The 72,089-nt window shown below is 38.8% G+C and overlaps 2 protein-coding genes across 2 annotated transcripts; one reads left to right on the top strand and one right to left on the bottom strand.

Moving 5' to 3' along the window:
• The first annotated feature begins 27,779 nt into the window (after positions 1–27,779).
• On the top strand, positions 27,780–30,056 carry LOC113337423 (BURP domain protein RD22-like). Its single transcript, XM_026583095.1, has 3 exons — positions 27,780–27,940; positions 28,035–28,158; positions 28,527–30,056. Exons 1-3 carry the CDS (start codon positions 27,902–27,904, stop codon positions 29,786–29,788), a joined length of 1,425 nt encoding a protein of 474 aa, XP_026438880.1. The 5' UTR covers positions 27,780–27,901; the 3' UTR covers positions 29,789–30,056.
• Positions 30,057–30,601: 545 nt separating this feature from the next.
• On the bottom strand, positions 30,602–42,354 carry LOC113337453 (helicase and polymerase-containing protein TEBICHI-like). Its single transcript, XM_026583137.1, has 25 exons — positions 42,206–42,354; positions 41,580–41,968; positions 40,327–41,488; positions 39,804–39,868; positions 39,177–39,282; positions 38,897–39,097; positions 38,603–38,803; positions 38,150–38,311; positions 37,807–38,046; positions 37,430–37,642; positions 36,915–37,265; positions 36,651–36,803; positions 36,349–36,561; positions 35,988–36,206; positions 35,758–35,875; positions 34,311–35,545; positions 33,953–34,150; positions 33,557–33,816; positions 33,210–33,399; positions 33,009–33,119; positions 32,578–32,930; positions 32,346–32,454; positions 32,136–32,276; positions 31,847–31,943; positions 30,602–31,759 (listed from the first exon to the last, which is right to left on the bottom strand). Exons 1-25 carry the CDS (start codon positions 42,239–42,241, stop codon positions 31,692–31,694), a joined length of 6,591 nt encoding a protein of 2,196 aa, XP_026438922.1. The 5' UTR covers positions 42,242–42,354; the 3' UTR covers positions 30,602–31,691.
• Positions 42,355–72,089: the final 29,735 nt, after the last annotated feature.

The following is a 72,089-nucleotide window of genomic DNA, read 5'->3' as shown; positions in this document are numbered from 1 at the left end:
GGAATCTTCACTCTGTTCAAACTCTAGAAACTCCGTCCGCATGAAAAGAGATATCGACCCTCTTCTGTTGCTCGTCTGGATCCGTGCTTTCATCTGCAGTATCTCTCCAGTGGATTCCAAAATTTACCAAAACTCACTGCATTCTTGGGATGGATGGATGAAATATATGCTCGGCAATGATCATGTCAGGGCTAGTCTTGAAGATTGAGGTTGCGTTGTCGGTCCATCCTTGATTTTAGGTTGTTCAGTGCCTGGGCCTCCTGATCGCGATGATGATATGCCGTGGATGATTGCATGGTAGAAATCTTCCGAAGCCACTAGATGAAATAGATGAGTTGGGAGACATTCTGTTGCCAATGTGTTGCTATCAAGTCTTCAAGGACTTTGCCCCAGGAGACACCCTTCGAACCAGCTTTTGAATCTTGGACTATCGTATGGAATATGATGCAGTGAGCAGTCCCCAGTTATATTTCTGTTAGATCCGATGGCATGGCCGAATATGTGAATGTATCTTTGCGGCGTGCTTTTGGAGTCTTCGGTGCACATGTACGGCTTCATGTTGAGAAACTCCTGCGGCTCGTAAAACTTCGGCAGTGATGATGTTGAAATCAGAAATAACCAGGTTGAGGGGAGTGAAAGCGTCCCGTGCTGGTATTCCCCTTGTGTAGCCTACTTTCATTGCATCGCCTTGAATCCATGTCCACGGGATTTGATACAAGCTTATTGTACTCTTCTGGACGTGCTGCTGGGATGCACATGGACGAAATATTCTGGATAGCAAAGAGGTGGGAATGAGAGAGTTATGTTGTTTATCGTGGCTCCCTATGTTTCTTCAAGAAAACATTTCAGCCGCATCTATGGAGTCATCTCATGAGTCTTTGATGGTCGTCGGGATGGACTGCGATGAGCAGTCCCCGGTCGCATTTTTCTTTAGTTTCTGAAGTTGTTTTCCTATGAGCAGGCTTGGGATCCGTCGCGGCCTCATAAAGTGTTGAAGGCGTCTTCTATATAGATAGGTGATGATATTCTTGCGATACACCCTTGAAGAGTAGATGAACTTGTTGTGGCTATGGCCTTTTGGTTGGCTGTGTCTTCTGAGCTTTGACAGTGAAAGGATTCCGTGTAGATATTTGTAGTGATTGCTGCTGCGGTGAAGCTCTGGCTGGTATCAACAAATGAGCGGCAATAGTTCTTGGTAGTATATGTAATCAGGAGAGGCTACATTGTCGTGGGAACAATGTAGGTTGGCTAGAATAGTATGGGCATCCATGGAAGTAAAAGGATTGGCTGGATGCGTAAGCGAGCAAATTGTCCATGTTCACGAGTTTTGGCGGGATGGATCAAAAGGTGTCCATGACTATGAAGATTGGCTGGCTGCGATCATGATCCTTGACATGGGGAGTGTGGTGGCACGACCCTTTGCAAGAAGGAGTGGTGTTGAAGCGGCTTCGGCTCTTGGAGAGGACGTTGAAACTCAAGGAGCCAAGCGTTGAAGCTTCGGCTTCGGATCCTGGAGCATCTTATAGAGAGAACGCTGAAGCGGAGCGGCTGTTGGAGCGAACGTTGAAGCGGAGTGGATGTTGAAGCGGAGTCGCTGCTGGAGAACATTGAAGCGGAGCCAATTTTGGAGAGAACGTTGAACGGCTCCTTGCAACTCTCAGAGCCTTGACGGTTACCATGTTGAAGTCGGAGACCGTGTTCTGTCAAAATCGACATCCCTTAAGTGAACAGAGGCTAGGAGTCCCCAGTTCCATCTATCGATCGTGCTTTCCAGGAGAGGTTGGGGTTTTGGAACGACTTCCCTGGATGGAAACACCTGCTTTTCTGATGCAGTGCGGTTGAGGGATGCAAATATGTCTTGACGCTACGCCTTGGAGAAATATAGAATCTCACATAACTGTTTCATCATAGACTGCACGACTTTGTGGGCGAAGTCCCCGGAAATCGTGCAGCTCCTGACGGGAAGAGGGTCTCTGTGAACTCAGGAGGGTTGTTGATTTCCTTTGCCTCGATTTTGGAGAAGTCGTTCCTGATCTTTACGTGTGATGAAATTGGATTGTTGATTCCCTTCTACTGGGCGTTCAAGAGCAACGCGAGCCTCTTCATCTATAAACGCACGTCCTTCTGAAGTGCCTGCGCCGGATGTTAAAAGTATTCTTTGTCAGCTCCCTCTTGGGTTGACGTGACTCTTATGGTGGACGCTTCGTCAGTGTCTTGAGGAAATAGGTATCTCTTCTTGAGTTGTAAACACGTCTGTCTGAGCCTTACGAGAACCTTTTGTCTTTTCATCAAATCAACAGTCGTAAAAGGAGGTTGGCTTCTTCCGGCTCTTCCAGTATCTTGTCCTAATGATGGAGTAACAGCGTCTCTGGTGACGGTTGGAGCTGTCATACTTGAAGAAACGTTGGGGTGGCGGAAGCGGCTATGGTTCTGGTGATCGTAGGTGTATCGTGCAGAGATGGCTCGGTTTTGGTCACGGAGTGCTGGAGCCATGGAGTTGTTTTGAAGGGTGAGGATGGCGCTGCTTTGGCTGGTTGTGGAGCGGAGAAGATGGCGCTGGAAGGGTGCAAGCTGCTAGCGCTGGAAAGATGCAAGTTGTTGGCGTTGGAAGGATGCAAGCTGCTAGCGCTGGAAAGGATGCAAGCTGCTGGCGCTAGAAAGATGCAAGTTGTTAGCGCTGGATCGGCTTGGAATGGGCGCTGGCTTGGCATGGGCGGTGACTGTTGGCCTAGCACGACGCTAGCTTGGCGTGGCGCGGACCGTTAGGCACCGTGAGGCTTGTTCTTGCGGGCCCAGTTGCCTCTTTCCATACGTAGCTCAAATAGGAAATCCTTTCCTTATTAAAATTCCAAAAGTGTTATGCCTATAAAAGGGGTTGGCTTTCCTCTTCTTTTTTTCCGAAAGGCAAACAAAGCGCCTGTTTTATGGCTTGATTTGAATTGATAGATAACTGTTATCTATGAGGGTTTTGGATTATTCTTTTGGAATGATTTGTTTTAGAATAATGTTGTTTTGGTTATGACTATAAGTAGCATAAGTACCCCAGGAAAAGCCATGGAATTGTGAATTTTGTGCGACAGTAAAAAGAACGAAATGAAACATGGGAACAATATGGCTATCGTTTTTTATCATCTCTGTGAAGATTTGAAGTAGTAGACCATGTATTTTGTCTAGGCAAGACTTACTCGGTTTTTCAGATCTCCTAACGAAAAATGAATCTTCTGAGTGCAAGTCCGAGTTTTGTGGGAAACGCCGTTGTGATCGTGGAAAGTCCCCAGTCGTCCCTGAGCCACCTGATAACCGAGTCGTCGATCCCTGTTCGGATCGTTTGCTTCTAACCGCTGGGAAGTCCCCAATCATCCCTTGTCGTGTCATGACTGACAATCGGGTCGTCCAGTAACTGATTCATCGATCCCAGAGTGGATCGTTTGCTTCTACCGCCTTGATGTCCGGGTCGAAGTATGAGATCGGGAATTGGAAATTGATATTGTAACCGATAGATTAATCTCCCACTGTGGTCGCCAATTGTTTGGGGGTGAAAACAGTTTCTGCTGGTTTCGGTAATTTCGTGTGTTGTGGGTGAGAAACGAGCTTAAACCCTAAACAATATATTGCAAGGGAGTACTTTAGATTCGAGATATCAACCTGTACAAATACGGCCTAAACCAAGAAATGGCCGTTCGAGACTTGCTTCGGTCACAAAGTGAAGGAGAAGGGTTGGTTTTTGGGAGGGAAGCGAAGAGAGTGTTGAGACCAGAATAGTTGATTCTGGAAGAGTAGTTGTTTGACTTGTATCAGAAAGTGAAAGCTAACATATGGGAAAGCTAACAAGTGATTTCTGAGTGTTATATGCTCCTGACCAAAACTTGTTGTTCGGTGGAAATAGGTAAGACCTATTTATACAAGTCGAAGTGAAATGTACTCTGGTCTCATAAGAAATAGAAACGGATGAGTAAATGGTAGGAGGTGGTAACCGGTAACGCCTGGAATTGATGTTCCATAATGAAGGAAAGCGTTTCACCATTATTTCCAGTATTTACTAACCGCCTTATTCTTATGACACTATCTTGTAACGGGCGTAGTGTACGCCACACGCTGTAAACCGCCAAACCAATACCCTAATGAGCGTCCCCCAGTTTGTGACATGTGTTGATGTCTCGAGTGTTTTCGTGGAAAACATGTAGCATGTTGCTACATGTGGCGTGGACAAAGGATTCGGCGTTTGTAGCCAAGTTGGTGCCGTGACCAAAGAATAGGCGTCGTAGCCAGGTTGGTGCCGTAACCAGAGTGTTAGCATTGCGGCCAAGACATTGCCATGAGTCGTTTGGTGGCAGGTTTGTACAGATGAGATCCGCATCTCAGGAGGAAGGGTGTCCGTAGATCGTTGCAACCCTTCGTTTGGAAACCAGCAGCATGGTTTAGGGCCGGCATGGTTTTGGCATAATGTAGGCGCGGCCAAAATTAGGGTTTTGGTCAAACCGTGATGTTTGGCTTTGGGTCGCAAGTTGCCATGCGTTTGGTGGCGAACTTGGACGGCTGAGATCTGCATCTCAGATGGAAAGGTAGTCGTTCATTGTTGCAACCCTTCGTTTGGAAGCCAGCGGCATGGTTTAGGGCCGGCATGGCTTTGGCATAGTGTAGGCGCGACCAAAATTAGGGTTTTGGTAAAACCGTGATGTTTGGTTTTGGGCCGCAAGTTGCCATGTGTTTGGTGGCGAACTTGGATGGATGAGATCTGCATCTCAGATGGAAGGGTAGTCATTGATTGTTGCAACCCTTCGTTCGGCAGCCAGCGATATGGTTTAGGGCCGGCATGGCTTTGGCATAGTGTAGGTGCGGCCAAAATTAGGGTTTTGGTAAAACCGTGATGTTTGGCTTTTGGCTGCAAGTTTCCATGCGTTCGGTGGCTAACTTGGACGACTGAGATCTGCATCTCAGATGAAAGGGTAGCCGTTGATTGTTGCAACCCTTCGTTTGGCAGCCAGCGGCATGGTTTAGGGTCGACATGGCTTTGGCATAGTGTAGGCGCGGCCAAAATTAGGGTTTTGGTAAAACCGTGATGTTTGGCTTTGGGCCGCAAGTTTCCATGCGTTTGTTGGCGAACTTGGACGACTGAGATCTGCATCTCATATGGAAGGGTAGTCGTTGATTGTTGCAACCCTTCGTTTGGCGGCCAGCGGCATGGTTTAGGGACGGCATGGCTTTGGCATAGTGCAGGCGCGGCCAAAATTAGGGTTTTGGTAAAACCGTGATGTTTGGATTTGGGCCGCAAGTTGCCATGCGTTTGGTGGAGAACTTGGACGGCTGAGATCTGCATCTCAGATGGAAAGGTAGTCGTTCATTGTTGCAACCCTTCGTTTGGAAGCCAACGGCATGGTTTAGGGCCGGCATGGTTTAGGGACGGCATGGCTTTGGCATAGTGTAGGCGCGGCCAAAATTAGGGTTTTGGTAAAACCGTGATATTTGGCTTTGGGCCGCAAGTTGCCATGCGTTTGGTGGCGAACTTGGACGGCTGAGATCTGCATCTCAGATGGAAGGGTAGCCGTTGATTGTTGCAACCCTTCGTTTGGCAGCCAGCGACATGGTTTAGGGCCGGCATGGCTTTGGCATAGTGTAGGCGCGGCCAAAATTAGGGTTTTGGTAAAACCGTGATGTTTGGATTTGGGACTCGAGTTTCCATGCGTTTGGTGGCGAACTTGGACGGCTGAGATCTGCATCTCAGATGGAAGGGTAGTCGTTGATTGTTGCAACCCTTCGTTTGGCAGCCAGTGATATGGTTTAGGGCCGGCATGGCTTTGGCATAGTGTAGGCGCGGCCAAAATTAGGGTTTTGGTAAAACCGAGATGTTTGGCTTTGGGATGCAAGTTGCCATGTGTTCGGTGGCTAACTTGGACGACTGAGATCTGCATCTCAGATGGAAGGGTAGCCGTTGATTGTTGCAACCCTTCGTTTGGCAGCCAACGGCATGGTTTAGGGTCGGCATTGCCTTGGCATAGTGTAGGCGCGGCCAAAATTAGGGTTTTGGTAAAACCGTGATGTTTGGCTTTGGGCCGAAAGTTGACATGTGTTTGTTGGCGAACTTGGACGACTGAGATCTGCATCTCATATGGAAGGGTAGTCGTTGATTGTTGCAACCCTTCGTTTGGCGGCCAGCGGCATGGTTTAGGCTCGGCATGGCTTTGGCATAGTGTAGGCGCGACCAAAATTAGGGTTTTGGTAAAACCGTGATGTTTGGATTTGGGACGCAAGTTTCCATGCGTTCGGTGGCGAACTTGGACGGCTGAGATCTGCATCTCAAATGGAAGGGTAGCCGTTGATTGTTGCAACCCTTCGTTTGGCAGCCAGCGGCATGGTTTAGGGCCGGCAGTGCTTTGGCATGTTGGGACGGCTGGCATGGTCGGCATGCCTCGACGCGGAGATGCGGCTGGCACGGCATGACATTGGAACATGTGGGATGGTTGGCATTCCTTGGCGTGGAAAGATTGCACGGCATGCTATTGGCACACGTGGTGCGGCTGGCATGCCTTGGCGCGGAGATGTGGCTGGCACGACATGCCATTGGCACATGTGGCGCGGCTGGCATGCCTTGGCGCGGAGACGTGGATGGCATGGTTTTCCATTGGCACGGTGGTGCGGCTGACATTATTGGCATGCCTTGGCGTGGAGATGTGGCTAGCACGGCATGCCATTGGCACATGTGGTGCGGCTGGCATGGTTGACATACCTTGGCGCGGAGACGTGGATGGCATGGTTTGCCATTGGCACGGTGGTGCGCCTGGCATGGTTGGCATGCCTTGGCGCGGAGACGTGGCTGGCATGGTTTGTCATTGGCACGGTGGCGTGAGAATTAAGGTTTGGTATGAAGGTGATGTCGGTCAATACTAAGGGTTCTGCCGTGAAACATGACACAGGCATAAAAAAAAGGTACCCTGATAATTCTTACGTAGGCATGTTGGATGATTCAATAAATGCGCTGGTGATATCATGTCAGATGTAAGGTTTTACGATTTTAACCCTAAACTAAAAACCACCATCAACAACGGCATGTCTTCTGCCAAATATATAAACAACTGAGTTGCCACGTTTAAACCTATCATGTCGATCTTTTTTTTGTTATAAGAAGATAAGTTCATGCCGATCATCATTGCTGAAAAATCTCCTTCCACTTCCGGTTATCATCCCCGTTTCCCTCACTTCTATGCCCGGTGGTAGACTACAAATACTTTCAGGGTCCAATAAGAGTACATACTTAGACAGAAATAAATTGGGCATTCAACTCCCACTTAACCCACAAAATGTTGATACGCTCCCTGTGAATTTATCAGTAATTTTATCGGACAGCATTTCCACATATATATATCGACATCGTCATCCAAATGGATGCATTAAAAAAACACAGCACCTCGAACACGACAATGAATAACTTCCATTAAAAATAAACGTATATTTCTTGGTTGGTTTACCTAGGATCAATAGGAATGATGAATAAGAAGCTCTGAATTGTTATATGTAATTCGAAACCAAAACCTGTCAAAGAAAATTAAAAATCCAGAGACTTGAATTACACAAAAACCAATATAGATTGATAATTGAAACAAAAACAGATGTATTCTTAATTCAAATTTTCATTAAAACCAAAATAAAAATAAAAATAAAAATCAAACCTTGCGATTTATTTGTTGTTCCTTTATGGACATCATGGCCATACCTTGTAAACGGTTTTCCATGTTATGGGTACCATGGCCAAACCTTGTAAAGGTTTTTCTCCTTTCTAACACAGTAACAGTATATCCTTCTTCTTCCCCAAAACAAATAAAAAATCACAAAAGTCCAACAAACTTAAGCCCACAATTAATTTCAGAGCAAACAACAACAAATAATCAATATATAGCATTAAGTTAAGCAAAGTAATCTTAACTTCTCTAACGTTGAACTTAAATTGCCATGTGCAAATCTGAAATAGAGACCGTATAAAGTCTTACCTTTATTGATTGAAAAGAGATAGATAAAGAAGTGGTGATTTTGGTTAAAGTTTTTTGTATTCGCCAGAAATAGTTATGCCACGTTGTGTCGATTGAGCCCGAAGGGTTGAGACTTTTCATCTATTCTGCAAATAGTTATTCCCTTGAATCTTTTGATACATTATGTTAGGTAACAATACTATTGACCAAAAGACGCGTCTATTCTGTCCAGTAAAAACAAATATGTCGACATGGATTCCTTATTTGCGAGAAAACTTCTTAAAACAATGCTAGGGTTTTGCAACTTTGTATTGCATTTTCATATGGTTCCCTAAATGTGTTCTCGTAATCGGTTATGTGATGAGGTTTGTATTATATGGAATATCTTAAAGAGAAATAATTTGTAAGGAGTTTTTGTTTTGAAAAGGCATGTAAAACTTTGGAGTTTTTTGTTTTGAAAGGGCATGTAAAACTTTTAAAGAGCTCCTTTTGAAAGGACATGTGAAGCCGCATTTAATTTGGTCAACAGTCGTGTCTATTAAGATGTTAATGACATGGTAATGACTTGTCAAAAGGTGATTACATGACTGATTATGTGGCTTCACCACAAATCAAAATGTTTATAGGAACGCCATGTGGTTTTTTGGGGGTCTCTTATTATAGAAAAAGATTTTTCCGGTTGGAAAGACTGTTTTTTTAAGGAAAAAACGATTAATTACTTTATCTTGTGAGTGAAAGCCTTGTTTTTCTGTCCTTTGAGGAAAAGTGGAATGGAGAAATTTTAAGAGTGAGGGTTCCCGTTGAAGAAGGAGGGAGGTATTCCCACCATTCAACGTGGGGGCTTATATGAGTTAGGATTTTAAAGGAGTTAGATGATTAAACATTAATTAATCATCCTTTCACCAACTGCTCTGCAAAGGAGTTTGGTAAATGCTCAGTCTAGCATCTGGGTACAACATGGTAGATCCATCACCCATGTAGCCGTCCCTCTCCCGTCAATTGGTTGATTCCCAGTTAATCATCCATTGATCATAATTAGGATTTTGAACTGAATGCTCTATCTAGCATAATTCTGAACAGGTTCAAACACCAATATTTTAATATTGATCTAACAATCAATATTTTGATTAATTAATTAATTAATATTTAGTTCGACTACCAATATTTTTAATTAATATTTTATTTGGTATCACTGCCAATATTCATGGATCTAGCAGTATTTGCTCTAACTAGCAATACTTACTCTGATCATCAATGCTCAATCTGGCAATATCCTAATTGCTTCAGCTAGCAGTGGGTCACGGCCAACAAGGTTCGGAACCACCGTTTCTGGCAATATTGATTCAATTATCAATATTTAATTGCTCATAACAATATTTCTCTTATTGATCCATCTATCAATATTTAATTGGTTCATCAAACAACATTTGGTTAGGCAGTCGACCATTATTATAATCTCTCATCGTCATTCGACTGACTCATGACACATGGATCGAGAAAGATTCATAAATGACTATTCTCATAAGTGCTCATTGCATGGTTTATGATTGATCCATAAATCTCATAAAACCATCACCAAGTCTTTCGACTATCATTACTGCTTCAATTAGAATAATGACATGTCATGACATAATTCAGTGTTTGTAGAGCATGTTGTTATTCCAACATTCCATGCTTCATCCATCATAACCATTGAGCTTCAATTCATCAGACTCGTAGTCTTAGGTCAAAGGTTAACTATTCACGCCTGCAAAGCAGACTCACACATGAGACATCAATTCATGTCACATGGGGGGATATCACTAGTGTTTTGGTCTGGCGGCCTATAGCACGTGTAATGTGAGGGACATCCACGATGAGAGTTGTGGTAAGTCGTGCTGGCAGTTAAAGGAGAAATTGGAAAGTGGATGACGGATCAACCAAGTCTTCCATGCAACGTGGAAGTGGTTTCTGCATGATCTCCCACTTCCCCGTTCTTCCACTACCTTCAACTGTCACCACTTATAGGAGATCGATGTGCTGCAATAAATAGGTTTTTAAATCTATGCTTTAATAAGAGAAGATGAACGAGACTCAACGTAAGCAATAACCTACATCAGCCAAAAATTATCAAACATTTTCAGAAGATTTCTCTTGTCTACAAATAAAATCACCTTTACAACAGTTCAATACATCACATCACCAAAAGATCAATCTCCATTGATCTCTACACAATCTCAGCTTCCCTCCCTACAAACTGATCCTTCTGCTCCTCTTGGGACCGAATTTTAGGCCGGGGTCATACAGATAGTTTTTCAAACTCAAAGTATCCCCATGCAGTACATTTGTTTAAAGGTTTAGAAGATTTTCTTCATCGAGCACCTGCTTCAGCAAGCACTTGCCTCCTCCACCACTTTTTACTAGAAACCCTTTCATGTCGTTTTTACCCGCAAACAACATGTTATACTAGTAATATTAGAAATAGAATGAATTGTTAATAGAAATAAGAATTAGGACTTGATAAAAGGTATTGTTACAAATATTAGAGATATGTCAACTTTCCAAGGTGAAGAACTATGTTTTTATTTACAATGGCTTTATGTGTAGGCGTGTTTCTGCTATTTTATGATAGAAACATAAAGGTATATAAACACACTACTCAAACTCCAAACCAGACCACACAAGTAACAATCCTAATGTGCAAACAATACCAATGGGCACAGACACATTTGATCCCACTAATACCCGACACCCTATTGATACCTCAACACCATACACCCACATACTGCAACACCATTTTGGTATACTGGCAACCACCACCATAAGATTGGATCAAAAATCAACGCAGATGCGACAATAAAAGGACACCCAGGCCCGGCAGGAGCAGGAATAATTTGTCGCAATCACAATGGACAAATCGATGCAAGTTATTGTTCTTTGAATAATGTTCTTATTAGTAGGAAAAAAAATTGATGCAGAGATGATGTTGGTTTGCGTAACATGATTTCCGCAGTATAACTTTAGTGATCTTATTAATTCAGTGATTGTACTTGACCGGATTGAGAAAGGTGTAACTATGGTAGATCAAACTAATAATAACTTGCAAGATTTTATTTGGTAAGATGTATTTACTTTTTGGTTTTGCTCTGCTGGGACAACTTGAAGAAGCTATAGCATTGTGTATATATGTTGTAATAAAATTTTTGTTTTATTTATTTATTAAGTGTTATAAGGTCTCTTAAATTTTGGGTAGTATGGATTTTGCTAGTAGGGTTTACAAGTTAGGTGAGTCTGGGAAGATATGCCTTTTTGGGGGATGCTTTGAATGCAAAGATTTAACTCCTGGATGTGAAAAAAGATGTGTCTGGTTTACTACTGTTTGACATCATGTTGTAATGAGTGTAATTATTACGTCGACGTGCAACGCACGTGTTATCAACTTGTATTAGTAAATACTTCAATTATTATTAGTCTTCAATAAATACTTCAATTCTTATTCACTTTTGTTATAAGGAGGGGACTTTTGGATCAAGGGAGTGGAAAACTCATGCTCGACTCACCTAATTTTACATATTCAATACTTTCCTACGAGTCGGACAAAAGAACCCTCACACAAAGTCCCCGTTCAAACAGAATACTAATCTACCTTTTGTACTTCTTATTCCTATTAACTGTGATGAACAATCATAAAACCTAAAACCCAACTGATCCATTTAAAAAACCATCAAGATTTTGAATACTTCATCACCCAAATATATATATCTTCAGAAAAGGTACAACAACGACGTTCACATCTATCCAGAGATTCTAGAATATGAAGGTTGGGAACAATTTTCAAAGGAAAAAAAATCATATGAAACAATTTGTGAATATGTGTTTTCAGATATACCAGAAGAGTCTATTGGAAACGAAATATTCTAGGTACTCAAGTGATTAAGCCATGATTCACTCTTTTTTCAATTTATCTTTATAAAAAAAACCAGTTTGTAAAACCTTTGTTTATCCATATCATTAGAAGAGAAATGAAACTATCATGTTTCCAATAATGAGCGTGAATACCAAATCTCTCTATCATGTAGATGATGGTGATTCCAATAATGAGCGTGAATACCAAATCTCTTAATCATGTAGATGATGGTGAAATGCAACAGTTCACTACCACTTGAGTGCTGGTAAAATAGAACATTTCACTGCCATTTTAGTGATGGTGAAAATATTAATTCCAAACAACAAAAGACATAATTGAAAGTTTCAATAACCGTAGGGGTTAAATCTTGGAGCACAACGATAAAACACCCATAATTGATATCACTCTTCATCAGCACGTCACTTGAAAAAATTGGGATGAATTGTCAATCTGTTTTCGCCTTCTTTTTTTCTTCCGTTGTTAGCATTTTACGGTCCCCCCCCCCCAATTTATCCATAGTTGCCACAATTTTGTTAACATAGCCATAGAAAGAAGGCTCTGATGGTAGATCGACTTAACATCCTATGCAGTTCTGGTACTTTCTGTTCTTGGATGTTGGTGGTGCTAGCTCGAAATGCAATTGGTTTCAGGGGCATAAACGAGTTTATTCTTTGCAAGGGAGAGTTGCAAACAATACAAACCTAAACATTCAATTTAAGTGTAAAATTAGGAAGACTAATCAATCAAAGCTAAAGGAAAACAATGGACGATGAAATATTTTATTTTACCATAACTTGAGTGGAAGGGAAATGTCGTATTTCAACGTAACTTGGATAAAAGTGAATTGTTGGTTTTCGCTGCCACTACCCTAGTAGAGAAACTAAGTATTCACGTTCCAAAATGTGGACGCGAATGCTCCATTTCACTGTCTCTGGTTCGAACGAACCAAGATCGTACATACAGATTTTATTCATATATAGTTCATACTATATAAAAACTGTTGGGGTTTTGGTCCGTGAAGCTTCCGCAACTGACGGGAGCGTAACTTGGGTGTTCCCCAAGTTATGTGGTTTCCTAATTTAGGATTTCCTAATTAAGGTGTGAGTCTATTTTTAGGAGTTTTAAAACTTGGGGAGCAAGGATTTGTCTACTATATAAGAGGGCTTATATTGTTAGTAGAATTCATTCTCTTTTAGAATCCTCTCAAGAACGAGAGTGGTCGAGGGGTCACAACCGTTGTTTCCTACAATGGTTGGTGATGGGGTAAAATCTACGTGAGAAGAGTGACTCGAAGTAAGAACGGGTATGAGAAAAATCTAAGGTTTCTATGGTTCATATGGGAGAAGCTAGAATTCATGATGTTCTTCACGTTCTTGTCTAAAGTTGAAGCAACCATGGCGGTGGAAGTTTATGGAAGAAGAAGAACAAAGGAAGAGGTAAACTCTTCATAATATGTCTTGTTGTTTCTAACGTTTAACACTAGTGGGTTACATAACTAGTTGATTATATGAAGTGTGTCGATGTAATAACTTGTTATGATAATGAAAGATTTTCGGGGTGGTTTTGGACGTGGATGTAGCCTACAAAGGGTAGGTGAACCACGTAATCTTTGTGTCGTGTGTGATTGTTTATTATCGTATTGATCATATATTTATGCTAGTATTATTCGATCATGCTAATCTAAAGATGTAAGAGACGGAATCGAGCTAAGTTATCTAAAATAAGATGTTTCATGGAACTGACTTTTATGGAAACATGGCGGTTCGAGATGAACGTAACCTCGGTTTTCCGACAAAAACAAGAACGAATCATGCTCATGAAAATGAGAGATTCTCAATTTCTATAATACTCACGTAGTTTGGTGATAAAGGTTAACAAATTATTACAATTTTAGGTTTGAGTAACAAATTGTTACAACTTTCTAAGGTTTGAATTGGAAATGGTTCTTAGCTGATTTTTCCACTTCCCATATAGGAACTATATTCCCTATGACAAAAGTTGTGTGAGTTATTATAAATTTTTAATGAGTCAGTTTAGTTTAAAGGGTATTTTGGTACAAAAAATACGCGAACCTAATTCATTTATAAATCAGTGAGTTCAGTATGAGTTTCCCTCTCCCTAGATCTAAATACTCCCTCCCTATGACAAAAGTGTTCTTATTAGTCTTAAACCACACGGTAAAATCTCTAAACTTCAATACATATCGCCGACAATATTAAATAGAAAACTAAACTTTTAAGTTCACAAAAAAGCCAAGGGACTGAAAGTCAAAACATAAATAGCAGACCACTGCCATTTATTGGAAGTATATAATGCAGGGATGCAGGTGTACTCACCGACCCACACTATGGACCCTGCCCATGCACGTGATAAGTACGGTGGTATCATCTTTCCGAAGTGATGGCCTGGATGGGTCTATATCTATCAATGGTATGCAAATTATCCTCACCAGCCATGACATGTGGCTAAATACGATCCCTTTATAATCCTAGCTTAATTGGGGCCATAACTTCTAATTATGGGCCATCAAATTTTGTTTGCCCCCCAAATTTTTCAGGGGTGTAAAAATCGGGAGATGAATATACTATTTTATCCTTGATTAATATTTTTTTTTCCAAGTAACGACCCTTCACCGACATTAACAACAGTTTAGGGTCGTCATATACATCATGATCAAGACAATAATGACTCTAAACTGTCATACACTAACGACTCTTTTTAGAGATTAACGACAGTTTATAACGACATTTCTAAAACATTAACGACTGTTTAAGTCGTCAAATGCATAACCAAAACAGTAACGACCCTTCCAAAGGGTCGTCAGGGAATTGATCATTTTTATGACGATCCAAAACTGTCGTACATTTCCGCCATTAATGAACCTTCGACAGTTTAGAGTCGTCACTTAAACAGTCTAAACATTAACGACTGTTGAAGGTCGTCAATGAAATTTTTTAATACCTTGACGATTTTTCATACTATCTGGGCAAAAACAAAAAACAAAAAAAAGTTAGGCTAAAAATTGCAGACAAAAAATCTAGAAAAAAAATTAAACTCTAATTAAGTAAGATTATCACTAATTAATTAAATTTTAACTCTAATCATTTAGGGGCATTTTAGCCATTTAAAAAATATTTTTATAAGGGGTGACCCAAATTAGGTTCTGATGACCTTTTTTTGTCCTCTAATGCATGGCCCCAATTAATTCTGATGGCCCCCAAAGCTAGGTTTATAATTTATTGACCAGCAGATCTAAGATTTTTCGCGATTTTCGTAATTTGCCTGCCTTAGTGCGGGTCGTGCAAGGCTCTGACAGGACGGTATAAACTTATATTATACATTTATGAGATAATTTCTAGCCTACCCAGTACTTGCTACTGGAAAAAGGTTTTGGTCATGGTTATGGCTATGGTGTTAAGAGTTACTGAATCACTAAATGCTATATTGATCTAGGATCTATGTCGAGCAATGTACACCGCATGAGACAGGGACGGGCCTAGCAAGGGGACACAGGCTATAGCCCGTCCCTAATTTTAGTTTGATAAAAAATTTGTATAGGTAATTTTTTTCAATATTAATAATTAGCCCATCTCTTTTTATGATTAGTCCTTGCAGTTGTAGCACAATTAATTTTTAGCCCAATATTTTGTTGCAAACATAGAACTTCCTTGGTCACATCCATTTACTTTCCAATTTTTCTCCTATATAAACCATAAATTTCTTTATCTAATGATTCCAATCAATTTTTGTACTTAAAATTTGCGGATCTTAATCAAAAAAAATTCTATCTATCTAGTATTCTATAGACAATTACTCATATTCTAGTCATACTCTAGTGAAATTTCTGGATCCGTCACTGGCATGAGAGAAAGCAACATTGCTAATACAAAATTCGAGTATATAATCTTGTGGCGGAAGGACACGCAGTTAAAATGGACTTATAAAATGTCATTATCCTTTCAATCCCTACTGCTAATTAAGTCCTAATAAATAGAGGTAGTTGTTTGGTTGAGAACAAAGACAGAAGTTGATATGAGTTGCTAACAAACATTTTTGCTTAATCACGTACGCAATAGCTGAAATGGTAACCGGCACAACCAAACAGAGAACAGACAAATTTGAGGTCCCAATATTTAATAGCTATTCAACTGCCACCTGTCTCACCAATCTTGGCCACTTTGCTTTAAGGTGATGGACACCCACTTATTAAAAAAGGTGTGAAAAGTAAAAACACAGTGGTGGTACTTTCACCTTTTGCCTTTAATGTTTACGGCTGTTGAAGTAGATAGACGTGTTAAACATACTACCTATGATTCTTGAAAATGGATATTATTTTTTTTCTATTTAGCCTAGTTTTTAAACTTTTTTTTTATAATAAAAAGAGTAAGGGCAGCTCAAAGAAGAGCAACCTCCTCCAAAAGTACATCATTGGGATCAACTGGGCTAAGGTTCCCTTAACATAAAATAAAAGTTATTACAGTTATCCTGAAGAAGCAAGTTTGGACTGAACTGTAAAGCTTGCCAAAATAAATGCAGATTGAGATCTTTCCGGTTTAAGTTTTGTAGTCAAATAGAAGAATTGGCTATCCTAGCTAATTTAGCGGCATTGTTAAGTTGCTGGGAGTCTAGCTTTATGAGTCTTCCCAAGACAAAGTCTATGACTTCAAAATTCCTAGATTCATTCCTATGAGTTCCTTGAAATCTTTGTTGTACTTCTAGTTTGTAACCTTTCTGAATGGCATGTAGTATATCCTCCTCTTCTGCTTCAAAGTTAATGTTGGTCCTTTTCATCTCATTTCCCCAAGTCAGTGCTAATTGAACTCCTCTGCTGGCTCTGTTGAGTCCAGTTGTTGGGTATTTAAAGTTCCTTGTTGCCATGCACCGCCCTGTTAAAGAGAGGGCCACAAAAGCAAAGTTAGTATAGTGTGATAGATCACTATTAGCCATATTATTATTAACTTCTATAATGTGTATGCTAATAGTGATGCCAAACTTTTCTCTAGTATTTCTATTAAGACTGCTTTGTCTTAGGATTGGATCAGTGGTGTTGTCCTGATAGTAGATGTTCTTTAAGATATGCCCTGGATTGTGAATCACTCTGTTAACTATAGGTGCATAGGTGTTGAGTGATTTTCAGAGCAGTAGCAGCATCCTTATGATCTATGTTTCTGAAGATCAGATCACATCTAGCTTTCCAGATGAACCAACAAGTGGTAGCAAAAGTAGTATTCCAGCTAGCAGTGGGATTGTCAGGGAGGAACCAACTTTTGAACCAATCATGAAATGATCTTTGTGCAGTAAAGAGTTGATGATTTTCCTCAAATAGTTTCCTCCATACATCAGAGGCAGCTGGGCAAGCTAAGAGAACATGAGTAATGTCTTCAGAAGCACTCTTGCAGAAGTTGTAGATAGGATCAATGTAATTCAGAATAACAGCTGACTTGACATTAGTTGGAAGAATACCATGAGCACACTTTCATATGAATAGTTGAATAGCTGGGGTGGTGTCTAGTTTCCATATTTCCTTCCATGGATCTGTATGGTTATCACTAGCATATTTATGATTAATATGTATGTCATAAAGGGATTTGACAGTGAAATTTCTTGTATGGGTTAAACTCCATTGTATAGTATCCTCAGTATTTGGGTGATGACTTGTCTGAAGGATAAGATTTTGGATGTCTTGAGTGAACCAGAGAGTTAGAACATTATGGTCCCACTCTCCTTCGGTATTGAAAAGTTTATTGACAGTTTTCAGGCTTGATGGGCAGTGAGATGGTTTTTGGAGTATGTCAGGTAGATTTTCAATCCATCGATCTTACCAAATATGTATATTAGGCTAAGGCTTAGTCCTATGGGATAGATATCTAGCTGCTAGATTGGCCATCCACGTCAGCATGGGCAACCTCCTAAGTCCTATGGGCTAGATATCTAGCAGCTAGATTGGTCATCCACGTCAGCATGGGACCATTATAGAACGTTGTTTGGTTCAGCGTCAGCGCTGTTTGGTTCAGCGTTTTAAATCTCAGCTGTTAGATCATAAATTTTATCTCCCAGCGCTGAACCGTTCAGCGTTAAAAACACTTTTTGAGCGCTGAACCATTCAGCGTTTCAATCTCGCTGATAGTTGAACTGCGAGCACTTGCTAGGAGAGAGAACTATCAACTGCTAGTGTTAACTTTTTTCCCACACTTTTTTCATGATTTGCAACACTTTTTGGCCAATCTAGCCCATAGGGGTTAGCCTAACCACTATGGGCTAGATTGAACTGCTAGATTGGCCAAAAAATGTTGCAAATCAAGAAAAAAGTGTGGGAAAAAAGTTAACACTACTTCTGGATACTTCTCTCTCCTAGCAGTTGCTCGCAGTTCAATTATCAGCGAAATTGAAACGCTGAACTATTCAGCGCTCAAAAAGTGGTTTGAATGCTGAACTATTCAGCGCTCAAAAAGTGGTTCGAACGCTGAACAATTCAGCTTTATGCGAATATTCCAGAGTATCAACGCTGAACAATTCAGCGCTCCTCTGGACGTTGTTTCATTCAGCGTTGGACGATGTTTTCCGTATAAAGCGATTTTGGCTCTCGGACTATTACTGCCAATGGTACTGAAAATTGTAAACCTTGTGCAACCGAATACAAAAATCCAAAAGATTATACAAAAGTCCCATTATAAACTTGACACGTGTGTAGAACCCATCTAAAAAATGTTTCTCTTTGTTCCGTGTCTCAGTCATGAAAGTAGTGCCCGTATGTACAACACTCACTAGTCATTTCACTACACTTCAAATTCAATAAAATTGTTGCTCTGATTTGTCCTATGTTCTTATTATTAAATTTATCAAGTGAGATTTTCAAGAAGAGGACGTATAGTTATTTTGGACAATGGAGTTTTGTGGCGCTGTTTGGTTCAGCGCCGGGTTTTCGCGCGGTACCATTCAGCGCCCAACGCTGTTTTATTCAACGACTCGCTGCTAGATTAGCATTCCCATAGGACTTAGGAGGTTTCCCATGCTGACGTGGATGGCCAATTTAGCATCTAGATATCTAGTCCATAGGACTTAGCCTTAGTACCATCTCCTATTTTCCAGATATAATATTTCTGAATGCAAGGAATGCCTTCCAAATCCAAAAATCAGTGGTCCTTGGCTTGATATCCATTCTAATGGCTTCTTGGTTTGGAAAATGAGAGGCCTTCATTGTACTAGTCCATATGGAGTTTGGTTCTTCTATTAATCTCCAAGCAATTTTTGAGATTATAGCCAGATTGAAGTATTCCATATTTTTGAAGCCCAATCCCCCTAACTCCTTTGGTTTATTGACAGCATCCCAAGCAATGTAGAGGTCAAGTTTGGATCATAACAACTTTTCCAGTTGTAGATAGAGTTGATTTCCAACCATAAAGTCTGAATTTTAGTTTTTCAACACAAGGTTTGAAAGCCTGAATCTTGCTTTTGTTAGTGAAGAGGGGAGATCCCAGATATTTGTCAGAAGTGTTAATCCTTTGAACCTTCGTTGCATCACTTATATTGTCTGCAATGCTTGGAGCAGTATTCTTGCTGAAGAAGATTCCTGATTTGGAGAAATTTATCATCTGCCCAGAGGAATGACCAAATTCTTGAAAGATCTTGATTAAGTTAGTACATTCTTCCATATTAGCTTTGCATAAGATCATGCAATCATCAGCAAAAAGTAAATGATTGATTGCAGGTGCTTCACTTCAGACTTTTGTTCCATGTATGAGACCTTGTGATTCAGCATTAGTCAGATATCTAGAGAGAGCGTCCATGCGGAATAGAAATAAGTAGGGTGAGAAGGTATCTCCTTGTCCGAGGCCTCTAGTAGGTTTGAAAAACTTTCCAGGAGAACCATTTACAAGAACAGCAAGATTGGTGGTGGATATGCACTGATGGACTAGATTACACCATTGGGAGCTGAATCCCATTTGTTTTATAACTTGAATAAGAAATTCCCAATTAACCCTATCAAAAGCTTTGGCCATATCAATTTTAATTCTCATAGTACCATTTGCTCCTTTTTTCCTGTTCCTTGTATTCATATGGTGTATGAGTTCATGAGCTATGACTATATTGTCAGAGATTTGCCTGCCATGAATGAAAGTTGACTGAAAAAGATATAAGGTTTGGTAGAAGAGGTTTTAATCTTTGAGCCATGAGTTTTGAAATGATTTTGTAAGTGGTATTGCATAAGGATATTGGTCTGAAATGGGCAGGGGTAGTAGGACTTTTTGTTTTGGAGATAAGGGAGATAAAAGTATAGTTCATTTCTTTAAGAAGATATCCAGAAGTAAAGAATTTTTGGACCATTGTGATGATGTCTTCACCCACAACATCCCAGTAAGCTTGGAAGAAGTTTGGTGGGAATCCATTAGGACCTGGAGCCTTGTCCCCTGCCATACTGAATAGAATATTTTTGATTTCCACAGCATCAGGGACCTTTAAGAGGGTGTTATTCTCTGTGGGGGTAATAGTGGTGGGTATGAGATTTATGAGGGATTGGTTGATGGTTATTGGTTCAGCAGTGGCCATAGTAGCAAAGTGATTGGTGAAGCAGAGAGAAACTTCTTCCTTGTGGTGGAGCCAAGAGCCATCAGCTTGTTGTATAGAAACAATTTTATTTCTTATGTATCTTTTCTTGGCAGATAAGTGGAAAAAACTTGTGTTTTTGTCTCATAGTTTGATAAGCTGATCTCTGCTTTAAGTCTTCCAGAAGCATTCCTGAATGTATTGCCAATGTTTAAATTGCTTTTTAGCATCCCTTATATCCTTACCTCTATTGATATTGAATTGATTCTTGGTGATCCAGTCCAAGTGTTGTATGATGTCTTCTAGATTGGTCTTGATATTACCATAAATCTCCTTGTTCTATTTCTTTAATTTAACTTTAATATCTCTTAACTTTATGGCAATTTTAATGGCAAGAGATCCTTTGTGATGAGTTTTACAATATTCAGCAATGATGTCTTTGCAGTCCTTGTGATCAAGCCAAGGACCAAAGAATTTGAAGGGAATGTGGCCTTGCTTCCAATTGGGATTGGTATTGAGGAGAATTGGGTTATGATCAGAACCAATGGCAGGAAGATTGGAGATGGTGGTATTTGGGTGTATTTCAAGCCAAGTTTCATTGGCAAATCCTCTATCTAATCTTTATTCTGTGAGATGAATGCATGTTCTTCTGTTGGTCCAAGTGAAGGGACATTCTGTGTAACCCAAATCAGTAAGGTTGGCTTCTTCAATTTTCTCCAGAAAGATGTTAGCTTCAGAGGAATCAATAGGGTGTTGACTGAATTTTTCATGATCATGCAGTACAAAATTTGAATCACCCATTATCAGCCAAGGTAACTTGTTAGTTCTATCAGTATTTTCTATCATTTTCCAAGAGTGTATTTTATAAGGAGTGGTGTAAGGGCTACCATAATATCATGTGAAGAGCCAAGGTTCCCCTAAAGTAGGATAGATTGTGGCACTAATATGATAATTAGAGAAATCTTGTATTGTGACCTTTAGGTTAGTTTTCCAAGATAAAACAAGACCTCCAGCAGTATTGGATTTTCCTCTAGGTTCAACAAACCAAAAATTAGTGACACCTATATTACTAAGAATAGATTTCAAGTTCCAAGTTTGTTGTTTGGTTTCAGATAAAAAGAAGATATCAGGATTATGTTTATTTAGCATGTTATTTAGGTGTCTACTGGTATTAGGTTGTCCTAGACCTTGGCAGTTCCAAGACATGACAGAGTAAAATTGCCAGAAGTAAGATACATTAGGATAGTTTAAAATGATGATGAAGTAACCTATAAATATAGCATTTTGAAGGATAATGGTGTTGTGGTAAATACTTAAGCTAAGTTTGAGAACTATCCTTATATCTAGATTATTGTTGCTATGACTAAATAAATAACTTTGGAATAGATAGTAGAGAGTAAAACAAGTTACCTGATGACTTAGGAAAGGATTTTCTCCCTCAAGGCTACCAGTAGTCAAATCAGTCAGATGATCTTCTTCCATTTGCATCACATGGTTACTGCTCTTCTTGGATGGTTGATGATCCCAGAATTGGGGAAGGTGATCAGTAGCAGCAGATGAGATAAAGAGTTTTCTTTTTGGATCAATTAACTGAGGATGAAGATCAGTGTCTACAGCTTTGAGTTTAAACTCCTTCTTTCTTCTTTCCTAGAGCAGCTTCTTCTGATTGTTAAAGTCTTCATTGATTTTTTTTTTAATATCAGCTAAAGAGGGTGTTGTTGCAAATACATTAGGTGTTAAATTTTTGGTGATTGTAGTCTGGATATTTGGGAAAATATTTTCAGGGTTGATATTATTTTCCACACCATTCTCAGGAGTAGGATGGTGTTTCCTAGCAGCAGCTTTGATGTTGAAACTCTTCTTTTTCAGCAGTTTGTCCTTATTTCTATAACTATCAATGAGTTTTTTGTGTTTCTTTTGACAAGCTATGACCTCAGAGTTGGTAGTTGGTATTTCTCCATTGATGGGTTGATGCAAACCAGTTTTGAACATGATGTAGTCCTCAGGACCATCCAGCTCCTCAGAGCTATTCTTTAGAGTGATCTGTCTTTGTGCTAGCCTCATTTTGATGGAAAATTCCTCAACAACATCTCTGTCAGTGTAATGTCTTATTTTGATGTTTTTTTGAAGGTTACTAGTGTTTGAATTTGTTGGGGTGTTGGAAGTTGAGGGGTAAGAGTTATTGAGATTTGATGGATGTGCTTTTTTGGTAGCAATATGGGTCTGATCTTCCTTCTCTTCACAAAGAGGACCAGGGTGATCTAAAATTCTACAAACCTTGCAGAAAGCAATACCATGCAAGGCATATGCTAGTTCAAGACAGTGAGAAAGTGTTGGGGTTTCATAAGCATCAATGTCATATTTAAGAGCTCTAGTGACATCAATGGTTAAGAAAACTTCCAGATTTTTTTCATCTTCATCTCTCCCATAAGCTTTCTTGGCTTCTAGAAAGATTCCTGCTGGATTTATGATGTTACTCATATCAGGAATGATGTGCCTTGGAACTCTTTTAAGTGAAACCCATATCTTGACTTTATAGAAGTTTGCTTCATCAATAAAATCTGGACCAGCAGGTGGGACTTCAGTTAAGACTATAAGTTTGTCAAAAATGCCTCTAGTACCTCCTTTTCTAAACACCTTGTAATATTCTATGATGCCTAGTATGATAGAGCAGTAGTTTCTTCTCTTCTTCCAAAGATTGACTTCAGCATTTCGTCTGAGTTCCCAGTTAGAGTTAATGAATCTTGAGATAGTCCTGATTTCATGTGAAACTTTGCTGCAATATCTGCCAATAAAGACCATTTTCAATCCTCTTTCTTTTTGGGTAAAGTATTTTCAGCATTGATAAAAACTTTTGGAAATAAATCTTCAGGAATGTTCAGTGATGAATTCATTTGTTCAACCAGATTTTCAATTTGGTTTGTGGGTTTGGTTCCTGATGAAGAGGCCATGAAAGAGGTTTTAGAACTTGTAATGGTGATGACGATGATGTAGAGAGTGGTGTTGTGTTTAGTACTGAGACTAGCAACTTTAATTTGAATTTATATGTGTAGGTAAGCTGTGTAGATGAGGTTCATTTTGTTGTTTAGTTGCAGGTGATGTTGATGTAGCGTAATAGTCCAAGGTTCAACTGAGGGGAAGTACAAGTGCCATGTGCTAGCAATACATTTCCAGAACCCGTGTTATTGAAATTTTCTGACCAAGTTGAAGCTTTTGACTACTGGTGCACCTTGAGAGGCCGACCTGTCAAGAAAAAAAATCCAGCATAGTACAAGCTATAATGATAATGGGGGTTAGCTGGCCAATGCAAAGTATTTAAGGTAATACATTCTAAGGTAAGGTCTACAACATAGCCAAATGTATCTTTATTTTTATTATTTCTATACTGCATGGTTACGACAATAAAACAACTAGATTTGGGTGTATAATATCCTTTAGTCTTGCTGGCCGATTTGGAGCTAATGCCTTCTGGAAAACCTTGGGGGAACGACCTGTTAAAAAACCAATTTCCAGTGCAAAGGATAAAATGATGGTCCACAGTCAAAGTTGGTCCATGCCATCTATTTATGGATATGTACTCTATTTTATTAATCAGATAAGTCCTATATGAGTTCAAATTGAATATAAGTCTAGCATGCAACAAATTTAATAATGTGCAGTTTCTTTCTACTTTAGAATGCCTGAGTATTAATAGAGCAAAGTTAAGGACAATTAAGCAATTAATTAGGGGTTTAGTAATATTAATCCTTAAGTAGTGGTATTGTCCAATAGCTTTGCAAGTTGGCTCGTGACGGACCCTCAGTGTATGTTTCCATTCAGCTATGGAGCGCAATCGAGTCAGATGGCTATTGAGCTGAGTCGTACTCGAGTGGGTGGTACGTGAGGAGGAGAGAGTAGTTATTGGCACCGAACTCTTCAGACCGACAAGTGTAAAGAATGCTTCCCTCCTTATTTCATCTGTCAAAATTATCAACAAAGGGTTAGTTAGCCTTAAGTTAGAGCAGTTAATCCTCATAGGATGTAGGTACTGAAGCCCTTGATGAGGGAAATTCGAAACAACAGGGGTAAGATTCGAAGTGTTGGATACGGAATAGTTTTCTCTTTGAAAACCGTCGCCACTTAATGGTGTGAAGACCCAACACCAATCGTTAATCTGCTTTATAAATGCCTCTGTTGAAGATAAGAGTGTTTTCAGTTTCTTATTTAATCCTCCCCCAAAATATTTGGAAAAAATTTGAGCATCCTTCCAATCCAGTCGCAATGTCTGATGCTGAGAAGAGTATTGATCGAAAAGGAAAAATGAAATTCGTCGAAGTTGAAGATGAGCCTAGGATTCACTGGTATCCATGAAAACATTGTGTAACCCGATTGCCTTATGGGATTGATTTTCCACAAGGGTGTGAATCCCATGGATATGAGGAAGATTTCTCTTGGTATTTGAATGATCTGTAGCAAAATGTTGAGGTGAAGATCGAGGAATGTTTGCAAGAAGATGGACCACTAGGTATTGTGCATGAATTGCTGATGGATTCTCCAGTAGAGCGTCTTCGCCAGCATTTCAATCATCCAAAGCATGCACCCATTAACCAGGATAGTAGTAACCCTTTTGCTGATTTGCACTCCAGATTTGGAATTGGTAGCAGTACTCAACATGCACCAGAAGATGATGAACAAATTTCTCCTGGAAAGGAGAATGATACTGGAGGTTTTTATGTTACTAGAATTCCCAAGTCGATTGCACATCCACAGATGGGTGCAAGAGCTCATTGGGTGTTGTATGCTTACCATCTCAGATACGGTCCTTTTGAAGTTCATGAGGGAGTTGCTGTTGTGGCGGATCGATTCCTGGTATCTGGGGTGAGTCGAGTTGGGTATCAATCCATTACACTTGATGCTAGAGAGATGTATGGTACGTCAATTGGCTGGTCAGCCTTTGCACAAAGATGAGCCCATGCGTTTTCCTGTTATGGATTCTTTGTGTCCTGCTACTGGTAGAATAGGTCGTGTTATCTTTGCAGGTTTTAAATCTCTAGGTGCCAATCCAGCCACCAATCCAACTGTTGATCCATTTTATCCTGAATTTGTACCTGAAATGAGTGCATCTACTACTGCCCATGTTGCTTCGATGGATGATCCAATGAGTACTCCAGGATAGGATGTTGATGGTGATGTTGCTTCCAATGTTGAGTATCAATCTCCAGAGCCTATGAAGAAGTCTGTTGCGCCTAGTGTTTATTTGACTCATAGTCGAACTCGGAGCGTGAGCCAAGGGACTCGGAGCAAGACTCGATGTTCTCCTCAGTAAGAAATTATTTAATCATACTTCTTCTTTGTCTACCATCTGAGGTTCAGTTTGGATATTGGGTATGATTTCATATGGGGGTTTGTTTTTGTTTGGGTTGTTGCACCTTTTTTTGTTTGAATTACTATGATTATGGTTCGGTAATGTTTTAGACAATTATGTTTATGTTCTTGGTTTTTTCTTTTGTAAGGATGCTTTTGTTTTACAAATATAATTTGTTTAGAATTGAGTTGTTTTGGTTGAATGTGGTTGGTGCTTAATTGAAATTGTTGAGTAGTATATTGATAAATTTGGGTATGTAAAACAGAATTACATGACCTAGAGAACTGAGTAGATTGAATGATAGAAATAGGTTCTGAAATTATTGCATAAATTGGTGAAGAATTATCAGTAGAGTTGGGTAGGAGTTGGTATGGTGGAGCTATGTTTTGCATCCAGAGAAAGTTGATGATGAATGTATTAGGCTTTTCTACTATGATACTGTTGATTTGTCTATCAGATGTTTGGTATATCTTGATATTCCATAATGAATTGTAGCTGGTGAAGATCCTAGTAACCATAGGGATTGTAGATACCTTGATATTAGCAGTAGTAATCGTGAGTCTTGAGATTCCTGCAATTCCTGTGATTCTAGTGATTCTAGTGTTAATAGTGATGTTTGTGATTCTTGAAATGCTTGGTTCACTTGAGAACTTTGGGTAATTCATGAGAAACAAACAAAGCCGAGAGAGGAGGAGGTGAAGAGAAAGATTAGCAGAGTTGAGTTTCCGGCATGGAGACCTGAGAGCCGAGAGAGGAGGAGTCGTTAAAGAACCGTTGCAGAGAAACAGGACAGAAAAAACGGCTAGAAATGACCGGGAGAAGAGAAGGAACCGGAGCAGATTAGGTGGGGAGGAGAGAGATAAAGTCGTACATCATGAGAGAGTTTTTTTTACTTGTATATATAGCCTGGTTTTTAAACGAAAATGAAAAAGTGATAGTATTTTTTTCCTAGAAGCGAAAAAATTACAATTTAACGGTGTTTTCATTCTCTACTTTTTATTTCTTTGTTTTTAGTTTTGGAAGTCGGGTCATATGTCCCTTCTTTTCTTTTCTCTTCTTTGATTGATAAATTGTCCCCATTTGGATTTGCTTTTGGCAAAAAAACAATCGATTTTTAAGGTGTCTAGAAATGGCACTCAAGTTCAGACAGAAACTTGGCACCAACATAAGGGCATACGTGCACCCAATTAGTACACCCGGTACCTGTTTTATTGTGTTTGTTTTTCCTTGAACATGCACGGCTATTGGTATAAGTGTTTTCATTTTTCATTCTCATTAATTTAAAATTGTGGTGTGTTGTTTGGTTATGGTGGTAGCAAAGATATTGAATCTGATTTTGGTGGAGTATGAAAATGAGGATGCTGCTGACTTTTACAAAAACAAAAATCTTGAACCCTTTCTTTTTAACATATATATTCTCACAACAACCCCATTTTATTTTTTATTGTAGAAAAAAGATAGATTTTTGAAATCTCAAGGTTAAGGTGGAGGGATCGGGTTTGCCATTTCCTATACCTGAGCCAGAGGCCATAAGGCATAAGGGAGGTGTTAATCCCTAGCCTCATGCTACAGGATGAGATATCAACCAACTTGTCAACTCAATGGTTGGTTGTTGGAGATAATTTAAAACTCTAGAAACCGACCATTTAATTGGTGGCATCTTTATACCACCACCACCCCCATTAGTCATGCATGGTCTAGAAAGTCAAGATTAAGTTAGTTGTAACTGTTGGATTTCATATTGGTTTTATGACTACAAACCACATTCATTACTGATGAATACACACTGAAATCAAACCACAAGAACATTCACATACAGGCTTCTAACCTAAACAACTGCTGAGGATCACTGTTTAAAACTTTAAATTTCAGTACATTTTTTGGTGTTACTCTTCAAACAAAGTAAATGTTGTCACCAGAAGACATCAGAAGACCTCCATCTGTCCATTAGGATCTACCAATATTTTCAAACACTGCATTCAATGTAGTAAGGCAGGGGGAAGTTGTGATATTAAATAATCAAACCCTCTCTTCCTAACAAGAATCTTGTAACTTGATGGACCTAAGAATTCACTATAAATAACTCTTTATATCTCTAACACTCTTCAGTATACAAGTTTACAGTTTGAAGTTGTCAGAGATATTTCAATACAAGATTTAGTAAAAATGAAGTTACATTTCATACCCATCTTTGCTTCTCTTCTTGTAAGCTTTTGGTTTAGTAATTGATCTTTGTTATGTTTGTTTTCTATCAATTTTCTGCTCAAGTGGTAATGAGTTGTGATATATTTTGCTGCAGGTTGTAGTAGTAGTGACTCTATGTGCTCAAGGAAGTTATGCAATTCATCCTTCTGAACTCTACTGGCAAAACATGTTGCCAAAGACCCCAATGCCAAAAACTGTTCAAGATCTTTTACGACCTGGTTTGTTCTCTAACCTGAGCTATGTATTTCTACTACAGTATGTATTTTACAAGGTTTCACTTGAACTGTATCTTTTTAAATCTAGACTCTAGATCCGATTTAAAATGACTTCCTAGAAGTAAGACTAGTGTATCACAGCAAACGAATCGACTCAGGGAGCTTCAGTAACAAAGCGGAAAATTCCAGGAAGAAAATGTGATAACAGAACTTGAGGGTTTTGCTTCTGAAAGTTATTTTTTTACTGTTTTCGTTCATGCTTTTCGAAGTTTTTCCGTGTCTTAGTTGAAGAGCTAACTCAGAGTAGTATCCACTCCACCAATTTTCGGACATAACCCGATACTGATATCTCATTTACCCAAAATCTGCAGATCTTGTAGAAGAGAAGAGCACTTATGTTGGTGTAGGAAAAGGTGGTGTCAATGTGGATACAAAGAAACCAGGAGGATCAGGAACTTCAGTTGGTGTAGGTAAAGGAGGCGTGAGTGTGATCACAAACAAACCTGGAGGATCAGGAACTTCAGTTGGTGTAGGTAAAGGAGGCGTGGGTGTTATCACAAACAAACCTGGAGGATCAGGAACTTCAGTTGGCGTAGGTAAAAGAGGCGTGGGTGTGATCACAAACAAACCTGGAGGATCAGGAACTTCAGTTGGTGTAGGCAAAGGTGGGGTAGTTGTTGTTAACCGCAAACCCGGAGGAAAGGGTACCGCAGTTAACGTTGGAAAGGGTGGTGTGCACGTCGGTACTCAGAACCCAAAATCGGGTGGTGGCACAACCGTAAATGTCGGACATAAAGGAGGAGTTGGAGTTGACACTGGAAAGCCAGGAGGAAGAACTAAAGTGAATGTAGGAAAAGGAGGAGTTTCTGTGAACACTCGCAAGAAAGGAAAAAGACCAGTGACTGTTTATGTTCATCCTGGTCCGAACCCGTTTCAGTACAACTATGCAGCATCTGCGAACCAACTCCAAGATGATCCTAACTCTGCTCTGTTCTTCTTAGAGAAAGATTTGCATTCTGGAAAAAAAATGAATTTGCAATTCATTAAAACTACTAATGGAGCTACATTATTACCTCGCCAGCTCGCTAAGTCGATACCATTCTCCTCAAACAAGTTGACTGATATCTTGGACCAATTTTCAGTCGACCCCTCGTCAGAAGAAGCAGAAGTTATCAAAGACACAATCAAAAAATGTGAAGAACCTACAGTAGCTAAAGAGGAGAAGCATTGTGCAACATCACTAGAATCGATGATTGATTTCAGCACTTCAAAGTTGGGAAAGAATGTTAATGCCTTGGCAACTGAGATCAATAAAGAAGAAACAAAGAAACAACAGTATGTCATTCAATCAGGAGTCAAAAAGATGAATGGTGATCACGCAGTAGTCTGCCATGGGCAGTCATATCTATATGCAGTTTACTTCTGTCATGCAACACACTCTACTAGAGCCTATACTGTACCATTGGTTGGAACTGATGGCACAAAAGTCAAGGCAGTTGCTGTATGTCACACTGACACTTCGTCGTGGAACCCTAAGCACTTGGCCTTTCAAGTACTTAAGGTTAAGCCAGGAACTGTTCCAGTCTGCCACTTCCTGCCAGAGGATCACATTGTGTGGACAATCAAGAACTAGAAGGTCAGATACAACTTTCCTTCATAGTAACTTCAGTTAGATTCTGGGTTTCATTGCAAAAGTATACACATAAGCACTAAACTGAAACTTAATCTACTGTTCTTAGCACCTGTTGTATGTAGGATAGTGTTGTAAGTACTTCAGTTCAGTCTTTATCCTATGTTTGGTTATATATAGATATACATATAGAAATAAAGAATACAAGAGTTGATGATGTTTACTTAAAATTATTAATAATAATGTTGTACCTATCTTATTGGTTTTTTTAGAGGTGTTCTTTGATTCCCATTGATGATTACTAGATATTCTGAACAATTAAAAGAAAACTGAACAAAATGATTACTGAATTGCTGAGTTCTAGTTAATCTACCTTCAGATGAACCAAAAGAAAGTAAGGTACCCTCAACTAACTGAAACGAAACCATGTGGTTTCGCTTATTCTGATCCTTGCCTGAACTACAGTAGAACTGAGCAACCTTAACCAATTTACTCTTTAGGTTGTGCCTAACACCATAAGACCAGAGTACATGGCTATTATCTGACCAGGCCTCTTTTTTTTAAGTTTTTGTTTCCTAAACATAAAATAAAAGAACATGTGCTGACTAGATCTGTGTCGGCATAGGGAGTTACAGGGCTTTCAATTCTTGCACAGTCGATACAACCATGACATAAGCCTATCAGGCAAGCACACCTTCAGAGGTCAGCGCAAAAGCCATCAGCTGCCGTCTCTCTACTAGATGGTAACTCATTTCTATGTCAGACGGCTAAAAGATTAGAGCAAATTTCAAAGAATAAAAATACAGCATAATTGGAATCTAATTCAGCTCGATTTCAAGTTCTTATCATTAACTGCCCCTTTTGTTATGCATCACTGAGCTTGGGGGAAAGAAAAAAATCAGCTCAGAATGTTGTGTATACTAATGTGCACATCATTTACAATGTATGATGAAAAAACAATCAAGGATTTCTGGACATGGCAAAAAATATACAGCAGATCTCGTGTTCAATGTAAATTACTTTAAGAAAAGAAATACCTCGTGCCGCCGTCTGCTTAGCTTCTTTAAGCTATTTTGGTTTGGCCACTGTGGACCATGTCAGACATGATGAGCAGTTACAAATCATCTACGATGAAACCAGAATACAGGCAGAACATGCTAGCTAATTGCAACTTCAGTACCTTTGTCAATACAAGCAGCAGTTAACCTCTAGAATGAACCCATAACATAAAATGTGTATATGTATCCTTTCCTCAGCTGCCTTTCCTTGCAGCTATGTGAACATCTAATTTTCCAAATTCAAGACCCATATAATTGCTCTGAAAATTCTACCCCTACGTAAACTTGATTACTTATTCGATTCTTCAAATATGCTGGTTTTAACCTCCACATTCCAAGATCAGCAGATGAATTATATACTCTCCAATAGCAGGACTAGATGTACACTTGGTCGTTGCAAGGGCTTCATTTTCTCAACTTGTTTAAGCAGTATACATTTTACAGTCTTCCTGATAAAGATACGCACTGGGAAGTTAACATCAGCACCATTATGCCACGCATGAACCAATTCAGTTCAAGTTTATTGTTGCATTTTTTACATATCCTCCTCGAATAAAGTGGCAGGCATGCATTCATCTACCTTATTTCCTGCATGGCTTCGGACAAGGTGTTTCGCACTTCATGAAGGTATGTATTTGTGGAAAGATAAAAATCCTTTTTAGCTTCAGTGTAGATTTAGATTTTGAAAGCCTAGTCTACTTCCAGAAGTTGTTTGTTCATTAAAATGGCCAATGAGAAATTGACTTAGCTGCTTCGGTCGTTTCACATCAAATAACCCTCCATAACGTATATCAGCCAAAAACAAATCCAGGAATATTACTTGTGATATATAACTGTTGTATGCTTCCTTACGATATATGAAAAGCCTCCAATGAACCCCATGTTTTTCCAAACTTTAGTTTTGCTTGCAGAGGAACTGAAATCACAAGAATAAAATATACCGGTCAATCATCGATACAAATATAAGATGAACCGATCGTGTTTCATGGGTAAGCCCTCATACCCAGAAGCGATGCAGCAGTTTCCATGCTCCCTTGCAGCAATAATCCAGCTTCCCGTAGGACGGAAGGATCTACTTCCAGTACAAGTTCATCATGTACCTGCAAAGCAATTTAAAATCTTCAAGGTCCTTGAATTGCATAAGAAAGAGAAGGGCCCATCCACAAACAAAAGTACACACACACACATATATCAATAGAGAGGGAGAGAGGAGGGGGGAGGGAGAACCAACTTTTGTTTATTCGTATATATGAGGGCACAGTATAAAAAACTAATGAACGTATTTTAACAACCTGTAGAACAAGCCGGCAGTGGCCTTTTAGCATGGGAAACTGTTCTGCGAACTTTGCAGCTGAATCAGGTACAGGACATCCCTCAGTAATCACCGAGTGAATATTTATCATTGCAATCTTAATTATATCAGCAGCAGATCCCTGGAAAGGCAGAGGTCAGTATCAACTATCAAGATAACTTCAACATACACAAAAGATTCAGGACTATACCTGACAAATAGAATTAACAGCTTGTCTCTGGGCTTTTCCTTTTTCTTTGCTGTTTCCCAATTTTATTTTGGATAAGAAGCGCTTTCTCCCCTTAAGAGTTGTGACATATCTGCATTTAAAGCAACCCAAAGCTACAATTTTACCAAAGGAATAAACACATCTAACTGCAAATCTAAAGAAAGAAAGCCCCACCCAGCCAAAAACATATTTATGGAAATTAAGATTGACCTACCCTTTCTGGCGGCAAGATTCAACTGCTTCTTGAAGCCACGAAGCAACACCAGGGAAAGAACTCTTAAAGCTTTGAATTTTTTCGGCAGCATTGTCTGAGCTGCAATCTAGTTGTTCGGCAAGCGTCTTAGGACCCATTCCATATAGGATACCGTAGACCAACTTTTTTGTCTGATCCCTCTCTTTGGAGCTAACTTTAGATTCGTGCTGCCCAGTCCATCTCGCAGCTAACATTGTAAATACATCACCACTTGGCTTACTAAGAAGTCGAATTAACGAAGAATCCTTGGAGAAATGAGCCATCAATCGCAATTCTATTTGAGAATAATCTGCAGTCAGCAACAACCAATTGTCCTGCCACAACAAATTTGAGATGTGAGACAAACTATATAACCCCAAATCGTGATTTCTAGGTCAAAGAATGGATTTTACCTGAGTAGGGATAAAATATTCACGTGCATTGATAAAGTGGCGAGTAGCATCTAGATCATTTCCAGTTTTGTCCTTGACACACGATTTGAACTCAACTTCATGTTCAACACACTGTAAAGAATCCACAATTTGAGACATAAATTGGAAGACTGAAGCATATGACTCAACACTCACGGATAAGGATATCAAATGAATTATAACCTGGAGATTGGGCTCCTCCATCGAAAGACGCCCAGTTGCTGTTGAGGTCTGGAGCCAATGACCATGTAATGTGTACCTCTGTGACCTCATAGATAGCCTCGATAGCGAACAAATCGATCCTAACGTACAGTTTAACAGCTTTGCCAAAGTTCGATGCTCTTTAATCACGGGAACAATAGGATGCTGATGCCTGAAATGACAAAAGAATTACTTATTGCTAAAGAACTGGACCTATAAGAACACAGTTCGGGAAGAAAATTAAAAGAGCAACTAATATGCAAGTTCAGAAAGTTCTAAAAAAAATAGTAGCATAAATAAGAAGAGGGAGATATGTAACATTACAAAACCTTAATATATCCAAGGTTTGCTTATCAGTACTTGGATGCTGTTTTCCTTTGGTTTGACTTTCAGGTATGGGCAGCTTCAAGTGATCAAAGAGTATATTCGCAATATCAGCAGCTGTATACAATGAGAAGTTCTTTCCAGCTAGCCTGTAAGCTTCGGCCTCAAGCTCCTTTAACTTTTTTCCTAATATCTGCCTCGCTCGAAGGCATCCTTCCATGTCAACTCCTATCCCCCACAGCTCCATATCCGCAAGAATATTAACCTATTATTACAGCACAGCAAATTAAAAGACCCCAAAAAAGCACAACTTTATGATAAATAGGCAGAAACTTTTTACAAAATTAAGCTGATGATATTTACAGAACTTTTATAAATGGTAGGGATCACGTAATAGTTACCAATGGATTTTCAATGCTAACAAGAGCTTCAACAAGTTCTTCTGAAACAATTAACTTCCACAAGACAGAACCTAGAGCTCGGATCTGTGCAACACGACGGCAGCAGCCATCATGGGCAGCTCGGCGCATCTGGTTCTTCCACCTACCATACCGATGGGCAGCGGCAGCCGCCTCAGGGGATAACCTTTTCTTCACTTCCTGAAATCGGTAAAACCTTGGTAAGCAATATGAATCATTGTTAAAATACGCAATGATAATGGATTGTCATTTAAATACATAAACTAGATACGCAATGAAAGTGGAATATCCAAACTTAAGATCTAAGTGAAAATCTCTGATCACTATGCACATGAACTACCTTTTCGAGATTCGGGTTGGAGCTTCTCTCTTCATCGGGCCATAGTATCCATGCTACAATAGACATGTCAATTACATCTTCTACATAAACCCGGGGAAGCAAAAAGAATGAGTTATCAACTAGTTGAATATCCATTTCCTTCTGCGTAAAACTCACTCTACCAAATCGATGAATGCAAATGCCAGGGTTCTTTAACACCTGCATCTGAACTTTTAGGTTCCAGCCTATTTTCCTGACGTCTCTTCGTGCCATGATCTTAGCTATCCTACTCCATCTATGTTTAACCATGTCCCACTGATGATTTGGAGTTAGAAAACCATACTTGCCACCATTTATGCTCCCGGACGGATCTTCAGGTTTCGTGACGCCAGAACAAGTTAGATCCCTTGACAAATTCAAATAATACACAGATGAACTTTCCCAACAAACGGACAGTCCATGAATTTCAAATGGTACAATAGAGTTCAGTTCTGATCGTTTTGTAAAGTGAACATCAAAATAAAACTCGGTGATTGTATCCCAGAGATCGAGAAATGAATCAAATCCGCCAGGCAGTTTACTTGCATTAATAGGACCTCTCTCACTAAGGTTCTCACTATCATTGCAACATGCATGTTCTCCTCCACTGCTATCTTTTACCTGTTCATGTTTAAGGTGACTACCAGCTATTGAATTATTATTGCTAGCGTCTATAAACTGCCCAGCTACTGTATTTTTCTTGCTAGTATCTACAGATTGTGCAGATATTGGTAACACAAAGTTTTCTCTATGACTGAAACCTGATTGGATCTGATCATCAGAAGTTAAGGAAAGACCTCCAATAGGTACTCCAAGGATTTTGCTGCTGGCCAATGCAACATCTGAGTTTACCTCATCTGAGGTGCCTAACACAGTATCTGATACCTTCATTGACTTCCCTCTTTCAATGTGTTGCACAGCAGCATCAGAAGCCTCAGCCCCTTCGGTAGCAAGTTCAGCTGCAACATTTTCTGTGGGTTCGATAAGGCTACAATTATTGTCATCCCCAGAGGAGGCCACTCCGCCTTCGTCATTTATGGGATTCCCAGCAACATTGGAAATCAAGGGTTGTCCAAACTGAGGAACATCAATCCCAAGAGATTTAAAAGCTGAAAAAGCAGCTAATCTTGCCTCTTCAGCTTTGTCAAGAACAATTTTGCGAGCACCATTTTTTATTTTCTTGGCAACTCCTGATTGTATACGCCTTTGTGCTGAAGCTGTTAATCAACAAATGAACCAACCATCAAGATTAGCAAAACAAAAAAAAAAATGGCTGGCGTATAAAGTAAGGGGGGAAAAGCACATGAGAAACCAATTAAAAATTCAAAGATAACCAAAACCGTGTACAGATTACATGGATAGATCCTTCATTCACATTAATAAAAATATAATAGAAGGAACTCCAAACATTTATCTCACGAAAACTCACCTTGTTCACCCCAAGACGAAGATTCAAAAAGAGCTTTGACTATCTCAGGAATAGATGCCTCAGCAATGGCTTGAGGTGTACGTAAGCCAGCTTTGTAGAGTGCTCTAGCTCGAGAACCCTACAATGTAAGTAACATTTTTTCAGTCTCTTTTAATTGTTGCAAGCTTCTAATGGTACAGTTTAAATGAACACATATACAAGTACAAGATGAAATAGAACAACATACGCACCTTAACATATGGGATATTAGTCAGTTCTACAATCTCTGCTCGTACTCCAAACGAAACTCTATTCTGGAACTTCGAAACTAAACCTTCTAGATCATGCCAACCAAGTCTCTCACAAAACAACGTAACCATTGAAGCAAACCTTCCAGCATTTTCTTGGAGGGACTGTACCATCCCTCTAGCCACTCTGTAAGCTTCACATACATCACCCACAGGTGCCTCCTGCACTCGAACAGGAAAAAAATTAGAGCTTTATAACATAGATAATAAATAAGTATGGTATGAAAAAATAAAATATGTCTTGTTGGAAAAACAGGAGAAAGAGAAGAAATATAAGAACTTCTTCTCCCACTATAGCTAGCACCTGAACAAGTCTTGACAACATTAACGCCACATAAAAGCGTCTACACACACGAAGAGTTTGCTCATCCGAAAGCTTGTTGGTACCACCAACAGATAGGTTTTGAGATCTTCCTTGCAAGCCTTTCTTATTCTCTCTTGATTTCACTGAGATGGGTGCACCATGAGCCATTCGCATCAAAAAAGGTTCTCCCACTCCAACACGATTGCCAACTGACTGCACATGTGACCAACAATTATACACATTCAAAAATTAAAATATACCAAGTAAATTTGAGCAATCTCCATACAAAATTGTTGATTTACCTGCTCAAGAAGAGACAACTGCATGAACCTCTCGTAGAACAACTCCCAATCTGGCTCAACGTCTACATTAATGGGTGTGACCAAATAAACTAAATGCAAGTCGGATGCAAGCACAAATCCTTCCCTTGCCCTCGAAAGATCATCCAGAACAACCTATTTACAATATTTTATTAAGTTACTATGAATATATGTTAGTAAATCTAATAAGCTGTCTGTAACAAATACAAAAATCATGACAGAAGTTTAAAGTATTGAGAACTTTACAAGGGATTCTTCAGGGCTTAGAGAACTTCCAAAGGATGCACGCCCAAGTGGTGTGGTGCTGTACAACTTGGTCTCTTCACTCCATTCAAGAAATTTCATATGGCATAGCCACCGAAGAGAATCCTGAGCTGACTTGACAACATCTTGAAATGGTTTTGTTGAATTGAGAAGTGTGCACCTAACATATCGATGAATATCGTTAGCAGTTTGCACAATCCCGCCAGCAACAACCTCCAAAATTGCATGAGTCATTCCGTTTTTATCTTCAGAGAGGCAAGATTGCAAGGGGGGGCAGCTATCACTAAGAATAGCGGTAATTCTTTTAATCTCCTCTGGTTTGCAAATAAGGACCTGGTTAATGAGAAATAGCAAACATAATAGCATAAGCTGATGCAAAATGAAAGACTAAGCTTCAAAACAAAACAAAAATGATCAGAAACGACTGCACAACTGAACATTAAACTTCCATATTTCTGCACAAACAAGTAAACTATGCATTGAGCCTTGTAACGTACACTTTCTCCTTTGGTGTCAATTCCAGTACGACCAGCACGACCGGACATCTGTTTGTACCTTGTCCCATCTAGGAAATCACGGCCAATCTTCGGCTGTCGAAATATTACTCTCCTAGCAGGTAAGTTAACCCCAGCAGCTAATGTGGACGTAGCAGTTAAAACACGTACTAGTCCTTTCCGGTAGCAGGTTTCGACAACTTCTCTTTCTTCAACCTATTCCAACATTAAAAAAAAAACAATAAAAAGATAGAAGCTAATAGTATAGTACCTTTATAAGGAAAACATCGAATAGTAGATAGGATTCACAAATAGGGCAGTCTTATCAATAAGAAAGCAATATATGACTTAACATTCAGATTTAGATGACAAAGCTTTACCGTGAGGCCAGCATGGTGGTAGGCAACTCCAGACGGCAGAGTTTCTTCTAATACAGGATCCAGTCCTACAGGAGACCTTTTAAGGGCATCAGTAGCAGAAGAAATGTCACTCAGTTCACTTTGATCATCATTGTTGCTGATGGGAAACTTCTTCAGGAACTTAGCAACATGCTTTGCAGTTGACTCACATCCTTTTCTACTCGAACAAAATATAAGTACTGAATGACCTTCTTGAACCACCTGGACAATTCGATCATTACTAGTCAAAGCTGTCCGTCAAAACTGTGAAGAGGATTTCTGTTATCAAAGCTGAAGGGGAACTGTAGGCACAAAGAAGATGTACCTCATTGCATAGTTCCACAACGTGGTCTGGATCTTTACCACCAAGATCAGCAGTTCTAGGAATTGTTCGAATAAGTTCCATCTTTTTGTTATAAATACTGCTCCCAACTTTAATGTATTCTTCAAGTGGAACAGGTCGAAATTCTGTCTGATACAGTGCTGCCTGCATTATTAGTGGGTACCGATAATTAGTCAACCTAGAGATCATGCAAGAAAATTCCATCAAACATCAAGACCTTTGGCAGTTCTACTACAAGTTATATCAAACTATCCAAGGATACCCATATGAATATTTAACATTCATGATTCATCAGCTGAAGTCATTATTATGTTGGCTGCTGATTTAGACAAAGTCGAATAACTTTGACTCTTTGAGACCAGGTAGGTAAGCAAACATAGCAGTTGTGGTCTATATGTCCAATAGATAAGTCATATTTGCAATGCATTCACTTACTTGAAGCCAATCAGCTACAGCTGCTACATTTGGCATGGTTGCACTCATTCCAACCATCTGCAACCCATGAGCGGGGTCTCCCTTTCCGCTACTCGAACCAGAGCTTTCTCCACTAGATGATTCTGTATTACCTTTCCCCACAGCATACCGAAGTTTGGTCAACATCAGCTCCAAAAGATACCCTCGATGCTGATCACCAACCTATCAGAACAGATTACAATGTTACAAATGTAATTTTATTCACTCAGGCGTAACATATCAAAGAGGCAATTGTAAAAAAAGTTGTTAGATTACCATGTGTAGTTCATCTATAACGATAATTCCAACTTCAGAAAGACGCCCTTCTTCCAACAATCTGTTAATTAAAAAGTTTGCCTTCTCAATTGTACAAACAGCTACCGAAGTATCTTTAGGCAGTGATCCACCTCCTTGGTTTCCGTAGAAACTGCGTACATGCTTACCCAGAGGCTCCAAAAGTACTTCCAAATGTTCTGCCTGTATGTAGTAAGAATAGTTACTATAACAAAAGTAAGAAAGTGAAAGAAGTGACAATCTTCATGCAAAAAATAGGCACCTTTTCTGCACAAATTGATACATAGGGCAGCACAAGTAATGCAATTTTTCCAGTTGCTATGACTCGCCGGAGCATCAAGATTTCAGCCACGAAACTCTTACCAGCACTGTGATACAATGCACAAGCTTAAGCATCAGACAATCACCCAATGTATTAACTACAAAATTAACCATGACCATCTTATTCATAGCCCCCCTTTCATCCTACGATACACATGCACTTCAACTGGGTGCACTGCATCATGTGAATACCAATGAAATACATATCTTTAGACACAAACTGTCTATTTGCTTCTTTGCATCTCTGGGTAATATAAGTCGTAAGTTCCAGTGACATTAGAACCCCTCCCCTTGGAACAAACTTGCGGCATAAAAACATCAATGCTAGTGGTGCATATAACAACAAAATAAGGTAAAAAGGAAAAAGAGTACCAATCTATCAGAATACAATGTAATTGTTTCTAAGGAAAAATATATAATTATCCAGTGATATCTTCCTGTTAAGTGAATTAATCCATATAATAGGTGCTTGTTGTGGAAGACAACTTAATCTGTGACCAGAATACATCATCACTTTCATTAAAAGATTTTATACTATTATATAGCCAATTGCTTTTATAAGTATCACCTTGTAGATGCACAATACACAAGATTTCTTCTCTGCAAGACTCCATCCACCTTGAGGCAGTCAACCTACAAAACAGACAGCATGAGTTACTTGCATTTCGTATAAACAGAATCAGTTCACAACTACATTGGAGATACTCAGATAAAACAAAATTAGGTGCCTCAGAACAGAAAAGTCAAATATAATATCTTGCAAAATACAAAAAATAGCAATTATTGTGTCATGGAGTAAAGTAAAACAGTAAGCCAGTTGATATGCAGTCAATGGATGAAGTTCTAAGGCATGAATACAGGTCAAGTAAGTTTGAAGGAATTGCAAATTTATGAGAGCAGTATGAAATGGTCATAAGAGAATCATGAACGTGATAAGGTGAAGTTAGATTGCAACACAGAAAGGTAAGGAGAGGATAGAAGGAATGAGCATTTGGAAGATAGAAAATGGGCTTTCATTAAGTTTAGTTTAGCGTTTGGTGTGAATGATGCAAAGGACTCAGCTTAACACGTTAGCAGAGTTTAAAACTAACCTGCCAAGGATACAGCTTCGAAATGCCCTTTTTCACATATATACCGCATAACTCTGGGGGAAGCCAGCTGCTTAGTTCCAAAAAACCCTTTTCTCCCAGAGAACTCGATGGAGTACATGATTCAGAATTTTTAAGATCAGAAACAAAAGTATTCCTGATATCTTCTGTTTGTCCTGCAGATGGGCAATTTTTATTCTCTCCACTCCGTAAGGCCCTGTTGCTTTCAGCTGCCACAGAAGTGAAATCCATCTTTTGAACTTCGAGTTTTTCTCCACTGCCAGAACCTGGAACAACGAGCTCCGTGTTTGAGGATATATGAATAGAAGATTCAATGTTCCCTTCAGAGGAATTGAACTTATTTGGCTGAGCAGTTCCGCAACGAGATAGAAAACTAGTGGTCTGCAAAACTTTGTGTTTAACAGAACCAGCATCAGAGTGCCCACCACCTTTATCATTATAATCCTTCGTTTTACTGGTAGAAAATGGATGAGAAGTACTCTCCTCCAAGTTTTTGTCATCCTGTAAGAAATCGAAATGCTTGACGGGGAAAGGAGACACCTCTTTAGCTAACACAAATTCTGAATTCTCAATGGTTTTCTTCTCATGCAATCTGTAAGAATTCCTTGCTTCTATGAGCTTGGCTATCTTTTCTTCAGACTGACCCTTTAAAGCACTAAGTTTGCGCACTCCTTCGACAGACATTTCGTCTTTGGGAATAAAAATACCATCAGCAAATTGAATTGCTTCATTCCAAAATGACTCTCCAGGTGAAAAGATGGAGCTTCCCTGAACTGACCTAGGTGTTTCAAGCGCCTTACTTTTTTGTATATCAGGCGTGCATAAATCAACCGCATCTAACTTTGATTTAAGCTGCTCACTGCCTTTTGTCAAGCTCCCATGAATATCAACCGGTTTATTTTCAGAAGCATCAGGTTCTGCAGGACAAAGAGAGACTACTTCTTCCGTTGCGCGTTTCACACCTTCATGACATTCCTTAACTGGGGAAGCAAACCCATCTTCCAATCGAGATTGCTCCTGACTGAGGACACATTGTTTCTTCTTTCCCTTCTTGTCTTCCACGTCTAGAAGAGATGGGCTACCACTCCTTTTGTACGCATTCGATTTCCGTTCCAACGATGGGCTTACCCTGGATGAAAGATTACTGCAAAGCATATAAAATTACAACAACACATTCAGATTCCTAAAACACAGATGAAGTAACTGAAACAACAACCATGTAAAAGACCATATACCTGCAGTACAGCGGCAAAAAATGAGCAGCAAACTGTTGTAGTTCTGCAGGAGTAGAACTTATCGTTTCATCTAAAGCAGTTTGATTTGGACCATCATCCACCACTCCAAGAGAGACATCTGCTTGTTCTTTAACAAACAATGCGTCTCTTTTAATTTGTGTCCTTAAAGATGAATCCTCACTATCCTCCACCAATTTTCTCTTAATCTGACTTGTCCTCGACGAAGCAACAACACCAGAAACCCTAAATTCATCATCCTGAGAAGATTTCACCAAATAATTCTCCAAAGAACCTTTAGCAGTAGGAGATGTTCCAGTTAGTCCACCTTTAAAATCTTTTTCTTTTCTTAGTCCAGGCGATATTGCTTTCTTCTTCTTTGAAGCATAGAACTGTAATAGTAGTAGCAGCAGCAAGTACCCACCACCATTGACAAATTAAACCCAGAAAAATTAAATTAATTCGAAAACCATGAAAAAAACAAAAGAATGAAATTACAAACAAAAAAACATGAAAAAACCCAAATTGAAGGAATACCCAAATTCCATCAAAGAAGAAGAAGAAGAAATATCCAAAATTTGGGATCTAGGGTTTCAAAGAGTAATAGTAAAGAGGGGGAGAGAGAGAACCTGGTCAATTCGAGTTCGATTCGAATCAGATGCCATGACTGAGTAAAGAATCTCGAAGTTGAATCAGAGGCTTTACTGAATCTTGGTCGATGAAGGTGAAGACATCGATTCGAAACCCTAGAATTGGAATTGAACGTTTGAATTTTCAAAAGACCGCCAAATCAAAAATCAAAAATGCTCAAAGATTGCACTTTTATTATTAAAGCTACTGTTTTTATCGGGAGGGTTTCATTGTGCGACGAGATTGCAGAATATTGAAGAACTTTGGGTTTTGTGCTGTAGATCTTCTTGATTGAAGATGGTGACCTAGACGATCACTAATCTTACGGTTCAAAATCTATCTATTGTGTCGACTGCTTTTTAGTGCATGACCGGGCACACCCTAGGCGGACGACACCCGAATCACTCGTCAGCCAAATATCTGTAGGATTAAATGGGAACTAATTATGGAAATAAATTGTCGACAAGAACCCTCATTTGGGGCATACCTGATAATTTCGGGGCATATATAATAAGACAAAAAGGAGTTGGAAATAGTATTCTAGGTTATCCTTTATCCAACCTATTTTCATAAATGCGAAAATATCTTTGTGTGATTAGTGTTAAATTAGTGTTAATTTGATTAATTAGTTGTTAATGATTGTAGTTAGTTTAGTGTTAATTTAGGATAATAATTTTCTTTTTAAAGATAGTAAGTGAGTTATTTTAGAAAAAGAAGAAGGAGGAAAGAAGAGGAGGAAAAAAGTTTTTTTTTCTTTGTGATCTTTGTGATTATTGAGAGATGTGTGATACAAATTCGAGTGAGGAAGGTGAATCTTCATCACGTAAAGCTAAGAAAATACATATCAATTACGATGGAGATCCAGACATGGCTTATTTGTTGGATTATGAAAATGATTTTATCCAAACTCAACTTTTTTCTCAAGCTCAAGATGATGACTTTATGGAGCCAAATCCCGAAGATGAGTACATGGATGAGGAACCCAATGCTAATAATACACAGGTATGGTTGTAGACGTTGTTTAATTTCCGTTTTGTAGCTTGATTTCACCAAAAGTTATGACTTTTGCAACTAGTTCGGCGCAACAGAATTAGGTTCGGCGGATAAGATGTATGTCGAACCTTAATAAATAAGAACAGTTTGGTTTATGCGATTGAGATATATATGCCGAACTGTCATTCAATTATTTTCGCGCCAAACAATTTTCATGGTTCGGCTTAAATATGATGTGCTAATATAAGCCGAACCTTATACAAAAAAAATTATGAGTTACAGTGTAATGTTCGGCTTACAATCTATCCAGCCGAACATTAATTTTTGTTTTCATAAATTTCAAGTCTTATGGTTCGGCTTATAATATTACTGCCCAATAAGTCGAATCCATGTTTGACAGGTAGTTCGGCTTTATAAGTGAAACACGAATTAGTCGAACCTTTAGCTCGGCTTTCATAGAGTACTGTGTGTGAGCCGAACCTGACCCAAAACCTGTGCGATATTGTTGTAGATTGTTCCTGAAATGGAAACTATGGAGGATCAACCACCGCCTGTTGATGTCATTCATGAAGATACTAAAGATCACTTCCAAACTGACTTGGTAGGTAATATAGTTTATGTTTTTATTAATTTTCAAGTATGTTGTATGCAAAATCATTAATAAAACTTAACTTTTGTACTTGTGGATATGTAGACGTGGAAAACTAAAGAAAAAGCTATTAAATTGGTTGAGGAACATGCTTGGAAAATCAATTGCGTCCTAGTTAAAGGTAGACAAAGCCGAAAGGAGCGGATTGAGATGATTTGTGAGAGGGGTGGGAAGAAAGTAAGCAAGAAGAGAAAAGGTGTGTCGTATGTTGGGAAAACCGGGAAAAATATAAGACTAAAACAAGGAAGATAAATTGTCCCTTCAAGATTGTCTTAAATTGGAACATAAATGAAAAAGTTTTCACAATGAATGAAGATATGGATTGCCGTCATAACCACCCACGTCCAAAGGATCTTCATGCACATTATAGAGCCGGAAGACTCAAAGCTCATGAATATGCGGAGGTAGATAAAATGACACGAGCACGTATGTTACCCAGAAAAATTCTTAGCAAGTTGAAGGCGGATGATAAGAACAACAAGACTACGTTGCAACAAATTTGTAACGCGAGAAGTACTTTAAGAAGAAAGGATTTATAAGGTAGGTTGGTAATGCAACAATTATTGTGGTTGGCACAAAAGAAGAACTATGCTTGCCAAAAGAAATTGGATGAATTCGTCCATGTGACTCACATTTTTATTGCCCATCCGGAATGTGTGAAGTTGGCGTTATGCTTCCCACAAGTTCTCATATTGGATTGCACTTACAAGACCAATAAGTATGAGATGCCTTTGATGAACGTTGTTGGTCATACATCAACCAAGTCACCTTTCACCGTTGCTTTTTGTTTTTTGCATGATGAGTTTAAAGAAAGCTATGTTTGGGCATTGGAACAAGTGAAGTTAATCTTCCGGGAGGATGCTCTTCCAAAGGTCATGGTAACCGACCAAGAGGCGGGATTGATGTTTGTTATAAGGAAGGTATTTCCGAACGCGCAAAACTTTCTTTGTACCTTTCATGTATGGAATAATGTTAGGAAGAAATGTCAATCGATAGTTCAACCGCTCAAGTTGAAAGAGCTAGAGGTGATTGTTAAATTACCGGATAGAGAACGAGAATTGAAGAAGAAACAATTCAAGAAAGCATATGACGCTAATGAAAGGATGTGGGCATGTTTCTCCAACGATTGGGATGCTTTGCAATGGTCAATCACCGAAGAAGTGTATGAAGAAAATGTTGCAAAACTCATTGCGAATTGGGGCGTCAAATACCCGGAAATCATTATATATTTACGCAAGAAATTCTTGGATACCAACAAACATAGATTTTTTAGTGCATTTAAAGAACACCACAAGCACTTCTACAACCAACCTACAAGTATGGTAGAGTCGGCTCACTATCGTTTGAAGAGGAATCTATTTGGGTACGTGGACACGTTCGTCACGGTATTTGATGCAATGGAAGACTATTTCATGAGTGATGTCATAAGAATTAAAACGTTATTAAAAAAAAGTCTAATGATGAAGCATGATGATTTCCCTGATGATAAGTGGCTCCGGGGACTAACCCATAGGGTCTCTCATTTGTGCCTTGAACTTATAATGAAGGAAGTGGATTTGATGGACAAAATGGATGCTAACTCCCAAGAAGAGTGTGTTTGTAAAATGAGGGAAAGCATGGGACTTCCGTGTCGGCATGATCTACTTCGGTACAAGGATTGTATGGTACCTTTTGAGGATATTGATCCTCATTGGAAACAATTGAGTTTTGATCCCATGCCCGACGAGGAAGATGATGTAGAGATTTGGGACACACCTTATGGGAAAAGGTTGGCCGAAATGTATCATGGTATGTTCCGAGCTCAGAAACAAATCTTATGGCACAACATGATGCCAATCATCTATCATCACACCCAACAAGGTATATTAGAACCGGAAAAGGGGCTACAGAAAGGTAGGCCACCCTCGAAAGAAACCCGAAAAGAGCAAAGAGCAAAAGCGTATGCACTTGCCAAAAAAAGGGGTCCTACCGGAAGGGATCCATGCGGGGTCGAGTATAATGATGCAAAGTACGAAGAAGAGAAGTGAACTATAAGTTTACACATCCAAACTTATAGTTCACTGACCACGACCTCTTTTCCCTTTAGGACGTACATTCTCGTCCTCTTCACCAGTTGGCCCGCCCCTAGAAGCTCCACTTGAGCCTTCACCTTCTTGTCGTGGCCTCTTGCTCGTCGGCTTTTTTTCTGGTCTATTCGGTCCTTTTCCTTTGTTTATGACTGCATCCCACTGGTTATACCAATCCTCTTGCTCTTCCACTGTCATCTTAGTTTTGCAAGAAATTCTTTTCTTCAAATTTCTTAACAACTCCTTACCCGCCGCAACCTGGTTCCATTTGTTATGTCGAAGAAATTAAAATATTTAAGAATTAATAATTAAACAAGTAAAAATTGAAAGCATCGCTTACCATTGTTTTATACGCCTTTTGAATGTCAACGGCCTTGGACTTCTTTTTGGCAACCTTTGCCTTCTCCCTGTCAGCTACAACTTGGATTTCTCTATTAATAATAAGGGGATGTGAAATTTCATTATACCAATCCATGTAGCCTGGCTCAACTTGAGGAGGACCGTCACCCAAAATTTGTAAATGATTCATATTTAACTTGTTGGCTTCCAACCTTCTCCAGTAATCTAAGGTTGGTTCTGGATTATATTTGGGGCACCACGAAGAGGTGGTGCTTTTGGTTCCCTTGGAACCCAATGTCAACAACTTGAACTTATCGTTAACCACTGGGAGCGCTTGGATAGATCCTAATTGACGTAGTACTCGACGAGGATCATATATTACAAAACCACCAGGATAAAATAAAGGTCCGTAGTACATACCTATCTGCACATGATTATATTGAACAACATAATCTTCTTGAACATCTCTCAAATATGGGTCAAATACGACATCACTCACATCCAAAGAGTCTAACTTCTCTCTCAAGTCAATAAACGCTTGTTTCTTATTTCTTTTCTTGGTTTCCTCAAACTCATATCGATCAGTTGTTGGCATTGTATTAACCCAACTTTCATTTACTTTGGCCAATTTCAATTTTGGAAAATGGTCATACACCCACACCTACATAAATAATGCAAGAATGCTCAAAATATCCTCCAACAAAGAAACTGAATTCCTATTGTTAATCAAGAATTATGGGAATATTCACAAAAAAAAAAATATGCTTGGTTTTCCTCTAAACTATAAGGGTTCGGCGCAAAAGTAAAATTAACGTATCCGCCGAACCTTCACAGTACAAGGATTGGCTTGTGTTGTAGGTTTATTTTTGAGCCGAACTTGACACTGAACTACCAATATTTTGTTTTAAAAAAAAATTGAACAACAAATTCAAATTTAATGAAGATAATTACCTGAAGCATAGTGAATTTTCCTCCAATGTTTGTACTTTCCAACCTAGATGCTTGTGCGAGTTGATTGAGTAGGTAGGCAAGTGACGTTGTCCCCCAAGCATAACTATTAACGGAGTGAACATCCTTGAAAAATTGGAGATATTGAGCACTCACCTTGTTCCCAGAAAGGTCTAGAAAGATATCTCTTCCAAGAGTGTACAACATATATGTTGTTGCAGTTTGCTTCACTAACTCCTCAGTCATCACCAACTTTCCATCTTTAACCCTCTCCGTTGTATCCGAAAAATAGTTTTTCAACCTCAACAACTTGAACTTCTTGTTTTTCTTGTTGGGTGCACCTTTATCATCATGGGTAGAAGTGACATCTCTCACAAAACAACAAAACTCTAGTTCGGTTATTGATCTTGGCCAACCTAGAGTTTCCTCCGCCAACTTATACAACTTATCCCAACTCATATTATAAAACGCTGCATCCACGCTTTCGCCGGTGACACTAAGGCACGTAATCTTATTCGTGTAGTCAGAAGTGATTGTCATCTCGCCAAAGGGGAGATGAAATGTGTAAGTCTCAGAAGCAAATCTCTCGGCAAAGGCGGAGGACGTCACTCTATCACATTTCTGATGACCATATCTAACGGCAGGCCATAAACCAGAGGCTTACACTATAGCAATCACCTTAGGTACCTCTTTAAGAAAATCACAATGTGCAGCCCTTTGATGTCTCAAAACTCTGACCGCACGACAATGGTCAGGAGTCTCATATATCCTCTTAGCCCAAGATTCTCTATAACCAATCAACACTTTGCCTCCGTCGGCTGGAAGACCGTGTGGTAAACCATCCTCTCATGCATCTATTACATCATCATCGTCAGGAATGTGAAACCCAGCAACACGAGGTGTAGCATCTTGCTTCTCTGGTTGTTGTTGTTCTTCCACTTCAGGTTGTTCTTCCATATCTGGTTGGTCTTCCCGATTTTTCATTTTACCCTTTTGGTTCCTATACATATTACAAAACATAAATAAGTATAATCCTACAGAACACACAGCATATTACAGAACCAAGTTTGGCTTATACGAACGCCAGACGAAACTGCCGAACATATGAAATTCAAAGATCGGCGATTATTTAAATTAGTCGAACTGTTCTTCAGTTAGAGGTTCGGCAGCTAATAAATTACACCCTATGAGCAGAACCTTTTTCTGTGTTCCGAAAAACCCTAGGTTTTTTCAATTAAACCTAATCTAACAATACAATAAAATGCATTAATCAACAAATTAAATGGTTGGGTTTGTATAAAATACCTTCTAATCCTCATTTCCGAGGTTTTTTCTTCACTTGATTGAACTTCTTTGTCAATTTCAGTTTGAACTTCTTCTAACGGTTGTTGGTCTTCAATTGACGGATTAGAAGAATATTTGGACCGCCTACCAATTCCTTTTTGTTTTCCACGAGCCATTTTATAGTTGTGTTTAATCGACGTTCAATTTTTTATGAATCGACGATCAATTTCGGCGATGAAATATGATTTTAACCGTTTTTCTCCGACTTGGTTTGAATATAGAAGAGGATAAGAACCGAAGAGGTTATTTTGATGTTCCTTATGCTTTGACCCAAAAGAGAATTTATTGCTTTTGTATCAAATTAATGGTAGTATAGTAATTTACAAGATTCTAGAATATTCTAATACTTTGCAAATAGTTCGGCTCTTTATAAAATCTTCCATTTTAAGCCGAACAGGATTCCTTGGGTAATTATCGAGTGCCAGCAATTTGGTTCGGTTCTAAACTAAGATGGAACTAAGTGCCGAATTTATTACTAAGAGAACAGTCGAGTATCACCAAATTAGTTCGGCTGATACGCGTTAAACACTTATAAGACGAGCTTTTTACTTAGAAAATTGAGGAATGTCAGAAAAGGGTTCGTCTAATACGTATTACATATTTATAAGCCTAACTTTATACTGTAACTTACGTATCGCAGTGCAGTCAAAGCATAACATTTCACTTAAACATAAAAGCATAACATTGTAGTTAAACATCGAAACATTGTACCGAAAACCAAACACATAACATCGTTTTCTTCAAGTAAATAAAATTGTGCTAAACTCAAACAATACTTAAAAACCAAACCATAAAAAGCTAGTGTACTTCAATTTTAACATAATCATCTATTGAGCACGACCTCGTCTTCCACCAGCACGACCTTTTTTGCCACCACTTCCACTCGCACTTTCACCTTTGTTGATTACTCCATCCCAACAGTTGTACATATATTCTTGCTCTTCCACCGTCATCTCCACATTGCAACCAATTTTCTTCTTCATAGTCTTCAACACGTCGTTACCCCTAGCCACCTAATAAAATTTAGTTACAACATATAAGCAACAACATACAAAAATATTGAAAAAAACTTTAAAAGTATGCACTCAATATACCATAGTTCGGTAAGACTTCGAAACATCTTCAAGCATGCCCTTTGTGTTCTTCCCCGTCTTCGGCTCCACTTCTTTTTGTGTTCGCTTTCCCCTCTTACCATCTACCAAAGCTTGACTTTCCCTATTAATGATTAAGGGATGTGAAATTTGGTTATACCAATCTATATAAGCCGGGTCAACTTCACAAGGATCTTCACGTAACTCTTCTAAGTCAACCCAACTTAATAAGTTCTCATCCAATTTATCCCAACAAGCAGTGGTAGGATCGGGATCATATTCGGCATTCCATGAACTTTCCGTACTCTTTGTTCCCTTAGAACCCTTGGGGAACAAATTGAACTTTGATTCCTCTAGCACCGGAATCGTTTGGATAAATCCATATTGACGGAGTACTCGACGGGGATCCAACAATGTAAAGCCTTCGGGGTAAAACAACGGCCCATAGTACATCCCCAATGACATATCTTCATCCTCAACAACTTCATCATCTTCTTCATCCTTTTTGTATGGTTGAAATACAACTTGTTCAGCAGTCAAAGAGTCTAACTTTTCTCTCAAAGCTATCAATATTTCCTTTTTATTCCTCTTCTTATTTTCCTTGAAACTCCATTTGGCCGAGGTAGGGAATGTATCTACCCACTTGTCATCTTCCTTGGCAAAATTCAATTCCGGGAAATGGTCATATATCCATACCTGCAAGAACAATATTAAAAAAAAATCCCAAAACTTATTTATTAGGATCAATAAAATTGGTTCATGGAGGTTGTCAAATTTGGAAACAGAAGCAAGTTCAGCTTATGTTCAAAACACAGTTAAAGCCGAACCCAACAGGTTCGGCATAAACAAAAACGATAATTTTAAGCCGAGTTTTGTCTTGAAAATGGAACTACAATGTGTAAACTTACCTGCAACATTGTGAAATAACATCCAACGTTTCTACTTGTTAACCTAGAGGAAGTTCCAAGTTGCTCGAATAGGAAAGAAAGGGCCGCGGTTCCCCAAGAGTACTTGTGGCAGCTTTTCAAATCCCTTAACAATTGAAGGTATTGAGCATTACACTTGTTTCCACTGTTATCGGGAAATATAACACTTCCTAAAGTATACAACAAATAGGCGGTAGAAGTGCGCCTAGCAGTGACCTCGTCCATAACCAAGTCTTAGTTTGAAGTTTTCTCTTTTGTGTCTCCAAAATATTTTTTCAAAGCGGTGAACTTGATTTTCTTCAACTTCTTTGTGCTAGAATCCACAAACTTCACCTCTTTAGCAGCGTAGGCAAACTCCAATTATGTCTTGTCTTTTGGCCAACCAAGAGTTTCCTCAGCCAGTACATACAACTCATCCCAAGTCATTTCATAAACCACTGAGTTCACATTTTTCCCCTTCATTCTAAGACCACTAATCTTATGTGCATCATCAGGAGTAATTGACATCTCGCCAAAGGGGAGATGAAATGTGTAAGTCTCCGGACAAAATCTCTCAAAAAAGGCTGAGTTTGTAAATGCATCAAATTCCTCTTGTGCATAGAAAATAGCAGGCCATAAACCAGAGCCTTGTACTAAAGCCACCACCTCAGGAGCCTCTTTGAAAATATCCCAATGTGCGGCACTTTGGTGTCTAAGTACGCGGACTGCATCCCTGTGATCCGGAGTCTCGTAAATTCTCTTCGCCCATGACTCCTTGTAGCTAATCAACACTCTTCCACCATCTTCCGGTAGACCATGAGGCAAACCATCCCTGCGAGGACATATCACATTATCCGGATGAGGAATGTGCTTACCTGTCTCCCTTGATGTAACAACTTTCTCTTGTTCTTGTTCTAGTTCTGCTTCTTCTTGACCTTCCTCACCAACATCTTCATCATTGTCATCCTTTTGTTCTACAAGCAAAGAGCAAGTCTTGTCAATTCCCCTTTTCCCTGCATGTAAGTTCTTTGTGCCACCACCTCGAGGTTTGGGAGTTTTTGAGTTAGAATGAGTCACTTCCATTGTTCTCCTTTTAAGCTTGGCTTTGAATTTTCCCGGATGGGTGCTAAAACAAATGAAAAACCTTAATTAGTTTTCCAAATTAAATAAATATGATTCTACTACACAATGTGATAACTCACCTATAAGTGGACAAGTTTACAGGAAGCTATTGGCCATACTTAGTGTAAAGTTCGGCACACACGATATTTATCAATATGAGCCGAACAAGGTGCCCAACAGTGTTAGCCATGGTCACACAAAAGTTCGGCACATTCGATATTTATCATAATGAGCCGAACAATGCACCCAACAGTATTATATTGGTTATTAAATAATGGTATTCAAGTTCGGCTGATTATCATACAAATATTTTTGAGCCGAACTCAGTGGTTCGGCTCATACGATATTGAAAATATAACAAGTTTTCAGCCGAACTGTTCTTCGTCTGTATAAAAAAAAAAGTTCGGATGCTAAAATTCAGCCGAACACTACTCTGAAACTAACAAAACGTAAACGAATCATCGATTACATGTTACAAATCAACGAAATACACAAAAACAACCAATGGGTTTGTGGGAAATACCTTTATATGTGCAATTTTAAAGAATCAGCCTCTATTTCTCCCTCTCCAACACCAATCGATCCACTATCCTCTTCATTTCCATCTTTTCCAAAAACCCTAGATTGAGATGCTACAGAAGCAACACCAGGATTCAACACCGTATTTTTAGGGCATCGCTTAACACGAGGTGCCATGTATGTGTTTAATCGAGAACTTAATCGAACAAAGAAATTTTAAGAATTTTCAGAAATTTTGGAGAAGAAAATGAGAAGAAGAGGGAGAGAGAAGTGTTTTTGGTTTTTAAAACTTTAAATTTTTTCTTAAGTAACGGTTTAGTGGATTAATGAGGGAGTTAATTATTGGATAACGGTTAATTAGTGGGAGGGTAGTTAATTAGGGGATGAGTTAATTAGCGGGAAAGTTTTAGGATTAGAATTTAATTAAGTGGAAGGGTAGTAGTGTAATTTAAACTATGTAAGGGTATTACAGTAACTTTAGCATCACTAGGACACCCCTTAGAAGTTTGCATTGGATGACATCATAAGTCTGTATGCCCCAAATGAGGGTTCGTCGAAAATATGTATCATTAGCAAATGACGTCTATTAATGGGCCGCAGTGGGTGAGGTTTTGGGCTCACAGAAAGACGAGATAGGGTCATGAAGACATGGAGTAGTAAAGCATATAAACTCGAACCTTGTTTTAGGGCATACTGAAAAATTTCAGGGCATATTAAATAAGGACAAAAACTGGTCATTGGATAATAATACTCAAAGCTCCTTATCCATATATTCTGCTTAATGGCAAAACTGTCCTTATCCTTTTTTTCTTTTGAGTTCTTAAAAAAGTTTTCAATTTCTTATAAAATAAAGAAAATTATTTTTAAAAAAAGATCATTAAAAAAATAAAAAGTTATAATTTTTTAAAAATTAGAAAAAGTTATTTTTTTTTAATTTTTTTTAAATTTAAAACTTAATTTAAAAATAAAAATAAAAAATAATAATTTCTTAAAAATTAGAAAATAATAATTTTTAAAAAATTAGAAAAAAATTACGATTTTTAGAAAAGTTAAAAAAAATAAAAATACATATTTTTAGAAAATTATTAGAAAATATTAAGTTTTAAAAAAGTAATTATACTAATAAGTTAATCGAGGGTAAATAAATAATTTACCGATCTTTACATACCCCTTATCACCCACCCAAGTTAGTTCAATCCTTTTGTATGCCTTAAAATTTTCCTGTATGCCCTAAAACAGGATTCATAAACTCATATCCAACTATTTTAGAACGATTTTTTGGGGACTACTCTAAAATGGTGGGGGACAACTAAGTGATAAGAATATCTACCCTATAGTTATAAGGGGTGTCCTAAAGTGTGGAAATGACTAACCTGCCCTTAACCTATATATATATAATCACCTCCTCCCATCACCACCACCTATATATATATATATATAACCACCTCCTCCCATCACCATCACCGCTCACCACCACCGACCACCTCAAACCACCACCATCGCCATCTTTATATATAGCTTAATTTAAATCATTAACAAAACAAAATCAAAACCAAAATTATAACAAACCCATAACTTGTCATTCTTTTTGGTTGAAAAAATGAGATGTAATCATCAAAATAAGTTGAAAATGGAAGTTGCAGAGAGAAGTTCAGCTAGCAATTATGTGAAAAACTTGTCAAACTAGCCGAACAACTTTAATGGAGGTTTTTCTTTTTTTTCAGAGAAAAGTTCGGTTACGTCGTAAAAAGTTCGGTTACGTCACAAAAAAATGTCTCAGTCGAACTTTTACTTCGGTTACGCCGCAATTTTTTTTCTCCTAACAGAACTTTTCTCTGAAAAACTTATATATTGAGTTCGGTTACGTCGCATTTTTTTCCTAGCCGAACTCCTAGTTCGGCTGCGTCGCAATTTTCTTCTCCTAACCGAACTTTTCTCTGAAAGAAAAAACTCCATTAAAGCTGAGTTTGGCTACCTGTGTTTTTAGAAACATTAGCCGAACTACACTTGCAGATGAGTTCGGCTACATGTTCTTCAGATGTTGTAGCCGAACTTTGTTATTCAAACCGAAATCAGTTAATAAATTGTTCTTTTTTTTGGCCAATTCAAGCACCATTAACTAAATTTTAAGTATCCATGAGTACCCAAAACATCATACTCTTGTTGTGGCTCTTAAAGAAAAAGTTTTAACTTTTTTCCTTCCAAAACCCTCATCTTCATCTCCATCTTCTTCTTCTCCCTCTCAATAATTCTTCTTTTGAAAAAAATCAACTTATTAAATTTATCTCATTAATCATTAATAAACTCACTATTCATTACCAAGGACAAGTTTGTATTAAAAAAAACTTATATAAGGGGTGACTCAATATTACTTCTAATATCCACCCAAAAAAATAATAGTAGTCCCCCTCCATTTTGGAGTAGTCCCCAAAAAACGGTTCTATTTTTAGTACTGGCTAATTTATCCTCGATTTAATTAGTGTTAATTACGGTGATTAATTAAGAATGCGCGATTGGGGGATATTGAAAGTTGAAACTAATTGGAGGATAGAGGAAAAGGACAAAACCTGGATCCAAATATCAATTCAGGGTCACCCCTTATCTTAGTAATTTACGTAATACCTAATCTACCCCTCACTAATCAGGATTAGTGTTTAATTATAATTAGGAAAATCATAAGATTATTTGATAAATGATTAATGTGTATTTTTATTTGTATTTGGGTGAGTGAGGTGAGAGTAGAAGGAGGGAAAAAATATTTGAGAGGGAACTTTTTTGGGGGAAAATGGAGGATGATTGTGAAGAGAAAATTGCTTCCGCTAAATCTTTAGCTCAACTACAAAAAGGATCATATTCTCAATCTTCTGCTAATGACAATAACTCACAATTGCAAGTTTTTGTGGAAGAAACACCCTTGAATGATGATTTTTACGAGCATGGAGAGTTTTTTGAAGAACCTACACAAGAAAGCATACTTGCACAACATACAAGCATCCCCAGTAAAGCTGCTAAGAGGTTGAAAATTTGATTTTTTTCCTTGAACCCACCATTTTTTTAGCTGAAAAAGCTCGGTGCCGGCATAGTAGTGGTATGAATACAATGCCGGAAGCCTACACACCAGCATAGTATTCAATCAAAAATCATACTACGGCCATGCTGGCAGCCCGATATCCCCCCATTTTGAAATTCAAACCGCCGTAGTACTCAACCAAAAATCTATGCCGGCACAAAAGTTACTTTTTACCTACCAAGGAATATTCTACGGAATATGCTACCGGCATGGTTATATTCAAAGGTTACCATGTCGGTACTGCATGAAAAACATACAGGAAGCAGTACCTTCCAAAGCTAAATACCGCCATAGAAAATTAACTAACTAGCACGCCGAAACTGTCTACCGACGTGGAACCTTAGCTAACGCATATGCCGGCACCATCTCCGACATTGTTTAATTCGAACGTTACCAAGCTGGTACCTACAAAAAAACATACAGGAAGGAGTGTTTTTCGGAGCTAAATACCGACATGGTATATTAATTATGGATTCCGCCGGAAACATGTACCGGCTTGAAACATAGTTTACGAGAATGTTGGCACCTACGTTTCCGGTGTTGATTTCAAATGATATTAGTATGACGGAAAAGGTTTCAAATTTGGTCTTCAGTTTTGGTTCAGTTCGACCATGCCGGAACATTGGTCGAGCATGCCGGAACTGTTTCCGGCATAGTGTTTTAATTTTTTTTGGAACTAATGTATTTTCTTTTCATTCGATCCTTAGGTGGTGATATATATTGATCGAACAAATGTAAAGGTGCTTGGCTGGAATACGTTGTAATACTATAAAATGCCTCAGGTATGTTACCAAATAATACTTTTCACCTAGTATCTTGAACTTTACTAATTGATTGCTTGTAATGAACCTTCTAACCTCCCATTGTTGTCCTTATGTAGGGAATAAAATATCCAAATGAAGCAATCGCTTGGGCTAAAGAGAAGGATCTTAAGAACATGTGTGTTGGTGAGGAATACCCAAGGTTCAAATACCCGTTTTGATATGGTTTGCGAGATGGGAAATACAAGGCAAAGAATAGCCACAAGAGAAAGGATTATGTATATCCAAAGAAGACTAATAGGGTATACAAGACTCGTACGAGGAAGGATAATTGCCCCTTTAAGCTTGTATTTCATCTAAATGACAAGAACAATGAATAGGATTGTGCGGTTTGGTTCGGCGTTCATAACCACCGGGATCCGAAAGATTTTGTTGGTCACTCCCTAGTTGCGAAGCTAAAACCTCATGAATTGGAGGATGTAAAGAGAATGACCAAAGCACTTATCAAACCGAGACAAATCCTCAGAGTCTTCAAGGAAAAGGATAAGACCAACGTGTCTTCTCTAAGTACAATTTATAGCGCACAAGCAACTATTAGAAGAGTGGAATGGGAAGGGAAAACCGTTATGCAAGAATTTGAGAAGATAGTTTGGGATCACAACTACACGCGTATCATTAAAAGAGGGTCGGTCAATAAGCCCCTTCAAATATTCATTTCGCATCATTTTCTTTCACAATTGGATAATACATGTTGTGGTGTTCTTTTGATGGATTTCACATACAAGATAAACAAATACAATATGTCGTTGTTCAACATCGTGGGGCTAACATCGGACAAGGTATCATTCACATTGGCTTGGTGTTTAATGGAAAACGAGAGGGACTATAATTATCATTGGGCATTACGACAATTGAAATTATTCTTCCGGGAAAATCAACTTCCGAGGGTCATCATAACCGATCAAGATGACGCATTAATGAATGCAATATCCGACGTCTTCCCGGACGCACAAAATTTCCTATGTACATATCATATACGTCAAAATATCACAAAAACTTTCCATGCCTTGTTTGAACCCACTAAGGCGGATATTAAGAAGAGAATGATTGTTCAACTAGAGGAAGATGTTCGTAAGAACAAACTATCACCCGAAGAAGAAGACGATGAGAGAGGCAAGATAAAAGAGCGTGTGGACAAAGAACATGCGGAAAATCATAAAAAGTGGTTGGAATTTCTAAGAGATTGGGAGAAAGTTTATTGGTATCTTACCGAGAATATGTACGAAAAGAGATTGGACAAGTTTATTGCCGATTGGAACGAGGTTTATCCGACTGTCGTCTAGTATTGTCAGACTCAATGGTTGGATAAGTTCAAGGAAAAATTTGTGCGTGCATGGACAAACCGGTATAAACACTACGGGAATGAAGCAACTAGTATAGCAAAGTCCGCTCATGGGAGATTTAAAGATCTCATCGATTCTATCCAAGTAGACGTGGTTACGGCCACCGAGGCAATGGAGCAATACTTTAAAAGTGATATCGATAGGATCAAGAAGGCTTTTGAGAAAAGCTCAATGGAAAGGATGACTTCATATCTTCAATATGGTAAGTTTCTCCGAGGAATAGAATTCAACGTCTCTCATTGGGAAATAAAACATATGATGAAAGAAATGCAAAGGAGATAAACTACGGAAAACCGGGTGATGTGTGTATTTGTCCCGACATGTCTTCATTGGGGATTATGTGTCGTCATATGCTTGTGAAGCATGAAAAAGTGATACCTATTGAGGTTATTGATCCGTTTTGGAAGCAACTATCTTTCACACCCCCCCCCACCCCCGGAAGATCCCGGACAATCACCATGGGATGCGAACGAAGCAAAGGAATTCTTCGAAGCTTACTCACGTGGCACCTCGGTTATCCGGCAAGTCTTGTTGAGCCAACTAAGGATAATTACACGGCCATGGATAACACAAAGTGAAGAGCCAACAAAGGAAGATCCTCCCGGTAGACCACAAACTAAAACGGCAAGGAGAAAACAAAGGAAAAAAAAAATAATGACTCAACGTGAAGAAGAACTCGCGGAAAGTAAGAAACGAGATCTAACCGCATGTGAGATTTCAGAATCAAGGTTTGCGAAAGCGCCGGTTCCAAACAAAAGAGGTAGGTCGAGGAAGAAACCGCTATCAAGTCAACAACAAACAACGGATTCCGTATCCACACCAAAAGCCGATGGATCGGAGGTTCCAAAGAAAATGGGTAGGCTGCCAAAGGTACCAACATCATGCTACCAAGAAAAACAAGGTGAGCATTCCGAAGCTACACCCATAGTCGATCTAGCGGAGGTTCCAAAGAAAAGGGATAGGCCGCCAAAGGTACCAACATCAAGCTACCAAGAACAACAAGGTGAGCATTCCGAAGCCACACCCATAGTCGATCTAGCGGAGGTTCCAAAGAAAAGGGTAGGACGCGAAAGGTACCAACATCAAGTGACAAAGAACAACAAGGTGATGAGGCGGTGCTGCCAAACAAAAAGAGAAGGCCAAATAAGGAACCTACATCAAGTGTACATCAAGGTGAAAACACCGTAGCCACACCAAAAATAAGTGATAGCAAAGGTAAGCGACCCATATCTAGTCAACAACAACACGATGGTGACAACTCCGTAGTCACGACCAAAGTTGATGTAGTTTCGGTTCCAAAGCGAAGGGGTAGGCCAAGGAAGTACGAACTCCCATCACATACTGAAGACATTGGAAGTGTAGAGATTGCAGAGGATGGATTTGATATAATTAAGCTAAAATTTGGTAACATGAAGATGTTTAAGGATTCCAAAACAGGTAATACTTATAGACATTATCATACCAAAATAGAGTCTTATGTAGAGCAACTTCCTGAGGTTATTCGCGAGTATATTGTATAAACGGATGATGTCGATGGAGATGGAAATTGTGGCTATCATGCCGTGACCGAACAATTAGGAATCTTTGAGACGACGGTTAGTAAAGGGATGACACCATGCCGATATGCTAGAAAGAGGATGACCGAATAACTTATGAAAAAGAAGAGTTTTTATGAGCAATTGGTTGGTGATGATGAAGGGTTTGATAATATGTATGCTCAAGTGTTAGGGCCCGAGCATGAAATGGAGTTCCTTCCTTGTCAATATTGGATGAGAATGCCGCTTTGTGGGCATCTAGTGGTGGATACATTTAATTGTGTTGTTCATTATTTTACCCCCACCGTAGAAGTAACAGTTACACCAAAGTGGCAAAAATGCGAAGGATCCCTTAAGAAGAGAAGAGTTGTCTTGGCGTTCCTGAACGGTAATCATTTCATTATTCTAAAACTCAAGGAAAATTGTCCATTGCCACCTGTTTGTGGGATGATTAAAAACAAGGATATAGATCCCAATATCTGGAAGGAATGTATGACATTGTATGAGGACAGTCACCAATTTTGGGATGCGTTGGTCTTATCGAAAAAACCTCTCCAAGAGAAGATGCAACTTCAGAAGTGTGGAAGCGATGAGGAGTAATTTGGATATATGTGGTTCACTGATACACAACATTTTGTTGTTTTTTTGGAAGTGTGAATTGTAAACATTAAATCATATTTTGATGTCAATGCCGGCATGACTATGTTTCATCATTACAACGCCGGAACACTTGTACCGGCGTAGAACTTAACTTTTGAAACAGTACCGACAATTCATAAAAATATCCAGAGAAATTAGTAAATGTGTCGGCATTGAAATTAAACTAAAAACAGTGCCGGTACTCTGACAAAAATATTTTGCACCTGGAAATTGCAGACTACCAGCATAGTAGCCAAAAAAACCTTCAATGCCGAAACTCTGTAATTTTTGTGATTTTGAAAATTCAAGGTGCCGACATTGTATTACGCTTTTCGACAATGCCGGTACTTAAGAAAAACTTAGAAATTTAAGTGATATTGGCACATTCAAACTATGTAGAAGAGATAATTTGACACTGGTTTATCAACATAGTAAATCAAATAACAACACTAGATTATATAAAAAAACAATCTCCAAAGTTAAGAGGTTCCAAACCGAAAACAAATCAAACATAAACCAAAACAAGCAAAGAGTTTAGCAAACACACACAAACAAACACATTGTTCAAGAAATAAACACAAACAAACATAAACCAACACTAGATTGTTCAAGACCTAACTAGTACTATAGAAGAAATACGCGATCACTCGTTCCTTGGCTTCTTGTGTATCCTCTTATTTCTTTCGCCCCACAAGTCTTTTGCCTCCGGATCTTCAATTTTGTCTATCTTTTGCTCGACTTTGTTCATTTCTTTCTAGGTCAACACTTCTCCTTTCTTGTTCTTTTTCTTAAAGAACTTTGACAAATTTCTTATCCGTTGACGATGTGGTCATATTTTTAAGCATGTACTTAGTATGTAAACTTATATAAGTTCATAGATATATATATAGATTAAAATAATAGGAAATGAACAAGAAGCACGTACCAACAACGTAAGGATCTTTTGTAGTCCGGGTACAATATTTTCAGCCGGAGTAGTGGAGGGAGGATCTGGTTGTGGAGGAACTTCTACAGAAGCCGGGCATACAATATAAGGATGTGAGTACTTCCGATGACCTCTGAGAAAGGTTGGTTCGGTCTCATAACTGTTTTCCGCCAATTCCCAACCAACCCTATCCAACACAAGTCCCCGTTATTCCCTTTCCCTCCAATGTGCAAGAATGGGATTTGGGTTGTAAACTACCAGAGTATGGTTCTCATTTGCTTGGCATTGAGGAAAGTCATGAGAGAATTTCTGATAAGATGTATCCGTAAGATCTTTCTGCTTGTACCAAAGTTGGCGCATTACACGGCGAGGGTTGTGCATAACAAATCCTTTTGGATGAAATAACGGTACGTTGTAAAAACATTGGCACGCTTTTCAAAGTGAACTCCATTGATATTCCTATATGGGTGAAACACAATATCTTGGGCAGCCACAGAGTCCAAAGCCAATCTCATTGCGAATAACCGTTTCCTGTTATTGGGCTTCGGGGTAATGTCGAAGAAGTATTTCTGAGCTAGAGCATCATGTTGTTGATAATCATGCATTAACTTCAACCCTTTGTACCCCGTGAACATTGTTGGGAAGTGTTCATAATCCCACACCTATGCCAATGAAAGATAGTTCCAATGAAATGTATAAGAAAAGTAATAATTGGAAACTAACAAAATTAATGACATAGATGACAAAATAACTAGTTCACTATACCTGAATTAAATTGAAATAACCATTAAATTGATGGGCGTTCGCCTTAGAAGCTCTACGCATTTCTGTCAAAAAATGTGCCAAGAAAGCAGTGCCCCATGAATACTCATGGACCCTATCCAAGGGATCCAAGTATTGTAGATTGTTCATATTCACCATCTTACCATTAGCGTCAGGGAATATAACGGTGCCCAAAGTGAACAACAGATAAGCAGCGACAGTTTGCTGAACTTGTTCATGATTCAATTCCTTGTCCTTCGTATTCCAAAACAATTGAACGAGAGTGACGATTGTGATAGTCTTTTTCCATGAGCGGTCTGTCTTGTACATATTTTCCATAGTCGTTTCCTTGGCCCACCCAAATAACTTTTTAGTCAGCTCATAGATCTTGTCCCATTCTAGGTCCTTAGAGTGATCTCCTTCCTTAACGGCTTTCTCAAGAACCTCTAGACCTACTATTCTTTGGACATCTTCAGGGATAATGGTCATCTCGCCAAAAGGAAAATGCATGGTATCAGTTTCACCAAAAAACCTCTCCAAAAAGCAGTTCGTCATGATGGGATCAGTGGTCACATAATTTTCTGCCGTGGATACAACCCAGATGCTCTGACTATTGCTTGAACTTCGGGACACTCTAATTCCAAAGGCCATATATCACTTGATTGATGGCGGCTAACACGGAAGGCTTTCTTGTGGTCATATAAAAACACACCATACTAAATTAAATTCACTTGATCACAGATAAATAATATAATAACAAGATGCAAACGTCTTACATAAGTTTAATAGATCCAACGAACCCAAGAGTGCTTGTAGTCAAATAATAGTTGCGGGTTTATCGATTGACCCCACTGTTTGCCATCATCGCGGTGTCATATCTTGTAGGAAGGTGGGCAGGGGGTCCCTTTTCCTTTTTCTTAGGGGCTTCATCTCCGACATCAGGTTGTCCTAAGCCACCTGCTTGTGAGGATGAGCCACCTTCTCTGGCCGGTTCAGGAAATTTTTTCCACTCATCATCATCATCACTGCTGGTTGTGTCCTCCGTAGGCTCCCGAATGACGACCTTAACACGATCCGGATCAGAATGACTACGCTGAGGCCGAGAAGACTTTGGTTTGGCTTTGTAGCGCCCCCAAAGCTAGCAGCTGACTAATCCAAGAGATTAAATAAATAAAGAGGCACTAAGAATCTAAATCATTTACTTAAACATTCAGTCAAGAAATCTGCTACAAAACTTAACCCAAAACTAGCCCCGCTCAGAAATATATATATGTATATATACAAGAACTCCTCTCAAATGATACATATACAATAGTCATTTGGTTTTCAAATATAATACACAACATAATAAACATAGCGGAAGTAATCTAACAAACGGACTCAACTCCTCGAAGCTTTCGTTGTGCAATTCTGATTTATCTCTGAAACTGAAAGTGGGAAAGGGTGAGCACATCATCCCTAGAAGGGGTGCCCAGCAGGAATAACATTTAACTTTACAGAAATCATGAGTAAGATTTGGAAAACAATACATGTTTTCCCAAACATCAAAGTGACTAAGTCACTGGAAATACACAAACATGTATATGGACAAACTCCTTCGTCAAACAATGTATAATAATGATGCCGGGTTGTTCCACACCTAATAATATATTGATGCCGGGTTGTTCCACACCTAATATGCATAAAAGCCGAAAGTAAATATGTATAAATGTGAAGGAGCGTATCCTATATACCACAAGTGGAAATTCTTATTTCCCATAACAATTCATAATGACATACATTACAAGTCCTCCCCAATTCCTGGAAAGATTCAAAGAATCAACAGAACAATCATAACACAAACTAAACAATGCATGAAATGTACGAACAGACAATGCATGAATTTGTTAAACATAAACTTTTGTAAAAGAGACATCGATGGTTTCAAAAGAGTTAAAAGTATTCCCACCTCTTTTGATGACAAGCCATGCCTACCTCGAGATCCACGATCCACTGGTTCGTCCTTTGAATCGATCGTTGTTAATAGAGTCTAACTGTTAATTACACGAGAAGTCTAAGAATTTAGCCACAAGACTCACACAAGGCTCATAACATAATTCCGTACAAGTCTCTAGTTATAGGCTAAGTGAACTACCTAATGGTTCTAAGCCATTATGATTCTACACCTTTTATTATCTATCCTTAGCAAAACTAAGAGTTTACTAATTCAATTAGATTGATTCTATAATCCCTATCTAAGTCTTATGAATATCTACACTTGTAGAATAAGCCAAAGGCTAATTCGGACCATAAGTGGTCCATTTCATCAACATAAGATAACTAGTTCTAAGCCAAGTCCACTAAACAAGTCCATTAATCCAAGGCCCGGTCTAATTGGTCAACTAACGGTCTCTAACATCCAGAATGGTCAAATAACGGTCAACGTCTAAGTCCTGGTCAAATGGTCATCTGAGTCAAATCGGTCAAGGTCTACTTGGTCAAGCCTGGTCGGGTCTAGTCACTGAGTTAACTCAGTCAAATACATTAAGTCAGTTAAACATATTAAGTCAGCTAGACTTACTGGGATGACTAATAGGTCTAAACCATTGATCTAACAATGGATTTCCATTCTATCAGATTTGGTACAACATTTTCACTAAACAAAACGCCAGCAACTCAAACATTTATATTAAATAAACTTCACAACTCAATTACAATAGTAAACTGAGTTTACCTTGATCTGCATTGCAGGCTTTCATTAAGGCCACTGCCAAAACAACACTACAACTAACTACCATTCTCAGTTGAGCAACACTCAGCATTATATTCACACAACTGATTCAACTCCAATTCCCGTTTTGCAACTTCAACTTCATTTTCATTTCACCTGCACGATCAAACTTCAACAAATGCAACTCTAACAACCCTGCGGTTGTAAATATCAACACTTGCAGTTCCATCTAAGTACAATGACACCAGCAACACTTCAATACTGCTTAGCCAAACTCTTCACTAAATCCGACTTGAACCCTGTTCTCAAATCAACTCATATTCATTACATCCACATCCTGCATAAACAAACTCCAAATAAATCCACTGTCTAGCCATAGTATTTCAGAGTCACCCCAATTCTGTCATACAACCATGTCAGATTCATACACAAATCCCAATTTTCCATCTGTTGCATCATATCTCATAAGCTACAACACCTCCAGATATTACTTCAGTTAAATCACAACTCAAGTCCTTTACAACAATCAAATCAAAACTCCACAGTAACATCGGTCTCATCATAACTGATTCAAACTCATGTCAGTTCTTCTTGAGCAACACCAACACCAACACCTGCATAACTACCTTATGTCTTAACATCACTTCAGCTCTAATTACACAACCAGATTAATTCCATTCCATATCAACCCAATTCTTAACTTCATAAACATTCATAAATACTCTACAATGAACATGAATAATTCTTTCAAATCAGATAGGTAAAACAATTACCCCAAGTTAATCTTGTTGAAGCAATTGAAATCAGATTCCTCTTCACCTTGTTTCAATTCAGTTCATCCATCATTATCAGTTCTCAACTAAACTTTAATTCAATTCCCAAATCTTCTTTTCTCTAATTCAACTTAGAACATCAACCAAAGATTCAAATCTAACAAACCCATTCTTTAATTTTCTTCTTAATCTTCAATTACATCTTCTTTATCGGTAGTTGAGACTCAAGAACCCTAATTTCATGATTTGGGGAAGAACACATGAACCCTAATTCTTCGAATCTTCTTTGAAGTTTGAGAATCAAACTCTGATTTATCTTCTTTGCTTTCAACACACAGAACCCCCCATTAATTACTTAATTCCAACCTCAATTGTTCATAAATCTTCAATCGCCTCAGAAACCCTAACTTACTGATTCAATCCTCAACAACCCCACAGCTTTCATCAAACACCAATTAAGAACAAACCCATCTTATAACATCTCTTTATTTACTCTTAATCGAACTCCAAATCAATTTACAGAAACCCTAATTCTAATTCTCTGTTTTTCTCCAATCTCTGATTTCTTCGACATCTCTCGACCAAATAACATCAACACCACCACCATCGCTCAAAATTCATCCACCACAAGGATTACTCAACTGATTCAATCCATTAAATCTCACGGACTCTCGAAAGAAGAAGAACATGGAAACAGGAGAGCAGAAGAAGAAAGAAGCAGAAGAAAGAAGCAGAAGAGTTATCTACTCGATCGATTGGGGATAAGGACGACCGACTTTCCTAAAGGCACCCGAAAACTTGATACGGGCAGCCAAGGCGGCTACAATGCAAGATGACTATTTTTCCCTTCAAACAAATCTGATGATTACTTCTTCGTCTGATATCCGATTGACACGTTCGTGTGGTTCATCTCGTATAACTTTTCGAGATCTAACGAGTGGTAACGGTTTCGTATCTAAATCGTTGTTAGATGAATTTTTATTCATTAACGTTCGTGTTAGACTAATCGAGTTACTAGCGGCTAAGACATCTCTTGACTAGTCTAATAGCGTTGACGAGTTTGAGGGTCTTTACAGTCTTCTTCAACAGCTTTGCCCTTTTCTTTCTTGATTTGTGCTGCTTTAGACCTACGTCCCAACATGTCAAATGAGTTATGTACATAAATCCGGCATGGATATTAAACAAAACGACACTGCCGGTATTGGTGCTGGCGTTGAGAATCACAGATAAACCATGTCGGTAATATGTGAAACATGTACAGAGATTGAATGAAAGTAGGAAATCAAAACCGGCATGGAATTTAAACAAAACGACACTGCCGGTACCATTGCCGGCGTTGAGGATCACAGAAAAACCATGCCGGTAATATGTGAAACATGTACAGAGATTGAACGAAAGTAGGAAATTAAAATCGGCATGGAATTTATGAAACATACAAATCCGGCACTCGGTACCGACATTGTATTCAATTCAATTTTTGTGCCGGTTGTTCATGCAATAAAAGGGAGATACAAGACATATAATCCGGCATGGTTTTCAAATTGAATTCTACAACTAAACAAACATGTAATTGAATTTCAATTTCAATTGCAATTTCAGAATTTTCTTTTAGTGTAACTGAAAGACTAAACAGCCAAGTTTCAATTTGTGTATGGGATAAACCCTAAAAATACTTCTATTCAACATAGACATCACTTACCGCGTCAAATGTGTTATTTCCTCCTCACCAACAGACTCCTCAGGCACTTGTTGCGCTTTTTATTTCGTCAACAAATTCTTCAAGATTGGGTTTGGGTTTGCGACGAGCCATTGTCTTTGGTATAGAAGATGAAACAAAAAGGGATATTGAACACAAAGAGAGATTACATAATTTCCTTTCTATAACCGTCACTTAAATAGAATTAAGGAGTTTGTAAATGACGCATAAATGGTATTAAGGAATTTGTAACTGCCACATGAGTGGGATAAAGGAGTTTGTAACCGTCATATAAGTGGAATTAAGAAGTTTGTAACTGCCACGTAACTTGAGTTTGTAACCGTCAGAATGCCAGCGTAGAAATATGGTAAAATTCAATGCCGGCATTATGACAAAAAGTTTAAATTGAGTTTATGATACCGGCATTGTATGTTGATCACAATCAACACCGACACCATTGCCGGAATTGTCCTTCGTTATTATACGATGCCGGCATTCTGACGATCAGTTTAAATTGAGTCCAAAGGTTTAAGCAAGCAAACTGACCCAAACTGGCCTTCATATTAATCTCTTATAACGAGATTCAACAAACAAAGCGGTTCGAAATGCCTAAAAGGCTCTTTTCTCCACTTGGTATAGGCGTCCTGAGCTTGAAACCTATTCCGTCTGTATCTTGTGAGAAACTCGTTGTATTTGCGACATAATTTTATGAGGGAAATCGTTCGATTCGCTACAAACTCATCCCCATACGTAATCCATTTTACGTTTCTTGCACTTACCGTCCTCATTCCAGACGATGTCTTCGAAGACATTTGCGAAAGGCTCAAAGGATCCGCAATTGTTGAAAAGGGATGAAAATAGATTATGAGATCATCTTTAACCAAAGTTACTCCATTCCATGTTTTTTAGTATGTTTTAATTTAAAGTTTCAAATCCAATGTAATAGATTACTTAGGAATGAAATAGAAGAGCATTCGGAACATATTTTTAATCAATACCGGCATTGTAGTTTTATCCAAATCAATGTCGTTTTTATGGAATAACTATCAAAGTGTAAGAAAATCAGAATTCCGGCGTAGATTCAATAAATACTCCAATGCCGATTTTCTGGAAAAACTAGCAAAGTGTAAGAAAAACACAGATTTCCGGCATAGATTCAATAAATACGTCAATGCCGGTACTGTCCAAATTCTATACAGGAACTTGAACCCTTTCATCCCCTTTTTCTGGTATGGCTTTAAGAAAATATTTCAATGTCGGTACCAGTGGCGACATGGAATTATAATTACTTTTCCACACCGGAAACAGTCCCGGCGCTGTAGAACCTACACGTTTCAATGCCGACACCTCCGGTGTAAAGAAAGCTTACAAAGAAAACATTACACTAGAAATCTAAATATGTTCAACATAAACCAAACAACTTGATTGTGCTTAAATATTATTAATCCAGGTATCATAAACCAAAAGTAAACCAAACAACTAAAGAGTTAACCATGAGGTACAAACAAAAACAAGTTCGGAATTGTTCAAGACGTAACAACCACCATCCAAATGAAGAAACACAACTAAAGAGTTAATCACTTGGTCTTTTGCTTCTTTTGGGCCGACACCTTCCTTGTTTCCTCGAACAAAGCTTTTTCACTTGGGTCTTCAATTTTATCAAGCTTTTCCTTGACTTCCTTCATTTTTTCAAGGGATAACACCTCTCCTTCCTCGTACTTGCAACCAAACATCTTCTTCAACTTGCAAAGCCGACACCGCTAGTGTCATACATCCAACATATAATTAGTATATATATGCTAATATAAGATTATGTGTACATTAAACGACTAAGCAATTAACAATACTTACTAGCAATCCGACGATCTTATTAAGTTGGGCCATCGTAGGTGGTGCCTCTGTAGGAGTTGGAACGAGAGGGTTTTTCTGGGGTGGAACTTGGACGTCGTCCGGGCGCACGACAAAAGGATGTGACTTCATCACCGTAGTTCACAAGATCCCAATCACTAATATCTACCAAACGACTTGGTTCCCTATCCCTCCAATGTGTTGGTTCTGGAACTGGATCATACAGTACCCTCAACTTTGAGGAAGTTGTAATGCACTCAGCCAAGTCAAGAGCATACATTAAAGTAGAGGCTGTCATGAAGCTAGGTAATTGCTTATATCCATGTTGCCTCATCACACGTTGAAGATCAGCGATAACATATCCTTTTGGGTGGAACAACGACCCATCGTAAAATGCAACGTTATTAAACCTCAAAAGTTAGTGGTTTTCTCTAGCCTCCCTGTAAGGGTCGAACACAACATCTTTGGTAGTCATCGCATCCAGATCCAATCTCATATATGTCAGTCGACGATTGTTACTGGGCTTCATAATTTTGTTGAACTCGTATCTCTTGGCTCTAGGATCCTCGGGGTCGTTAATGTGTATGATCTTCAAGAAGGGGCAGTCCTTGAAAAATGTTGGGAAGTGTTCATAAGCCCACACCTATACTAATGTGGAATGATACATATAAGAATCCTAAAATTTTGTTTCTAAGTTCATGATAAGGGTACATCTTAACAATATACATAAGAACATAAGTTTAAAAACAAAATTACCTGGAGTAGAGTGAAATTCCCGACAAATTGGTTTGTAACATCCTTAGAGGCCCTTCTCATCTCCGTCATCAAATGTGCCATTACCATGGTGCCCCAAGAATAGCTAAAGACCTCTTCCAACGGATCCAAGTATTAAAGATGGTTTCCACTAACCCTGTTGTCACTAGTGTCAGGGAATAACTTAGTGCCCAAGATGAATAACAGGTACGCAACGGATGTATAACGAATTTGTGCCGGGTACCATCCATCCTTCAAACTTCTTTCCATTGTTTTTTCAAACTTCTCCTTAAGCAGCGTTAACTTGATTGTCTTTGTCCTACTAGCCTTAGATACATATAAGCTTTACACATAAGTTTTGTAGTCCCAACCAATCAGAGCGTCCAACTTCGACCATTATAGGTCTGGACACTTATCTCCTTCTGTAACTGATTTGCCGGTAACACTCAAGCCTAGAATGTTCTGAGCATCATCAGGGATCAAGGTCATCTCCCCAAACGGGAAGTACATGGTATCAGTTTCACCATGATACCTTTCAACGAAGCAATTGACTGTCACATAATCAGGCTTCACATAATTTTCAACCAAAGAATATAGACCAGAATCCCTTACTATTGTTTGGACCTCTTCACATTCCTTAGAAAAATCCCAATGAGTCGCGACTTGGTTTCGGCAAACACGCACAACCTTCTAATGATCCTACAATTAGGAGACAATACAATTAAGATATTTTACATAAATACACAACGATACATATATGCACAATATAAAAAAAATTCTTACATGGGTTTGATAGATAGTACGAGCCCATGTGTCCTTGTAGCCAAATAGTATTTTCGGATCATGGTCTTCACCCCAAATTCTACCACGAGGAAGATCAGGTATCATGTCATCAGTATGAGGAAGGTGCGAACCTTTAACTTTAACTTTGCCTTTGCCCTTTCCTTGAGTCGGTTGTTGACTTGGACCACCATCTTCCTCTAAAACTTGGATTTAGGTTGCTAATTGACTTGCATCAACCTCATTATCTTCTTCCTTACTTTCCTCTTCATCTTGATCATCGTGCTCAACTGTTCCAATTGGTTCACGGATTACGAGTTTTCTACGGTTACGACCACTATCCCAAAGTTCACCTCTTGTATTCGCCCCCAAACGCTTGTTGCGACCTTGATCTTTCCCTCGAGGAGGCAGGGAGCAAGGAGTACTAAGACCATCCTTTCTTCTTTTCTTAATTCCAGCATCTTTAGTTTTTCCTTTGTTAGCTTCCTTGGCTTTAGCCCTATAACAAAAGACACACGAAATGAATATAAGACAACTCACTTTCATTCCTAATACCGGCATAGATTCACTAAAAACAAATCATGTCGGGACCAAACACGGCATAGTAATGTAGCAAATATGTCATGCCGATACATCGTTCCGGCAGTGAACAATAACTATCGACAATGCCGGTAAATTCTAAGATGTTCCTGGATACCAGAAGAGCATTACCGGCACACATGTAAAAATTCAACTCCATGTTGTAACAAGGTACCGGCACATAATGCAACCTAAAATCAATGCTGGTACAGGTAAAAAATTCCTAGGGTGTTCCTATATATTTAAAGTGCATTACCGGCATACTCGAATAAATGTAAAACAATGCCATAACATACTACCGGCATGGTATTCAACCTAATTTCAATGCCGGTACATAACATTCAGTTTCAGGTGATTTTAGCATCAGTACCGGCATTGATTTCATACCAAATTCAACGTCGTAACAGTCTACCGGCATTGCCTTCATTCTATATTGAACGTCGTAATCCAATACCGGCATTGTATTCATACTAAATTCAATACCGGTACTCACTCAAACTCAACCGTTTGAGTTAGGGTTCGCTATTCTAACCTAAACCCACTGCCTTAAGTCAATTAAAACACTTATAAACTAGTTCAGAAGCACTTACCTTCTCACAAAAGCCATGTTTACGAGAGGTTGATTGTCCGAGTTCTCTTGTTCTTCTTCCTCTTTCTCTTGATCAATAAAAGCAAGCCTTTGTTCTAATTTTTGTTGAGCAATCGATTTTGACTTCGATTGGGCATTTGGTTTCTTTAGTGGAGGCATGGTTATGATTCGGGTAGCTTAATCGACGAAGAAATTTTTGAATCGACGATTAATCATCGATGAAGAACGATGAAAAAGAAGATGAAAAAAAAATCAAAACCTAACCCTAGCGTCGGAGCTGATTAAGAGAATGGGGGATATGAATTTGGTTTTTAGATTTTAAGTTTTAGGGGAAAGGGTAGTATAGTCTCTTCACAATATTTTTTAATTAACCAAAGGGTATTTTAGTATTTTCATACCCAAAAATCACCCCTTAGCAGGCACTATGGGTTGGGGGAAGTAATTTATATCCCCCAATCGTGGATTCTTAATTAAACTAATTAATATTAGTCTAATATTTTGAAAAAAAAATGATTCTGATGGAGGCTTTGAGGATTTATTTGAACTTTTTTGAAAACCTTAAAAGAATATATGATGAGTCATTTCCCCAAAATAGTCAGAACCTAATAATTAACTCCCAACAACAATTTTGCTGATTCAAATCCGTTGATATAAGTAAAAAGTTTGGATCTTTTTGCGGTTGCAGCTGGGATATATCATCGACCCAGACGTAAATTAAAGTTTACGATTGAGGATTAAAGAACTCCCAGTCGTAAGTCACGTTCACGCCTGGGAAATGAAAATTTTCTGGTCGTAATTCAGCCTAGAATCACTTGTATCAGCATTACGGCTGGGTTCACAAGTTTAGAAGGTAACTTGGTTTAGAAGAAATTTTGAGTCAAGCTTGTCTTGTTAAACATCTAAAAATATGATTCAAACAATATATGTCCATTGGTCCTTAGAAATATTAGCTTGAAACAATTTATTGTTCAAAAATTAATAATGTGGATCATTTGAAAATTTCCCAAACAATGACTCTATCATTTGGTAAGGTTTCAAACATCAAAGAGAGAAACTCAGAACTTCTGTAATTTTGGCTCAGGGT

This window comes from Papaver somniferum, unplaced genomic scaffold (assembly GCF_003573695.1).
Source record: "Papaver somniferum cultivar HN1 unplaced genomic scaffold, ASM357369v1 unplaced-scaffold_16, whole genome shotgun sequence".
In the NCBI taxonomy this organism is placed as follows: domain Eukaryota; kingdom Viridiplantae; phylum Streptophyta; class Magnoliopsida; order Ranunculales; family Papaveraceae; genus Papaver; species Papaver somniferum.
This window is presented reverse-complemented; position numbering and strand designations above follow the sequence as displayed.

Excerpts from the sequence above, each read along its gene's own strand:
- LOC113337423 (XM_026583095.1), top strand. The coding sequence starts at position 27,902 with ATGAAGTTACATTTCATACCCATCTTTGCTTCTCTTCTT. Across the intron at positions 27,941-28,034 it reads CCATCTTTGCTTCTCTTCTT|GTTGTAGTAGTAGTGACTCT; the intron begins GTAAGCTTTTGG and ends ATTTTGCTGCAG. Across the intron at positions 28,159-28,526 it reads TCAAGATCTTTTACGACCTG|ATCTTGTAGAAGAGAAGAGC; the intron begins GTTTGTTCTCTA and ends CAAAATCTGCAG.
- LOC113337453 (XM_026583137.1), bottom strand. The coding sequence starts at position 42,241 with ATGGCATCTGATTCGAATCGAACTCGAATTGACCAG. Across the intron at positions 41,969-42,205 it reads ATCGAACTCGAATTGACCAG|TTCTATGCTTCAAAGAAGAA; the intron begins GTTCTCTCTCTC and ends CTACTATTACAG. Across the intron at positions 36,804-36,914 it reads TAAGCCCTGAAGAATCCCTT|GTTGTTCTGGATGATCTTTC; the intron begins GTAAAGTTCTCA and ends TATTGTAAATAG.